General features: G+C 34.2%; 6 protein-coding genes across 11 annotated transcripts; 1 reads left to right on the top strand and 5 right to left on the bottom strand.

Annotated features, from left to right (window-relative positions):
* The first annotated feature begins 4645 nt into the window (after nt 1-4645).
* LOC133688684 (glutaredoxin-C6-like) lies at nt 4646-5594 on the top strand. The gene has a single exon (XM_062108259.1). It carries the CDS (start codon nt 4760-4762, stop codon nt 5213-5215), a length of 456 nt encoding a protein of 151 aa, XP_061964243.1. The 5' UTR covers nt 4646-4759; the 3' UTR covers nt 5216-5594.
* A 6574-nt stretch (nt 5595-12168) lies between these two features.
* LOC133688771 (probable ADP,ATP carrier protein At5g56450) lies at nt 12169-15612 on the bottom strand. Its single transcript, XM_062108383.1, has 2 exons — nt 14907-15612; nt 12169-13069 (listed from the first exon to the last, which is right to left on the bottom strand). Exons 1-2 carry the CDS (start codon nt 15252-15254, stop codon nt 12434-12436), a joined length of 984 nt encoding a protein of 327 aa, XP_061964367.1. The 5' UTR covers nt 15255-15612; the 3' UTR covers nt 12169-12433.
* Nucleotides 15613-16134: 522 nt separating this feature from the next.
* On the bottom strand, nt 16135-34475 carry LOC133689548 (uncharacterized). 6 transcript variants are annotated; one of them, XM_062109442.1, is made up of 7 exons: nt 34189-34474; nt 33748-33849; nt 31043-32075; nt 30196-30390; nt 19106-20352; nt 17901-18206; nt 16135-17238 (listed from the first exon to the last, which is right to left on the bottom strand). In XM_062109442.1, the coding sequence occupies exons 3-6, from the start codon at nt 32022-32024 to the stop codon at nt 18177-18179; spliced, it is 2454 nt and encodes an 817-aa protein (XP_061965426.1). In that variant the 5' UTR covers nt 32025-32075; nt 33748-33849; nt 34189-34474; the 3' UTR covers nt 16135-17238; nt 17901-18176. The 6 variants fall into 6 exon arrangements, with proteins under 6 accessions (XP_061965426.1, XP_061965424.1, XP_061965425.1 ...); XM_062109440.1 differs by lacking the exon at nt 33748-33849 and having other exon boundaries at nt 16135-16504; nt 16627-17238; XM_062109441.1 differs by lacking the exon at nt 33748-33849 and having other exon boundaries at nt 16135-16504; nt 17143-17238.
* A 2184-nt stretch (nt 34476-36659) lies between these two features.
* LOC133688507 (RHOMBOID-like protein 12, mitochondrial) lies at nt 36660-41178 on the bottom strand. Its single transcript, XM_062108005.1, has 8 exons — nt 40753-41178; nt 39845-39965; nt 39325-39444; nt 38448-38558; nt 38046-38090; nt 37480-37584; nt 37331-37372; nt 36660-37220 (listed from the first exon to the last, which is right to left on the bottom strand). The coding sequence occupies exons 1-8, from the start codon at nt 41112-41114 to the stop codon at nt 37131-37133; spliced, it is 996 nt and encodes a 331-aa protein (XP_061963989.1). The 5' UTR covers nt 41115-41178; the 3' UTR covers nt 36660-37130.
* Nucleotides 41179-46686: 5508 nt separating this feature from the next.
* Nucleotides 46687-49678, bottom strand: LOC133688890 (beta-fructofuranosidase, insoluble isoenzyme CWINV1-like). The gene is made up of 7 exons (XM_062108531.1): nt 49432-49678; nt 49281-49289; nt 48042-48892; nt 47688-47846; nt 47346-47584; nt 47137-47227; nt 46687-47038 (listed from the first exon to the last, which is right to left on the bottom strand). The coding sequence occupies exons 1-7, from the start codon at nt 49583-49585 to the stop codon at nt 46829-46831; spliced, it is 1713 nt and encodes a 570-aa protein (XP_061964515.1). The 5' UTR covers nt 49586-49678; the 3' UTR covers nt 46687-46828.
* A 747-nt stretch (nt 49679-50425) lies between these two features.
* LOC133689834 (beta-fructofuranosidase, insoluble isoenzyme CWINV1-like) lies at nt 50426-53565 on the bottom strand. Its single transcript, XM_062109900.1, has 6 exons — nt 53250-53565; nt 52053-52906; nt 51712-51870; nt 51298-51536; nt 51113-51203; nt 50426-51027 (listed from the first exon to the last, which is right to left on the bottom strand). Exons 1-6 carry the CDS (start codon nt 53278-53280, stop codon nt 50830-50832), a joined length of 1572 nt encoding a protein of 523 aa, XP_061965884.1. The 5' UTR covers nt 53281-53565; the 3' UTR covers nt 50426-50829.
* Nucleotides 53566-60948: the final 7383 nt, after the last annotated feature.

Raw genomic sequence — 60948 nt, 5'->3', positions numbered from 1 at the left:
TATTTAACACCATGTAATATCTTGGATGCTCCCATGCACCCAATATCGTGGTCAACTATGGCATTGAAATTGCTCTTGTCATCATATAAGCTCGATGAATCTATCTGTTTCTATTTATTTATTGAAAATATTCCAATTTAAGCTACCATGGGTGCAAGAATTGAGTGTTAATTATAAAAAAAATAGATGGAAAAATCACGAGAGGAGGGCATCTAAGTTTTGGAAGGTTAGTGGGTCCTCCTCCTGGGTGTTGCCATCCGCTTACTCATCAATCACAACATATGGCAGACACCATATTTACCACCATCAATGGTTCAACTTCAAGAACCCTCCCTGATTTATGATGGTAGGGACCGCAGGTCACCCCACCGTTCACCATCAAGCAGGCTGCCGAACCACGTGGACGCAACTCATTGGCCGGACGCTTGCAGTTTCAAAAGTGAAGATGGGCACACTTCCCTCCATTTTATTTCCCGAAGACCACAATCTCCACGCCGGAAGGAAAGTTAAAGCGCCACCACGTGTCAAAATGGGAACGTCATGATGACGGGAAAGTGTAATTACATTCCGATGATTATGTCATGAGATGGGCTCCACCATAATTGCAGCAGCTCTTCTCCACGTCATCTGACTTTTTCTTTTTCTTTTTCTTTTTCTTTTCCTTTTAAATCAAGGTAAATGCTATGGCCACAGCCTTTCTGTTTCTGTACCGAAGTTCTCTCTTTCATCTCGTTTTACCGCACACTTACTGTTCCCAGCCAAGACTTCCACCATTGCCGCCGGTCAGAAGAAGAAGATAGGAGTGTTTGTCAGACTGAGTTTGTATGTATTTGTTTTTAAAATTATTTTTTATTTTTTAAAAATTATTTTTAATATTAACACATAAAAATAATCTTAAAAAACTAAAATAATATTAATTTAAATTAAAAAACTGGCAAATCTCTCTCCAGCATCTTCTTTCTCAATCAAATCTGTTTAAGCAACATCTCCTTTAAATGAATGGCAATACAGGTTATAAGAGTTACCATTTTGCTACTTAAGCAAGCTTTATTAAAATCTAAGAAGTTACTTTGATATTTTTAAAAAATAAATTGTTTATTTCTTTTATTTTTTATGTTTAAAATTTGAGATATACTTTTAAAGCATAAGAAATGACGTGAAGATATACTTTTTAATCACTAGAAGAATAAATTAGGATATATTTGTTTTTGAGGTTCAATTATGTTTTTTTTTAAATAATTTTTTTTACTTTTAAATAAAAATATATTATTTTAATATATTTTAAAGTAAAAAAATAATTTAAAAAACAACAACAACTTATTTAGTATTGGGTTCCAAACAAGAGTTGAGAAAAAAAATTACTTAAAATTAATTTTTTTATATTTATAAATATAATAATATTAAAAATAATTTTTTAATAGCAAAAAAATATTATTTTAATATATTTAAAAATAAAAATTAATTTATAAAATAACTGAACCTTCACCGGAGATAACACGCTCCTGGCTAGAACCTACACGGGAAGCGGCTAGGAAATATTTTTATTGTAAAACAAAGAGAAGAAGATGCTTTTATTAAGGCGGGTGGCTTTAGGTAACGTAACGGCTCAATCTTACGGTTCCACGTTAAAGTCAAAGTGACGTAAGGGTCATTTACTTGAGTATCATCACCACACCCATCCCCATGTGAGTGAGTGGCCACCTCTCCAGCAGTTATCCAGTGTTTCCGAATTACCGTATTGCTTACAATCACTTCCATTTATGTGCACATTTACAGCCTTCACGCGCTGCCTGGCCTCGTGAAATCCAATCCCCCCAAAATTCTACCCCTCTTGATCTGTCTATTTCCTGTCTCATGTTTAAATGCGTATTATTTGTTTTTTAAGATAATTATTAAATATTAAATTGAAAAGAAAAATCTCGCATGCTGTTACCTCTCTCGTTGACATAAAATCATAAAACGTGAGAAATGCTAGCCACAATTGTGAGGGTGCAATTGATACAATTATATGCAGAATAGGGGTGAACAAAAAACTGAAAAATTAAAAAAATTGAGAAAATTAAAAAAAAGTTAAAAAAATTAAATTGTGAAAAAAAATCGATTAAAATTTTAAAAAAATATGCCGGTTCGGTTTTATAAGTCTAAAACCGAACCAAAATAAACCCAAATAAAAAAAACTCAAACTAAACTAATTTGAATCAGTTTTTATTATAAAAACTTGAACCGAACCAAAACCTGTAAGCTTGAAATGGTTTCAGTTTTTTAGGATAATTTTTTTTTAATTTAGTTATATTTTTTTAATAAAAGCCGAATAGAAAATTATCTCATGATGAAACAGACGTGAATGGCTGGGATTTTTACACGGTGTTTGATGCAAGTGACTGCCTCGCTGGGTAGGATATTATAAAATAACTCTTTCATTTTGGTACGCGACAAAAATAAGTTGCCATTAAATTAATTTAAACTACGGAAGTTACTGTAAGTCTAGGGGTGGAATAATGTGCTGAATACAGGGACACAGTAACTCTCCTATAGTTTTCTTTTCGGGACATGGAATAGTGTTTTGAGTATAGAGGAACAGTAATTTCCTTAGCTGTTTACTTTTACAGTTTTACTATTCAGTAGAGCAGTCTCACGATGAAGTTGTACTTTAACCATAGAAACTTCAATTGTTATTTTTAAATTGCATGGGGTAGAATAATTTATTTACTTTACTTCACAGTAAAATAAATTGCCTATCCCTGAGATAAGAGGAATAAAATTCACAATCAAAGGCTTTATAGTCTTTTCAAATTTTTTTATATCAATATAATTATTTAATTACCCTTTAAATAAAAATCTACCTTGCTTATCTTTATCATTATAGCTTTTTAGTTGATATCAAGTTGATCCGTGAATATTTTTATATTTCACAGCATATTAAGTACTATTAAAAAAATCACGTTGATAATCTTAAAATATATTCAGTTTTTATGTCTGTCACTTTAAAATTTTAAAGAAGTTCTTTAATTTGTTATTTCTGATTATTATTTATTTTATTTAGAATAACTTATAAAATTGAGATTCTTTTTAATTTCATCCCCTTTAATTTTTTATCTTTTAAATATGATGCTTATTCTTTTAATTTTTATTTGTTTTATTTGAGATATTTTTTAAATTTTATTTTTTTAACAATTTCATCCTCCTTTATTATTTTATATCAAATTTGTTCTTCGTTCTTTTTATTATAATTTTTCACTTTGATAATTTTTTAAAATTGATTTTTTTCTCGACTTCGTCCTTCAACATTAAATCAATTGTGAATTGAACTTTTTTATTGAGATCAGATCTAAGATTTCTTAGATTGTAAATTTTAGAAATTAACCCAAATTTAAGAATCTCATTCGAGTTTACTTGTTTTTTTTTAAAAAAAATTTATATTTTTTAAGTCTCATCATTCCATACTTATCTGTAGGGGTGTTCACGGTTCAATTCGGTTCGGTTTAGACTAAAAAAACCAATCAAAGCAAATTACAATAATTTTGTAAAATATTAACCGGACCGGACCCAAAACCGGTTCAAACCGAACCTGTCCAGTTCTGTTAAATCCGCTTTTTTTTGGCAAAAAATCAGGAAACCTAATCCCATCATATATGAGTTTTTTTTTGGATTTTTTGAAATTGACTTATATTAAATTGAGCTTTAAAATTTATAGGTTTGAATTCATAGCTTGTTGCATGTGTCATGTCACTGGTTTAATCAATTTTTATTTTGGTTTGAATTTTTCAATTAATTTCTTTTTAGTTTTATCAGTTTTCTCGATTAATAAATTATTTTAAACACCTACTTCTTCTTTGATCGGAAATCAAGCTACAAATAAAGGAAAAAAACATGAGCAAATGTAAGTAGCAGAAGTAGCAGCAAGAGAGAGAGAGAGAAGGAAGCTGCCTTGGGCAGCAGCTGTTGCTGCAGTGTGAGAGAGATCTGAGGCAATTCACTTGACAGTAGAGTAGAGTTGAGGGCGTTCCTCCTCCTCTACTCTACTATTGTAGATCTGTGTTTTTCTCTCTAAATAATAATATTGGCTGCTCCCTGAATACATGTAAGTTGTCGAACCGTACGTGTTAAATGTTAAATATATTACGTTATGTTTCTGGACAAAGATTGAATATTTATTATGAGTTCTATCATTTTTTAGGTAATTTTATCTCATCCTTCTTGTTTTTTTAGTGTAGTTGTAATTGTTTTTTAAAATATTTTTTATTTAAAAATATATTAAAAATGTAAATAGTAGTTTTTATAGTTAGGATCCGAATCTTTATACGTAAAATAAATTATTTTAATTTTTTTAAAAAATAAAAACTAAAATCTAAAATCTCAAACAATTTTTTTTTTAATCAAGAAAAAAAAAGAAGGTACTTTAGTGTACAGTGATGAACACGCACAGTTACAATATAACTTGTAAGGAAGCAATCGTACATCTAAGAGAGCAGTGTGGGCGCGTGGGCTTGGAAAAGTAAGAAAAACTCGCGCAAGCATTGATCCCGAAAGAAAGAAAGCAAAAGACTTTGTAATTTGCAGTTGCAAACACAGTACTAAGTGATGCAAGCAACCACACCTCCTCCCCTCCTCTTTCCTTCCCTTTCATTTATAAATATAAACACTCCTCCCTCTATAAGCTCCCACTTGCTCCCCCCGTTGACATCAACTCGCACCTACTACTCTCTTCCTTCCTCCACAACACCAACACTTAATTTCTCTCTCAATTCCCGTCCTGGCGATGCAACGACTACGTCGACGTTGCTCCAACGACGTCGTTCGTCTCGACCTCACTACCCCACCAAACTCCTCCTCTTTATCCATCGACGGTGCAGAATCCACTGAGACAAGAATCCAACGACTTATATCAGAGCACCCTGTTATCATTTTCTCTCGATCTTCTTGTTGCATGTGTCATGTCATGAAGAAACTCCTTGCCACTATTGGTGTTCACCCCACTGTCATCGAATTAGACGACCACGAGATCTCCGCCCTCCCTCCCGCCGCTGAAGACGGTTCCTCCTCCCCCTCCTCTCTTGCCCCAGCTGTCTTCATCGGCGGCACCTGTGTTGGTGGTCTCGAGTCTCTTGTTGCTCTTCACCTTAGTGGACATCTTGTGCCTAAGCTTGTTGAAGTTGGTGTCCTGGCTTTCTCTCCTGGGTATGATAATAATAATAATCCTATCATATCCTCGTAATAACAACAACAGCAACAATATATTATTATTATTATTATTAAAAAAGGAGTAATGAAATTATGATTTTAGATTTGGGTTTTTAATCTACTGTTATTAATGTAAGTGAACATAAATGATTACTAGCGAGAAATGATCAATTTCTCTGTTTATTTAAGGGTCTCCGCTACAATATAGCAGTAGTAGCAGTAGTACCAGAAGAAATCAAGAAAGTCTGCTTTCAGTTTAAGATTATGTTTTTGTCTTAAATTGGATTTAGATTAAGTAAGTACTTTGTCTGATAAAATATTGTTGGGTTGTCGATCAAGTCAGTTCTAGTGAGAACAAGTAGTGTGTAATATTTGATTTATGAAAGGAGTACTTGCAGGTTTTCAAGATTTCATTGGCATTGTCCTTCCTTCCTTCTTTCTTTCCTTCATGCTTTCTTTCTTTCTCCATGAGTTGATTTAATACTAGCTAAAGAACAATCAATCATGCATACAATGCGTGGGACCCATTTCCAATAATTGAAAAATCAGAGCCGTTCAATTTTCTTCGTTTTGGTTTGGTTACTGTGATCATCTTTGGGGGGGTTAAGGAGAGATGGGTTTGGGAGTACTACTTGGTGAAAATGACATGAGAGTGGAGACTAGAGGGAGTGGGTTTCTGTCAGATATTCTGACAAAATTCTTTCAATTATTAAATATTGCTTCCAAAATCATGCAAGCCCTAGTAATTAATTCTTCTGATTTATAATTTGCGGCCTGGACCAACTCAATTTGAGACACGAATAACAGGTAGGAACAACTCATCTTCACTTCAAAATGTTACGAAAACCACGAATGGAAAAAAGATTCCAGGTTGTGAAAAGAGAGAGCACTAATGGTGGAAACTATTGCTTCTTCTGATCTTTCCCCTTTTCCCACCCTTTCTTACCTGGAAATCGAAAGAGAATAATGGGGAAAAGTGGTGCTTAGTCATGGCTTAGCTAGGCTACCATGTCCAAAAAGTCTAGTAGAACTTACCTCCTAGATTCAAATACATGCCTTACAGTTCATCACATTACTCATATATTAATTTGGGCCAACAAGTTGTTGTATTTGTATGGATGATCCCCATGTAGATTTATTGCCTTCATTTGCAGTAGAAAACAAAACGAGGGTATAATTTTAATCTGTTAACATCTACTAGTATATAGATTAATGAGGTTTTTTCTGGTGTTAATTTGAGATGACTTGATCATGGGTGATCTGTTCTTGAAGAGCTAAAAACTTAGCTGTGACTGAACTGGACAAAAGACAAAACACGATATACATAGATCAAACTAATTAATTTGTTTAGATGGTAGGTATATAGTATATTTTCGTGAATCTGACAAAGAAGGTTCCCCTAAAAATTAAAGATTTAAAACCAAATTAAGGGGTGATGCCAAATTTGTCACCACTCCACGAGACAGCCTGCAAGGGGGCGGTGTCACCACCCATGACATCGATAAATCTTCAACCACCTGACAACCTGATATTACTCGCCATCGATCCTGCTCTTCTCCACACGCCCATCCTCGCCCCCATCACACACACGGATGCACAAGATTCTTAGCATTAATCTTCCCACTTGGAAGCTTAATTAACTAATATATGTGCAGGTGCATGTACTTGTGAGAAATCAATTGCTAACATCACTCATCTTGGCCCATGATCACCATGGCCATCATGCGTCTAGCACCTTGTAAAGATCCTCCCGAATCCATGTGCTTGCCCTTGATCGTGTCTATAATTAAACTAGATGGGCTATAAAAACGTTCTTGTTGCTAAAAGATTTCATTTTTCTTAGTGTTCGAGCTGAGAGACCATAATTTACCCATGTTAACTACTTGAGAAAGATAACTACTGACAAAGACAGGGAAATTAATGAAAGGCAACCCTAGAGATATCTTCCCTTACCTTACTTGAATAGACTGTGCCCTTCACTTAGCTAGGCTGATTATAAATTTGTTGGCCAATTCCAGGTCGAGGTTAATTAAAAAACATGAGAAAAGGAATATATAAGGTACTTCATAGATCTTTTCCCATTTAGGAAAAGAAGACGGGCTGTAGAGGGTGATAAATTATAGTAAGAAAAGGCTTAACCCTAACATAAGGCAATTGGGACCCATTTCCTCTGGGCTTGGAAAAGACAGCTACAGCCTACAGGCTAGGTGATGATGACAATAACAACATCAACGAACCACAGCCACAATTACCACCACCCACCATTAGAGTGCTTTCTTCACTTTAATTTTGTTTTTCACCTTCTTTAATAATGAATCACACTTGGCAAACATGCAATGGTGTTGATATAGCAAGTGACGGACCCAACCCTAGAATCTTTATTCTTTACACTCCAACGTAAGAAAATCAACTTGTGATTCTGTATATTTGAAAAATACTAATAGCAATATCACCAATTTAATACTCCATAAAAGGTAGGTAATTTAATTTGTAGGAGGAGAAGTGGTATTTGATCTTTATATATATATATATATATATGATGTGAGGACATGGGAATTAAGCAATCCAAGTACTATCCCCACTGAAAGTTCCTTGATGGTAGGGTTTTTAGGTGGCACTTTGTCTAAAATTAATCAGTCTAAAGCTACAAAAGCATCTTCCCCTTTATTTTATATATTTTTTTTTATTTTGAATGGTGAAGTCATGGTTGCTTAATAACTCTAGCCTTCTTTATGAGATTCCCACTTTACTTCCATAAATTTTATTCACCCATTTATTATACTATTCACTATAGTTTAAATTATTGTTATTAGAACCAGCCATCGTGAGTGGTTGAATCAACTCGTTAATAGACAAGTTAATCCGTATTTATTTGAAGATTATATCTGCTTAAATAAAAATATTTCTTACTTAAAATAAATAAATTATCAAATTTACCCGTCAAACCAAATTAAACCCGAGCCAAAACACCAACTGTGATGTCCACTGTATCGTATTTATTATTAGCCCTAAATAGTCTATCTCCAGCCTGGTAAACACCTTCCCTAGATATTCCTCGTATAGTTTACTTACAAATCACCAACTGCCATGTAATTGCACAATTCAGTCATTCTTGCATCACTTCCCAGAGAGAAGAAAAAAAAAGGAAAAAAAACACTCCCATGTCCCATCTCTAAGCAGCTAACAAAAGAGCTTGTGATGTGATGGACATAAATGGCACTGAGACATTTCAGGACAGCATATTCTGATTATAGTTTCTCTTTTTTCCCCTGTCTAATAGAGCCCACAACCTCACTATTATACAGTATTTATTATTTTATTAACTTAGTTGTTCGTGTTTTTCTTTTGGGGTCTTATCGTTCTTGATGCTTGATGATGCAATGGAAGAAAAAAATTATGACATTGTTGTTTATTTTTTCTGGTCAATTAAACTGAAACCAAGCATAGAGGATTCCAAACACATAGTCGGCAGCACACAGAATGGGAAAGAGAATTGAGGCCATAGAAGCCCAAGATTCGATTCCTATGATTGATCGAGAACCAATATTTGCTTGCTAAGAGGAGGATCTTTGAATTTGTTCCAACTGTAGCTCTTATAACATAGAATTTGACTTCTGCTGATGACTAATCATTCCAAACAAGAATGTTATGAAGACCATATATATATGTATGTATGTATGTATTTGGGAATCTGCAGCCACTGATAGAGACCGAGGAAATTGAAGAAGAACCAAGCCCCATTTGTTGACAGGGAGAGCTTCTCAGCTTACTACTTGCTGCCTTCCCTTGTCACTCCAGTTTCCAACAATCTTCACCTCACATTTTTACATATGGCCATTTTCAAGGTGTCACCTCACCAGTTAATTTTTTTTTTTTTAATGTGGGTGTCCGACTCAACTTGTGCCTACTTCGACTAATCTCACAGGCCCAGAAGTTAACGACCATATAAGTCTCTAGTGGCCATAGCAACCACAGAACTCGAACCTGAGACCACAAAAGAAGCAAATCTCTTAGTTCCAATCTCACTATTAGGCCACCACTGCTGGTGATAGCCATGGCCCAAGCATCCAACCTTCTTTGAAATTTATCCATGGACATATTGGTTCATGTATGATTTATTATGGTTATTAAATTTAGATTGGTTTAGTGGATTGATTTGGAATCTAGTGGTTAGTCAAAGTAAATTATCAGGATGAGTAAAAAATCAGCAAAACTTATCAGGCTGATTTATGACCCGAGCGATCCGGCAAAACCCGGTTGAAACCTATTTTTTTTTCAAATGTGTTTTTTCTCATAGTCAAAGACCTTTATATATATATATATATATATATATAGTTGGTTATTAACTATTTTCAAAGTTCATTATATAAATACTATAAGAATATTTTATTTTTTCAATGTAAGATTTGAAATCTTTTAGTATATATACTCTATGTTTGCAAGAAAAAAATTATGTTTTTTTCAATGTGGAATAAAAAATCCTTTTGATTTAAATACATTAACTTAAAAGAATAACATACTAACATATCATCATTTCAATGTGGGATAAAAAAAACCTTTTGAAATAATCTCTTAAATTTTATTATTTATAACATGTATAACTTATATTCACACGAATTGTTTCTTAATTTTTTTCATATGAAATATTAAAAATTTATTTTTTTTAAATTTTTCCAAGTTGATTCGAATTGATCCGAATCAACCCGTGTAACCCGAGTCTCAATTTCTTAGCTGGATCAATTTTTAAATCGGGTCTGATAAGTATGTAATCTACACTTAGTAAGATTAGTTAGGGATCCACTTTTCAATTTTCATTTTCCCATTTAAAAATCATGTTTTAAATTAGAAACAACTTTGTTTTGTCTTTAAAAACGTAAAAACTTAACAATCAACTGTCAAGAATATTCAAAATCAAACAAGTGATTTTATGAAATCATAACAGTGGTAGTAGATTTTTCTTTCAGTAAAAATATTTAAAAAAACAAACTTTTTTTTAATTTCTGATTCTGTAATTGGAAAACATAAATAGAAACCTCTTCGGTTGTTTTTGTTTTAAAAAATCAATTAGTTAGCCGTCAGTAATTATAACGTAACATATACTAAAACACCCAGGACAATTATTGTATCAATTTTTTTTTTACTCAATGTTTTTTAGTTGCATCTTTCTAGGTCTAAATTGATGAACTATTTGTAAAATTTTATTAAGGATTGGAAGATTTCAATGATAGGGGACCAAATTTAACAACACGGAGAAATATAATGGCCACTATAATATTCAGAGGAAAAAATCATTTCAGTCCCCAAGATTATTTTCTTAATTTTTTATCTTGTTAAAGTTATTTTTATGTACTTTTCTAGCTAATTGCATGGAATGATTCTTGAAATTATAGTAAAAGTATCAAATTAAAGGTTTAAGAACCAAGTAAAAGGAGGATACAATTGATGGCTACCCACATGTGCTACACCAAAATTTATTTTGGTCCTAAAGTACTTTAAAAAAAAAATAATTTTGGTTTCTGGATGAGAGATGAAAAAAATGACATTAGAAAAAGAAAATATTTGATTGTTATGATTTTCAATAATCAAAATTGGTGTCAATATGTTCCATTCAACTAGTAGCTAGGGTGATATGGAGTTGGTTTTGAACCTTAGTCATGCATATAAAAATAAATCAAGGTTGAAAGAGAAAACTTTCTCAGTTTGATTTTGTGTTTTTAAACCATTTTAAAAGTTATTTATCATGATAAAATAGATTTTTAAAACTTTCTTAGTTAGAGATATATATGAGGGGTTTGGGGGCCAAAATATATGAAAATGAATTTTTCACTCCAAATTCCTAAGCTTTGATTTTTCAATCACTAAAATGGTGGCCTTTCAAAAAATAAAAGTGTGTTTAAGATAAACAATGAGGCAGGAGTGATAAAAAAAGCATGCTATATTCGAGTGGTGAGGAAGATAGGTATAAAACTTCTTTGGCAAAGATTGCATGGGTTTGAGTTTTGATGATGTTTTTTTAGTTAATTTCTTTTTTGTTTTTGAAAAAAAATTATTTTTACACATCCAATTTCTTAAATACTTCACATGTACCCTTGTCTCTTTTTAATTTTTTAATATTAGGTCAAGAATTCAAATGTTTCCATATAATTTCAAATTCATGAAATGATAACATGGCCAAAGTTTTAAGTTCTCTATTTTTAAATTTATTAGATTTCAGAACACCAATAAATCAATTTATTTATTTTAATATTAAGGATTATGAACTTACACGTGAGATGTATTCTAAATATAAAAAAAAACAAATGCAAAAATATATTTAGACTCTAGAATGACTAAACTTAACTCATAAAATTATGGTTCATTCTACTAAGGTGGATCAATTTTTAACCATTAGATAGACCAACTGTTAGAAGAACTATAATAGTACCTTAGTAATCAGACAAATAATAATACAACTTATCTTACATAGGGTATGCTAGAAACGATATTATCTTTTTTATACATAACTAGTTCCTTTTATCTAAACTCTGAACATCAATTAGAATTTTTAATGACTAAAATATTATTTTATTGATAAATAACAAGAATTCTTTATTTTTTTTTTAATCCAGGGAACAACCATTATGATGTTGTTCACATGCAACACTGTCTTTGAATCCATTGTCTATGAATCCACCTGTCTGAGTTCATTTCTTTTTGTCTTTTGTGTTTTTCCCTTTGGAATACAAAAAAATAATAATCAGAATCTAATGAGAAATTTTGTCTTCTTTAATTTTTATCTTCCAATAGCATTCTTTCACTAATAAGTTTTTATTTTTGTTTAAAACAGAGCCCCGAGGCCCAAAACATGACACCCAGGCCCATGAGATCCCTAATCAACAGGTCAACAAGAAAGCTCGGGAAAATCGCGGGACTTTGGATTCAAGTCCCACTTGCTTTGCTGCCCGCCCTTCTCCAAGATGATAACTCTGCAACCACTTTACTTGACGATTAAAAAAACAGGTGATTGATCACCAAGAATCAACTAGGTATACAAAATCTGTATCAATCACATTCAACCTTTTTATTTGTTAACAAAAAATAAAGGGTGAATTGCCAGAACCTCAAGAGGAGTAAAGTGGCATCTAGTGCTTGCTATCGTTTAGCTGTATGGAACTCATTTGCATTTCACAATATTTTCCTTCTATAAACCGTATCACCTCATTTTACTCCAATCCTTTGGTTGAGATGAAAAACTAACCAAAACTACTCCCTGCTACAAGCCACCCCATTTCATGAACTTCTTGACCTCATCATACAAAACCAATATGGCAGCAGCACCAGTACTCCTAAACACATTTGAAACTGCCCCACGATAGAAAGAAGCCACCCCCTCTGCCCTATAAATTTTCCTCCAGCAATCAAGTGTGCTATTATACATTGGTTGTTCCAAACCAGATTGCATCATCATCCGCCTTCGAACTGTATCCATTGGATATGACACCAACCCAGCAGATGTCGTGACTATCTGAGCCACCACCCAACGCTTCCACAATGGCAATTCAGGTTTAGCTGCTTCTCCGGACAAAATCTCCTTCATTGTATCAAACCCACCAAAATATAGACTCCTGTGAACAACAATTCCTTGCAGAGAGGCAGGAAGCCCTCTGTACACTCCTCGAACCCCATCTTTATTGTATACAGTAGTCAGGAAATGAAAAATACCTCGAAATTGACGAGCATCAGTTCTTCCAATGTCAGCAGCTAGGCGGGTGTGTGCTATATCAAGCGGGTAGATTAAAATCAGTGTCGTACAGCCAGCTGCAGCACCCGCAGCGAAGTTGGCAGGTGCACTAGACAAAAAAGGACCATTTGGATGGTTTCCATTATGCAAGATGTTTTTATAAAGATCCTGCAAAAGAAATTAACAACCATGAGGTCATGGTAACATAACACGAAATGGAGATGATCCTAATTCACTTGAAACTTTGATATCAATAATCAAAGCAAAAGATCACTTCCTTTTATGCAGCCAAATAAGTTAGAATCCCTATTATTATCTTCTATTGCATTATTAAATTTTCTCATGCCATGGATAATGACATTGTATATCTCAAAAAAGACCAGCTACCAAAATAATATTTCAAGGAAAAAGTCATTTTCCATATCTTAGAAGTTCTGAGTAGAACTCAGCCAGCTAAAATATACCAATCCTATTTATAACATCTTGCAATCAACAAAAAATTAGTGAGTGGTATGCAGTTTAGCTATCTACATGTCCTAAGAAAAAGCTTAGGCAAACTTAGTGTCACCATGAGGTTGCAAGAGCATGACCAAGCCTTTAAAAATTTACATTTGTGGAAAAGAAAAGGTCAAAAGCCAACCTAAAAACATCAATAAGAGGTTTTATTCAGCCTTCAATGCATTCAATACACCTGTTAATATATAAAGTTTGTTTGTCCTTAATTAAACTCTTTTCGCTCTCCTTTTGTGCAACATAGTGGTTCTTGGATCTTCGTTTCTACCGTCTTGCACAAACCAGTGCACCTGTAATTAAATCCCATGCCACCTTATCTCCCTAAACAGTGTTTCTTTCATTCCTTGCAAAAGCTCACTCCAGGATCTTCTCACAATTTATAAATCCAAAGTTAATTCACCAAAATTTCAAAATTTATCCAACTATTTCAGATGACATGATGAATCTATTAAGTCAATGCATAGCCAGGAACTCTCTGGTTGGGGAAGCATTTTCCATATCTTAAAAGTTCTGAGTAGATCTCAGCCAGCTAAGACAGACCAGTCCTATTTGTAACATCTTGCAATCAACAAAAAAACAGTGTGTGGTATGCAGTTAAGCTGTCTGAATGTCCTAAGAAAAAGCTTAGGCAAACTTAGCGTTACCGTAAGATTGCAAGAACATGACCAAGCCTTTACAAATTTACATTTGTGGAAAAGAAAAGGTCAAAAGCCAACCAAAAAATATCAGTAAGAGATTTTATTCAGCCTTCAATGCATTCAATACACCTGTTGATATCTAAAGTTTATTTGTAATTAAACTCCTTTTGCTCTCCTTTTTTGCAACATAGTAGTTCTTGGATCTTCATTTCTACCGTCTTGCACAAACCAGTGCACCTGTAATTAAAGCTCATGCCACCTTATCTCTCCAAACAGTGTTTCTTTCATTCCTTGCAAAAGCTCACTCCAGGATCTTCTCACAATTTATACATTTAATTCACCAAAATCTCAAAATCTATCCAATTATTTTAGATGACATAATGAATCTATGAAGTCAATGTATAGCCAGGAACTCTCTAGTTGGGGAACATTTTGATTTCCAATTCCCAATTGACAACTTATGCATGAATTTCGTTCTCCTTTTATTTTTAAAATTAGCAAGACCCTTCTTCTAGAAAATTGCTTAAAATTTCTCCAAATTCAACTGTACCAAAATCCTGTTATCATCATTTTCCCTAAAATCTAAATTCCTCATTCCACTACTGGCAGCAATCAGTTCCAAAGATCCTTTCCCATCAAATCATTCCGATACGAAGTGAAATCAATCATTGCAATATTCATGCACTCATATATCAAACATTTCACACACACACACACACACATCAAGAACCATCATCAAATACCAAAAACACCCAAAATACTACAAAAACAAACCACCCAATATTCCCACGGACACATTTCATCAAACACCTTACCCACAAACCAAAAACCAAAAAGAACCCAACTTTACTCACCTTGAGAGAGAAATTAAGTGCAACAGAAGGGTAATGTCTAATCACACTACTGCCATTGCCTCTCCAAAGCGAAAGAATCCCTTCTTCTTTAACTGTACGAACAATACAATCAACCATTCCTTTGAATTTCCTGCGTCCACTCCCTACAATTGCCAAATTGCTTTCTTGAGTTTGTAACAGCACCTTTGCCCTCTCAATTGGCGCCACTGTTGTATGCATTACCCCTCCCAGAAATGCACCTGCCAATAGATCTTTGTGAAAGTCTGTCAGCCATTTGTACGGCCCTGATGATATTGGTGGCTTTGACCGACCTCCCTTTTCTCCTGGATCATCATCGTCTCTACTCATTGTTAAAAACCAGAATCAGAATGAGTTTTTCTCTAAAAAGATCGAATCTTTTTGGGTTTCAAGAGAGCCCCTTTCGTTGTTTATCTTTATAGTATCTCTAGAAAAGTAGAAATAGTGGGTTTTGTTCGTGTCTATTTTTTCTTGTTGGGTTGGTGCGAGAGATTCCAAAGGAAGAATCTTTTTCTTTCAATCTCCCTCTCTGTAGTTTGAGGGAAATAAAGGAAAGTCAGACCAGGCAATTCCTTTCCCGATGAGTAGTTGATCAGGACTTGTCAGCTTACATACTCTCCTTTTCCTTTGTATAGTCCTTCTCCTTCTATCTAGGAAATCTCCAAGGTCCTTTTTTTTGGGTTTTGATAAGTCAATACATTTTTTCAACAATTTATTTATCTAAATTATAAATAAAAACCCTCTAAATAAATAAGTTTCTTCACACTTTTCAATGTAATTTCTAATAGTGATTTATACCTACAAAATCTTGCGCTTGCGTAATTTTAAGGTAATGAAATATCTCCGGCTAGGCTCAATTATGGGGTGATTATATTCATCATTAAATAAAATCACTATATATATATATATATATATATATATATATATATATATATATTTCCTTGATAACATTTTATAACTTTATAATTGATGAATTTGATGTATCACTCTCATGCTCACCTAAACATTTTCAAAAATTTTGTTTTCTCAAAATAACTTAATGTTATTTATTTCTTAAACATTTTAAGATTGGAATGCCATTGTGTTGACTTTGATTCCAATTCCTTCTTCTCCTCTTGCATGGCTTCCAAAGTTACCGTATTCTTCATGTAATTTCTCTTCTAATAATATATTTTTTTCTGGAATAATTAAAATATAACAAGAAAAAAAGTAACAAAAACCATCTTGTAACATCATAATATTAACATCTAACACTGTCACAGTAAAAAGAAAAAAGAAGAAACGGAAAGGAAAGGAAATAAAGAAGGGTAATCATATGAAACTAAAAAGCATCTGATTCCATTTCCAGTACGGCAGAGCCAACAGTTGCATTGTACTTGTTGCAAGATCCTGAGCTCCGGCAGCCTTTCTCTCATAATTCACATGCATGCCCAACAGGTTCCTTAACTGAAATATTTACAGAGAAAGGCCAAATGTAAAACTTCCTACAATCGCCACCCACCCACATTGCTCCAAAGGGTTTTCTTTTTTCTTCCCTTAGTGTAAGATGTAAGAACAAGGGGTTCGCGTAACGAGCTCCACTGCAGTTGAAAGATGCCAAATTCTGTATTACTGGTAAGCAACAAAGCATTCCAATGCAGATGATGCACCTCATTACAGCAAACATTCTATAAATTCATAACCTCGGCTTCATTGGACAAACCTAAATGAAATCCCACTTCATTGTCAAAGCATACAGTAATTAATAATCCAATGTAACTTGATTTCATCTCGCTGAGCCCGAACACACTAACAATTCTCAGGATGTTTCCTCGACCAAGAATACAATTTATGTTAGAATCCGACAACAAAGGATGAGCAGGAAGCATTTATTGAAAAAACATCAAGGTCACTTTATGAATTAGAAACTAAAATAAGGAAGCCATCACAATATCAGATAACTATCAGACATAAAGGAAAATAGACCATACAACCAGTCACAATCCAATTCAAGATTGAAATACCCATCATATAACATGATTGACAGGAATAAAATGTTCCAGAATTCTCATCAAAACATGTATGCATCACCATTCTAGGGAAGGAATAGAGAGAAGCAAAACACCAGCATCTCATGCATTCAAAATATATTAATAAGTCTCAATTCTTGTAATTCAATAAAGTCATCAATCTCACATTTCACTATAACAATCCAATTCTACTGAAAGATTCTACTCACAGAACAGACAACATGAACATGCGAGAGGTTTGCTGACTGTAATCTCTGAAGAATGCTTCTGCTCCAATTCTTGAAAAGGACTGCTCAATGATCTCTCTGTTGCAGTGGGGCAGCAAACAAGGGGGGGAAATCAGATAAAATAGTGAAAATCTGTGCAACCAACAATCAGATGCATGGTTACAGTTATAGATTTATTTGACCTATAATCATGCTTCAATTGATGAAAAAATCAAAGTTACCAATCACTGTCACATAATTCATGGTTGCAGTCAAATATTTGCTTATTACCTTTACTGCAATTCTATAGTGATTAGGGACGGTAAAGACAATATACACATGTTACTTGCTAACATTATGTACATCCGTCTTATCATTAGAAGTCCAAGTTAACGCTGCAGCACCTGTTTATTAATCAAACGCTAGAGATGTCCAAAACATGCATAGATATAATACTTTGAGGAGGAAAAAAAGAAGGATAATTCAATTTTTCAATTTTTCTAGTTGACTAGAAAATAATATTCCAAGATATATGACAAATCAAGGAGACGATTCAGGACCCTAAGAATATCCCATGCAAATTAACACCAGAATTATTTTTCTTCTCTTACTAAATCTAAAGTTTTCTATATTTATGCTTCCAATTTGGCTTCCTCACTCCTTGCAATGATTACACAACAAACAAATCGATCAAATATAAGTACAGAATAGCTCCAGATCAAAAAATACATGCAACATTTCTTTTAAAGAAAGCACATTACATGCGCATTTTGGAGACTTCTACGAATATCCTTGAAGTTGGAATATGCTGTAACTGAGTTCATCTGGTCATGGACCTTAATATGTTCTTTTTTTGGCAGGTGCAAACTTCACAAAATACAAGGAATCTACTTATGCCATCATTTTTTCCCCTATCTATTCTCACAGCTCTGCACCCTGCAACCAATTCTAGATTGTTCTGCTGCTCCATTGACACTAGTCCCAGAAAGCAAGCAAAATCAAAGTCTTTAACCAGAAATCATTGCTGATATCAACTTTTACCCTTTGGCATACTTATCAACATAACCCTGCAGAACAAAATGTGAAAATGGTATTGCCAAGGAAAAAAAATGAACATAATTAAAGACCATATAGAATCTAATCATGCATAAAACATCTTTTTGAAGTCGCAACTCCCACAAATTTCCCTGTTTGGTGTCCCAGAACTTGTCCATTTGCAACAAAGAAGTTTCAATCATATTTTGAAATACTATTCATGATGGTGTCAATCACTAAGAATGATATTTTGTGTCTGCGCTTTATGTGATTTTTCAATAGTATGAGACAATTTTTGTGGAAGGTTGTTGGTGTAACCCTACCTTCCCTTGATAAATTAAATACAACTGTACAATTCATTGTAGAGAGTTAAAAAAACTACACGACAGCAATCCTAACTCCTAGGTCCCTCTGAAAACATTACTAGATAGAAATGGCTAATGGTTAAGAATTCATGTTCTGCACTTTCCCTTTCAGTGGAAAGGGGCAGGATTGCAGAGGAAGCATATTGACCGGAAAGTTGTAAAGCTGCATCAGGCACACATTGATGCCTGTTTCCCACCCATGACTTCTAAGTTCTAGAATGACAATAACCACTATCATGATCGTACTTTTTTTGGTAGTAAGAAATTGATGTTCCAATCAGTAGAATCATAAGCTGAGCCATGAGGTTATGGGAAACCTATCATTGAATGTGTACCATGTGAGATTCATAGTGCTAGATAACATGCATCAAGTGTGATATTTCTTAAAGAAACCCTTTCTAATCATCTGCGGCTTCTGTTTTCATACACATAAGGCCATAAATACAAGTATCAACTGTCTTTGCCACTTGAATAGAAACCATTATTAAATGAGCTTGTTTGTGTATTTGTGTCATGAGAAAACTCTTTCACATATCAGTTTCAAGGTAAAAGAAAGAAGGATTTACCATCACAAGTTTTGTTAATTTCTGTTGCGATGAGTCAATGTAATGATCTATTTTTGCCTTGGACTTGGGTATTTGATGGCTCTTCATTGCTCCTGCAACCTTATCAACCGTCTTCTTGACAATAGTCTTAAATGCTTCCTTACTCATGTTACCCTGTCGCCATGATGGCTTTAAAACCTCCTTGACAAAATCTGCAAGGGTAACCTTAAAGAGCTTCATTGATCTGGACTCCTTGCTCTTTTTGCTCTTCTTTGGAGACTTAATCTGATCAATCTCCATATCACCCATATTCACATTCACTACAACAGGAGTACTCTGGCTCTGATTTTCAACATCACCCACTTCTGCATCTGCAATCTCACCAAACTCCTCATTTTCAAGAGATGTGGAAACCGCAATGCCTCTAACTTCTTTCTTGTTTTCCTCAACATCCAATGATTTGTTTGAGGCACTAAGCCTCGGCATAACATCAGTGTCAATGGATTCCCACTTCTGAATGTGATCAAGTCTCTTAAATGAGTTCGAAGATGGCTCAATGCTGTCTAAAAACGGATCATACTGATCACCTCCTGAGCTAGGAATAATTTGTGCAACCCCCCTGGCAGAATTGGGCGAAGGTATTGGATGTCTTGTTCCAACACTGACACCTTGTCCATCAAGTGAAGCATGGTTCAAACATGAAGAATGATCATCCTTACAAGAACAGGATGGAACCTTTTCTTGCCTTACAACATCAGAACTGAATCCGGAGTTGAGTGGCTGCTCAAAACTAGTTGGATAAGAATTCAGGTGAGCTGAATTTTTTGCTCCAAAATCTGGCGGGTGAGATGGCTGATTTGAGTCCAGAATATCTGGTGGGAGTCTAGATGAAGAACCCACCTTCCCAGATAGACCATACACGTTATCAATAGCAGAGGGATCCAAACCATAGGGTGGTTGCTGCTGCTGCAGATATTCAGAGCCAACAGTAACCAAGTCTGAGGCAGTTTTAGGAATGTCATCTTTCAAACAGGGCTCCTCATTATTTTCTGAGCAATCCTCAGAAGCATAATCTTGAACAAGTTTGAATGGGCTGCTGCGTTTAAAAACTTCACCAGAATATTTATCAGAATTGTTGCATCCAGCAGCTGCCATGATCCTTAATGAACTTTTTTCATCAGCTCCTGCTGAATTAATGACTGGGCTATGAACTTCAGAAACTGACTCCCCAGATGTCAATTGGTTATAACAATTGATGAGTTTTGAGCCTGTAATTGGAAACAAGATTAACTCTAAACTTAAGGGCATGGAACAGGTGTACAGGTTATTCCTGTACAACTAACATGAGCAACCTACATGAGAACCACACATAGATAAACGTTCTAAAGTTTCAGGTCAGCAAATAACTCAATATAAGCACAGGCATGTGCTATTAAAGCTTTGCAATATATAATCCATAATATATATAAAAGCACGAACTACTTAAAAACTTTTGATTTACTATTAGACCCTTAATACAATGCTAATATTATAGTATACTACCAATACTAATAAGTAAATCCAATCCCCTCTCTAATTCAGAAAAAGAACAATATTGGTAAAATTACAAAGGAAATTATTAATTCCTAAAAAATAAGCTTTTTTATAATGAATCCTAAAATATAGGTTAATTTCCTCTCTTTTTTTCATACTTTTTATTTATACACTAGATAAAACCCTAAATAACAAAAAATAAGCTACTAATATCTCTTCTAACTATATAATAATGTATTGTGTTACGTACCTAGAAGGAATGCAGTATATGGGCGAGCCAAGGGTGGTGCAGGATTAGTAGCTTCTGCAACACGTTAGCAAGGGGAAGGCTAATTTTGTTAGTTGTTAGTCAGAGTTAGTTGCATATTGTTACAGCTGTCATAGTTAGTTCGAATAATCAGTTAGTAGTTAAATTCAATTGCTATAAAACCATGATGAAGGTTATGAGTAAGAATAGAATAAAGAATACAGAAAATTCAGTCTCAACTCTTCTCTCTCGAATTCTTTCTCACAAATTCTCTGTTCTTCATCTCTTTCTTCTTCACTTGTTAAGAAACCTTAACAATTGGTATCAGAGCCTTAAGATCTAACATCATGGTTAAAAACATGGAAGAACACTGCAAGAAACTAGAGGAACGAATTCAGAGCATTCAACAAGAATTCCAGGAGCAGCTTGGGGAACAAAGCAAGAAAACTGATCAGATCAGTTTGTAGATTGAAACATTATCAAATCAGTTCCAATCGTTTCTTGCTGCTTAAATGGCACGAAGAGAAGTTGGAGTCAACTCTAAAGGAATCTTGAATACTCCAACAATGGAAGAAAAAAATGGTACTCACAACAATCAAGAAAGAGTTTTACAAGGATCCAGGTACGTACAGGAAGGTCAAATTAATAATCAAGAAATTCAAAAGTTTAGAGCTGAAAGCAAGAGACAATGGCAGGAACAAAACAAAAAGCTTGATCAAAGCGGATCAAAATTGGAGGTTTTAATGGCCATGCTAAGAACATCCTCAGAAAGCCAAGAAGTTGAAAGAGCTAGCACAATTTCTGATGGGAAAGAACAGAATAGTAAAGAGGCTGTAAGTTACAACAACCACTCAATTCCATTTTTTGATCAAGAATCCAATATCACAGCTTCTTTCTCAACAAGCCTTGGAGGGTTAGTGATGTCTCTTAGATCACAAGAAAGGAACATAAGAGAGTCCGAGTTTTACAGGTATGAAGAAAGGCGTTATAAAGATGTGAAGAAGGAAAGAATTAGAGTTAGAGTTTCAGATTCATTTTACAAATGCCGCTATTGCCATGGGAGAGATAACTATTCCTGGGAGTTTCTTCAGCATGCTTATGATCTTGGTAGAGGCTCAAAAAGAGGAACTTTAAAAGAGGAAGCTCAACACCTAGCTCTTGCAAGGTATATTCAAGGCATCTTGATGTGAAGGATCAATATCGATCAGTTAATCAAGGGGCTGCTTGAAGGGGCAAGGAATCGAATGAGGCAGGTGGCAGACAGAAGACGATCAGAGAGGACATTTTTGGTAGGAGATTGGGTTTTTCTAAAGCTTCAACCCTACAGGCAGGGCAGTGTCATGTACAGGAAGCATTACAAGCTAAATCCCAGGTATTATGGCCCTTACCAAATCCTTGAACGTATTGGAGCAGTAGCCTACAAACTTCAGTTGCCTACAGGAAGTGTAGTGCATCCTGTGTTCCATGTCTCGTTATTAAGAAAAAAAGTGGGAGAGGTCGCCATCGTTTCTCAAGCTCTGCCCATCTTAGATGATGAGGGCAGAGTTAAAGTGTACCCAGTTACAATACTGGAAAGGAAACTTATGAATAAGGGTAATGCAGCTGTGGTAGCAGGTTTAATTCAATGGTCGAATTCATTCCCTGAAGATGCTACGTGGGAAGAATTGACAGAGCTGCAGTTACAATTCCCAGATTTCAGTATTGATACGTGACCAGCTTTAGATTCTTGGGACAAGAATCTTGCATGGAGGGGGTATTGTTACGTACCTAGAAGGAATGCAGTATATGGGCAAGCTAACGGTGGTGCAGGATTAGTAGCTTTTGCAACACGTTAGCAAGGGGAAGGCTAATTCTGTTAGTTGTTAGTCAGAGTTAGTTGCATATTGTTACAGCTGTCATAGTTAGTTAGAATAGTCAGTTAGTAGTTAAATTCAGTTGTTATAAAACCACGATGAAGGTTATGAGTAAGAATAGAATATAGAATACAAAAAATTCAGTCTCAACTCTTCTCTCTCGAATTCTTTCTCACAAATTCTCTGTTCTTCATCTCTTTCTTCTTCACTTGTTAAGAAACCTTAACAATTGGTATCAGAGCCTTAAGATCTAACATCATGGTTAAAAACATGGAAGAACACTGCAAGAAACTAGAGGAACGAATTCAGAGCATTCAACAAGAATTCCAGGAGCAGCTTGGGGAACAAAGCAAGAAAACTGATCAGATCAGTTTGTAGATTGAAACATTATCAAATCAGTTCCAATCGTTTCTTGCTGCTTAAATGGCACGAAGAGAAGTTGGAGTCAACTCTAAAGGAATCTTGAATACTCCAACAATGGAAGAAAAAAATGGTACTCACAACAATCAAGAAAGAGTTTTACAAGGATCCAGGTACGTACAGGAAGGTCAAATTAATAATCAAGAAATTCAAAAGTTTAGAGCTGAAAGCAAGAGACAATGGCAGGAACAAAACAAAAAGCTTGATCAAAGCGGATCAAAATTGGAGGTTTTAATGGCCATGCTAAGAACATCCTCAGAAAGCCAAGAAGTTGAAAGAGCTAGCACAATTTCTGATGGGAAAGAACAGAATAGTAAAGAGGCTGTAAGTTACAACAACCACTCAATTCCATTTTTTGATCAAGAATCCAATATCACAGCTTCTTTCTCAACAAGCCTTGGAGGGTTAGTGATGTCTCTTAGATCACAAGAAAGGAACATAAGAGAGTCCGAGTTTTACAGGTATGAAGAAAGGCGTTATAAAGATGTGAAGAAGGAAAGAATTAGAGTTAGAGTTTCAGATTCATTTTACAAATGCCGCTATTGCCATGGGAGAGATAACTATTCCTGGGAGTTTCTTCAGCATGCTTATGATCTTGGTAGAGGCTCAAAAAGAGGAACTTTAAAAGAGGAAGCTCAACACCTAGCTCTTGCAAGGTATATTCAAGGCATCTTGATGTGAAGGATCAATATCGATCAGTTAATCAAGGGGCTGCTTGAAGGGGCAAGGAATCGAATGAGGCAGGTGGCAGACAGAAGACGATCAGAGAGGACATTTTTGGTAGGAGATTGGGTTTTTCTAAAGCTTCAACCCTACAGGCAGGGCAGTGTCATGTACAGGAAGCATTACAAGCTAAATCCCAGGTATTATGGCCCTTACCAAATCCTTGAACGTATTGGAGCAGTAGCCTACAAACTTCAGTTGCCTACAGGAAGTGTAGTGCATCCTGTGTTCCATGTCTCGTTATTAAGAAAAAAAGTGGGAGAGGTCGCCATCGTTTCTCAAGCTCTGCCCATCTTAGATGATGAGGGCAGAGTTAAAGTGTACCCAGTTACAATACTGGAAAGGAAACTTATGAATAAGGGTAATGCAGCTGTGGTAGCAGGTTTAATTCAATGGTCGAATTCATTCCCTGAAGATGCTACGTGGGAAGAATTGACAGAGCTGCAGTTACAATTCCCAGATTTCAGTATTGATACGTGACCAGCTTTAGATTCTTGGGACAAGAATCTTGCATGGAGGGGGTATTGTTACGTACCTAGAAGGAATGCAGTATATGGGCAAGCTAACGGTGGTGCAGGATTAGTAGCTTTTGCAACACGTTAGCAAGGGGAAGGCTAATTCTGTTAGTTGTTAGTCAGAGTTAGTTGCATATTGTTACAGCTGTCATAGTTAGTTAGAATAGTCAGTTAGTAGTTAAATTCAGTTGTTATAAAACCACGATGAAGGTTATGAGTAAGAATAGAATATAGAATACAAAAAATTCAGTCTCAACTCTTCTCTCTCGAATTCTTTCTCACAAATTCTCTGTTCTTCATCTCTTTCTTCTTCACTTGTTAAGAAACCTTAACAATTGGTATCAGAGCCTTAAGATCTAACATCATGGTTAAAAACATGGAAGAACACTGCAAGAAACTAGAGGAACGAATTCAGAGCATTCAACAAGAATTCCAGGAGCAGCTTGGGGAACAAAGCAAGAAAACTGATCAGATCAGTTTGTAGATTGAAACATTATCAAATCAGTTCCAATCGTTTCTTGCTGCTTAAATGGCACGAAGAGAAGTTGGAGTCAACTCTAAAGGAATCTTGAATACTCCAACAATGGAAGAAAAAAATGGTACTCACAACAATCAAGAAAGAGTTTTACAAGGATCCAGGTACGTACAGGAAGGTCAAATTAATAATCAAGAAATTCAAAAGTTTAGAGCTGAAAGCAAGAGACAATGGCAGGAACAAAACAAAAAGCTTGATCAAAGCGGATCAAAATTGGAGGTTTTAATGGCCATGCTAAGAACATCCTCAGAAAGCCAAGAAGTTGAAAGAGCTAGCACAATTTCTGATGGGAAAGAACAGAATAGTAAAGAGGCTGTAAGTTACAACAACCACTCAATTCCATTTTTTGATCAAGAATCCAATATCACAGCTTCTTTCTCAACAAGCCTTGGAGGGTTAGTGATGTCTCTTAGATCACAAGAAAGGAACATAAGAGAGTCCGAGTTTTACAGGTATGAAGAAAGGCGTTATAAAGATGTGAAGAAGGAAAGAATTAGAGTTAGAGTTTCAGATTCATTTTACAAATGCCGCTATTGCCATGGGAGAGATAACTATTCCTGGGAGTTTCTTCAGCATGCTTATGATCTTGGTAGAGGCTCAAAAAGAGGAACTTTAAAAGAGGAAGCTCAACACCTAGCTCTTGCAAGGTATATTCAAGGCATCTTGATGTGAAGGATCAATATCGATCAGTTAATCAAGGGGCTGCTTGAAGGGGCAAGGAATCGAATGAGGCAGGTGGCAGACAGAAGACGATCAGAGAGGACATTTTTGGTAGGAGATTGGGTTTTTCTAAAGCTTCAACCCTACAGGCAGGGCAGTGTCATGTACAGGAAGCATTACAAGCTAAATCCCAGGTATTATGGCCCTTACCAAATCCTTGAACGTATTGGAGCAGTAGCCTACAAACTTCAGTTGCCTACAGGAAGTGTAGTGCATCCTGTGTTCCATGTCTCGTTATTAAGAAAAAAAGTGGGAGAGGTCGCCATCGTTTCTCAAGCTCTGCCCATCTTAGATGATGAGGGCAGAGTTAAAGTGTACCCAGTTACAATACTGGAAAGGAAACTTATGAATAAGGGTAATGCAGCTGTGGTAGCAGGTTTAATTCAATGGTCGAATTCATTCCCTGAAGATGCTACGTGGGAAGAATTGACAGAGCTGCAGTTACAATTCCCAGATTTCAGTATTGATACGTGACCAGCTTTAGATTCTTGGGACAAGAATCTTGCATGGAGGGGGTATTGTTACGTACCTAGAAGGAATGCAGTATATGGGCAAGCTAACGGTGGTGCAGGATTAGTAGCTTTTGCAACACGTTAGCAAGGGGAAGGCTAATTCTGTTAGTTGTTAGTCAGAGTTAGTTGCATATTGTTACAGCTGTCATAGTTAGTTAGAATAGTCAGTTAGTAGTTAAATTCAGTTGTTATAAAACCACGATGAAGGTTATGAGTAAGAATAGAATATAGAATACAAAAAATTCAGTCTCAACTCTTCTCTCTCGAATTCTTTCTCACAAATTCTCTGTTCTTCATCTCTTTCTTCTTCACTTGTTAAGAAACCTTAACAATTGGTATCAGAGCCTTAAGATCTAACATCATGGTTAAAAACATGGAAGAACACTGCAAGAAACTAGAGGAACGAATTCAGAGCATTCAACAAGAATTCCAGGAGCAGCTTGGGGAACAAAGCAAGAAAACTGATCAGATCAGTTTGTAGATTGAAACATTATCAAATCAGTTCCAATCGTTTCTTGCTGCTTAAATGGCACGAAGAGAAGTTGGAGTCAACTCTAAAGGAATCTTGAATACTCCAACAATGGAAGAAAAAAATGGTACTCACAACAATCAAGAAAGAGTTTTACAAGGATCCAGGTACGTACAGGAAGGTCAAATTAATAATCAAGAAATTCAAAAGTTTAGAGCTGAAAGCAAGAGACAATGGCAGGAACAAAACAAAAAGCTTGATCAAAGCGGATCAAAATTGGAGGTTTTAATGGCCATGCTAAGAACATCCTCAGAAAGCCAAGAAGTTGAAAGAGCTAGCACAATTTCTGATGGGAAAGAACAGAATAGTAAAGAGGCTGTAAGTTACAACAACCACTCAATTCCATTTTTTGATCAAGAATCCAATATCACAGCTTCTTTCTCAACAAGCCTTGGAGGGTTAGTGATGTCTCTTAGATCACAAGAAAGGAACATAAGAGAGTCCGAGTTTTACAGGTATGAAGAAAGGCGTTATAAAGATGTGAAGAAGGAAAGAATTAGAGTTAGAGTTTCAGATTCATTTTACAAATGCCGCTATTGCCATGGGAGAGATAACTATTCCTGGGAGTTTCTTCAGCATGCTTATGATCTTGGTAGAGGCTCAAAAAGAGGAACTTTAAAAGAGGAAGCTCAACACCTAGCTCTTGCAAGGTATATTCAAGGCATCTTGATGTGAAGGATCAATATCGATCAGTTAATCAAGGGGCTGCTTGAAGGGGCAAGGAATCGAATGAGGCAGGTGGCAGACAGAAGACGATCAGAGAGGACATTTTTGGTAGGAGATTGGGTTTTTCTAAAGCTTCAACCCTACAGGCAGGGCAGTGTCATGTACAGGAAGCATTACAAGCTAAATCCCAGGTATTATGGCCCTTACCAAATCCTTGAACGTATTGGAGCAGTAGCCTACAAACTTCAGTTGCCTACAGGAAGTGTAGTGCATCCTGTGTTCCATGTCTCGTTATTAAGAAAAAAAGTGGGAGAGGTCGCCATCGTTTCTCAAGCTCTGCCCATCTTAGATGATGAGGGCAGAGTTAAAGTGTACCCAGTTACAATACTGGAAAGGAAACTTATGAATAAGGGTAATGCAGCTGTGGTAGCAGGTTTAATTCAATGGTCGAATTCATTCCCTGAAGATGCTACGTGGGAAGAATTGACAGAGCTGCAGTTACAATTCCCAGATTTCAGTATTGATACGTGACCAGCTTTAGATTCTTGGGACAAGAATCTTGCATGGAGGGGGTATTGTTACGTACCTAGAAGGAATGCAGTATATGGGCAAGCTAACGGTGGTGCAGGATTAGTAGCTTTTGCAACACGTTAGCAAGGGGAAGGCTAATTCTGTTAGTTGTTAGTCAGAGTTAGTTGCATATTGTTACAGCTGTCATAGTTAGTTAGAATAGTCAGTTAGTAGTTAAATTCAGTTGTTATAAAACCACGATGAAGGTTATGAGTAAGAATAGAATATAGAATACAAAAAATTCAGTCTCAACTCTTCTCTCTCGAATTCTTTCTCACAAATTCTCTGTTCTTCATCTCTTTCTTCTTCACTTGTTAAGAAACCTTAACAATTGGTATCAGAGCCTTAAGATCTAACATCATGGTTAAAAACATGGAAGAACACTGCAAGAAACTAGAGGAACGAATTCAGAGCATTCAACAAGAATTCCAGGAGCAGCTTGGGGAACAAAGCAAGAAAACTGATCAGATCAGTTTGTAGATTGAAACATTATCAAATCAGTTCCAATCGTTTCTTGCTGCTTAAATGGCACGAAGAGAAGTTGGAGTCAACTCTAAAGGAATCTTGAATACTCCAACAATGGAAGAAAAAAATGGTACTCACAACAATCAAGAAAGAGTTTTACAAGGATCCAGGTACGTACAGGAAGGTCAAATTAATAATCAAGAAATTCAAAAGTTTAGAGCTGAAAGCAAGAGACAATGGCAGGAACAAAACAAAAAGCTTGATCAAAGCGGATCAAAATTGGAGGTTTTAATGGCCATGCTAAGAACATCCTCAGAAAGCCAAGAAGTTGAAAGAGCTAGCACAATTTCTGATGGGAAAGAACAGAATAGTAAAGAGGCTGTAAGTTACAACAACCACTCAATTCCATTTTTTGATCAAGAATCCAATATCACAGCTTCTTTCTCAACAAGCCTTGGAGGGTTAGTGATGTCTCTTAGATCACAAGAAAGGAACATAAGAGAGTCCGAGTTTTACAGGTATGAAGAAAGGCGTTATAAAGATGTGAAGAAGGAAAGAATTAGAGTTAGAGTTTCAGATTCATTTTACAAATGCCGCTATTGCCATGGGAGAGATAACTATTCCTGGGAGTTTCTTCAGCATGCTTATGATCTTGGTAGAGGCTCAAAAAGAGGAACTTTAAAAGAGGAAGCTCAACACCTAGCTCTTGCAAGGTATATTCAAGGCATCTTGATGTGAAGGATCAATATCGATCAGTTAATCAAGGGGCTGCTTGAAGGGGCAAGGAATCGAATGAGGCAGGTGGCAGACAGAAGACGATCAGAGAGGACATTTTTGGTAGGAGATTGGGTTTTTCTAAAGCTTCAACCCTACAGGCAGGGCAGTGTCATGTACAGGAAGCATTACAAGCTAAATCCCAGGTATTATGGCCCTTACCAAATCCTTGAACGTATTGGAGCAGTAGCCTACAAACTTCAGTTGCCTACAGGAAGTGTAGTGCATCCTGTGTTCCATGTCTCGTTATTAAGAAAAAAAGTGGGAGAGGTCGCCATCGTTTCTCAAGCTCTGCCCATCTTAGATGATGAGGGCAGAGTTAAAGTGTACCCAGTTACAATACTGGAAAGGAAACTTATGAATAAGGGTAATGCAGCTGTGGTAGCAGGTTTAATTCAATGGTCGAATTCATTCCCTGAAGATGCTACGTGGGAAGAATTGACAGAGCTGCAGTTACAATTCCCAGATTTCAGTATTGATACGTGACCAGCTTTAGATTCTTGGGACAAGAATCTTGCATGGAGGGGGTATTGTTACGTACCTAGAAGGAATGCAGTATATGGGCAAGCTAACGGTGGTGCAGGATTAGTAGCTTTTGCAACACGTTAGCAAGGGGAAGGCTAATTCTGTTAGTTGTTAGTCAGAGTTAGTTGCATATTGTTACAGCTGTCATAGTTAGTTAGAATAGTCAGTTAGTAGTTAAATTCAGTTGTTATAAAACCACGATGAAGGTTATGAGTAAGAATAGAATATAGAATACAAAAAATTCAGTCTCAACTCTTCTCTCTCGAATTCTTTCTCACAAATTCTCTGTTCTTCATCTCTTTCTTCTTCACTTGTTAAGAAACCTTAACATATTGATACTTTATTTTGACAATCAATTAGGTGTTTCCTAAAATCCCATTGGATGAAATATATCCCTTTGTCTTTGTTTGTGTTGTTCTAATGATGATATTGATGTTGCGGTGATCCAAGCTAGTTATCTAAGGAGAAAAATTAGGAAGAGACTGTCCAAGTAGGGAAAACTAGTGCGTGGGTGAAACATTTACCTTGTTCACCATTATTCAGCCTTGAGGAGCCAGAGAGAGATAAAACCATTGTGGAAGTGTCAGATTGTGCTGAACTCTGCAGTTCATGCAACTGCTCTCTTACATCAAATGCTCCAGCAATCAAATGATTACCATGAGTTTGACCTCCAATAGAGTAATTTACTGCCTGGTCATTGTCAGACTGTGTAATGTCATCTGAAAACAACTCACCAATGAGTGAGAAACAAATGATGAGGTGAATGAATCACTAATACCCGCAAATATGACTCATCCATAAAAGTACATACAATTAAAATAAACAGTTACAAAAACTTCTCCAAATTGGATCATCTGTTCAGGTCATTCAACATGAAATCTTTTCATCTGCAAACTAACAAGCATTTCAATGAAACATCATCCACAGCACCAATCTATTACTTCTAGACAAAATTGCATGGGGAGTAGCTGCTTGGTGTCACATTGACATACGACAACCAAACAGCAAACCATATCCACTAGATAAATTACCTTACGTTTAAGATTGAATTTAAATAAATAAATCAATAAAACAAAACTAAGGAAAGATTTCTTTTAAAAAAATTGGACAGAAACAACAAATTTCCAAGAATCGTAGATAGTTTGCATCTTGGTCATACACCAGTATCATGATGTAAATGAGAAACAGTCAGGCATCTCATTTTCTCTTTAACATTGAAAAATTAACATAAACAACAGATCATAGGTTTTATGAGATTTACATGCTTCAAAGAGAGGGATAGAGACATATGAGAAACATAATTAACTTAGCAAACATTAGAAAACAAACACCTTATGACGTAGACTGAGAAAATACCAATAAGGTACTAACCTTCCATCTCCATATCAGAGTCAGAAGACATGTGGGATCCAACTGCATCCATCAAATGACTGGGTTCAGAAAAAGTCTTTCCTTCATCCAATTTAAAACACACCCCAGCACCACTTCCACCTTCCAGATATAAGTTGTCATCACGCATGAGAACATTATGTCCACCTTGATTGAGAGGAATGACTTCATTGGCGGAACTAGTAGGGCCCAACTTATCACCAGAAGGTTTGGAGGATTTGGAAGCAAAATCAGAGTAAAATTGTGGAATGGAACCATCTAGCACGGGTGCAGATAATGGCATCATGTGGGAGTTATGCAGAGGTGGAATAGGTGGTGCAGAAGACGTCGGTGGTGGTGGTGGTGGGGGAGGAGCTGTGGAAAGCATTTGAGGATTTCCAACGTGAGGCTCAGCAGAACTCCCAGAGAGAGCAGGAGTCAGGAAACTGGAAGTTGGAGGAAGAGGTGGGGGAGGTGGAGGGGGAACATGACCCTGCACACCAGCTAGCTGTTTTGGCAACGAATGAACTGGAGATTTATAAAACCCCTGACCTTGTGAAGGTGGTGGAGGCAAACCTCTATAAGGCAGCGAGGCCTGTAACATTTCAGGACGGTGTGAACCAAAGAGAGGGGGAGGGGGAGGCACCGATGCTAAATAGGAAGAATGCTGTGAATTTTGCTGCGCAGGTGCATAAACATGTGGCATGGGAGCACTTCTATGAACTGTTGCAGAAGAGTGCAAATAAGGCTGACCCGGGTTAGGCGTCCTGCCAGGTGCAAGTTGCTGAACTGCAAGATGTTGGGGCGTAGAAACATGCTGATATCCAGGCAAACTTGGCTGACTAGTGTGAGGAGGTGGCGGAGGTAGAGGGCCTTGTTGGAAACTGTGGGGGAGCGGAGGTGGACGGTGTAAGTATGGAGGGGCAATCGGTGTTTGAGGACCTTGGTTGCCAGACTGGGGATTAGAACTGCCTTGACCATACATATTGGAGAATTTCAACAACTTTTCCTAAGCCTCCCTCAATTTTCTACAGAACTGCTTGTGGAAATGAAATAATTAAATAAATGCTTAACAAATTCATCTTGAAAACACAGAAAAATGGGTTTTTTTTATCAAAATATTGATGTGAATTAATTACGAATGTGGAATTGAATACACCAACCAATTACATCTCAACATGCTAAAAAAAAAAAAACACAGCAAGATTATCTTCAACAAAATTGGAAAGTAAGAAAGCAATGTTCAATAATGCAGGAAAATTAAACACGGATGTTAGTTAAAATTCAACAGACAGTTTCTTTACAATATTATAAATAAATAAATCAATGAAGAAGGAAGAGTTAGAGAGAACAGAAACAGCAGATGCAAACCCTAGTTAATGTTGAGAGAATTCAAATGTTTATTAGAGCTTTGATTGTATTGGAGAGTGAATTGGGGGGACGATTCCTTGAATTCGGTGGTAGACTTGGTTGGGTTTAACTCAGCGTGAGAATAAAGAAAACTGTGAGTTAAAAAAAAAAAAAAGGTGATATTATAATTTTAATCTTTATATTTTTTAATATCCATAGGGTATTCTTTGCACGCACTCTAGTGATTTTCACCATGTGCATTGTCCACATTATTGAAATTTAGTTTTATTTAAATAAAAAAAAATCATTACATTGATTTAAACAATAACTATATATGAAAAACGAACATGATTTTATGAACATAGAAAAGTATTACTATTGCCTGTTTGAATTGATACCCCTTTCATTACATTTCGTTAATAAGCACATGAAAATCAGTTTTGACCTCAACACCCCCCCCCCCAAAAAAAAAAAAAGAGTAAAAACAGCACTGAAACATCTGAGATTTTCTTTTAAATTCAATAACCGAAGACATTTTCTAGACCACCCTCAACAAGATTTCTTACAACGAAACCTTGTTATCTTCTGAAATTCCATAGAATCTAGATCTTTAATAATTAAATTTTGAAATGGAGCTTGTTTTAATAAAATCAAAGGGCATGAACTAAATGTTTTCCTCTCACCACTTAAAGCCACCATTTCTATTTTTATTACAAGACATTGTGCGTGTGCTCTTCTATAAAACTCAACTCCTTTATTGTTCAGCATATCCACATTCATCTTAATCCAGTGGCTAGAAACTTATTCATGATCATGCAATGAAATTAGGCTTACCTGTCAACTAAACAAAGCCATTCACCGTCAGACATAACCTTCTTCTTTTTTCCCCTAGAAAGCTCAAGAATCTATCTATCTCTTGGAGTGTAAACTTGAGTTAAAACGATTATTTTTCATCCATAAATACCTTACACTCAAAGTTTAGCAAGTCCTATAACTAATGCTATATGCAGCTGTCCAAACAGCCTGCAAGCACCTCAAAAAGATTCACTGCCTCCCCCTCTACATGTATGTATGTATATATATATATATATAAAACCTGGATTCGATAACATTTCCAGCCATGTAAACTTTGCAGTTTTTGAACTAACATATCAGTACAATTCTTCCATTACCGAACTCCTAAATTGTAAATACTAACTTGACATGTTTGCTGATATTCCATTCATCACAAGCTCTGCTTCAGCCATGAATCTTCATCTAAAACTCCAAAAAGTAAAAGAAGTGTTTCCTGTTCCTGAATATGTGCAAATCTTGAGTACAATACATGTCTCCCAAAATGACACAAGGACTTTACTGACCTTATTAAGAGAATTACTTCCACATATCATCCATTCCTGGATATCAGTTTCTTCTTGATTGCAGCCACATGTCCATAGTAATCGTAATTGATGATAGAAAATCTATTTATAAACATCATGGCAATCATTAAACTTATTCCCACGTTAAGGACCAAAGTGTTACTTTACAAATTACAACTACCAAGATTATAATTTCATAAACTTTAAGAACCAAAGTTCATCACCTTCTCCAAAACATCTGCAGTTTCATTTCGAAGAACAAACGCACCAACTATTTTCCGAATCTTTTTTCATTTCTTAACCAAGTTTAACAAACAAAACAAACCCTTTTGATCCATGACTAATCAAGAGCACAACACGTTTAAGGGTTTTAAAAATCTAAAATTTCTAACTTCAAGAATGTCATTAAAAAAACAATTAACAGTAAAACTGCATCCATACCTCCCTCAGATTTATTTGCTGTCTTGTGCTTCTTTTATCTTCTTCCCTTCTTCATTCTCACTTAGTTTCTCCTTTTTCCTCTTTCTTTTTCTCCTCTCTTTGCTCATTTAAGAATCTAATCCAGCTACCTTTTCATCTCTCTTTCTACTTGTCTCTTTTCTTTTTACTCCCTTCTTCTAGACGTCTTGTGCCTTTGCTCCTTCCTTATTTTTTGCTCATTTTAAAGCTTTCAGAGAAATACTAGATAATGGCTCGCGCTAAGTCGCGGCCGGGAAAAAAAATTTACATGAAAAATACTGTACTATAAAGAATAAAAAAAATCAATGCATAAAAGAAAACGTGATCACATTGTTCTGCGCGTAAAAAGAAAAAACGTATATTAAAAAACTCAATTTTAAGAAAATCCAATATTTAAAAAAATAAATTTTTTTAAAATAAAAAAAATTTACTCGAGCCAACTTGAGTTTACATGTTAAACTTATAATCCAAGTTATAAGCAATAATTTCATAAAAAAAAATTGAAAAAAATAAATATGTAAAATTCTCAACAACCTAAATGTGAATGAATGAAATAAAAAAAAATCAATCACAAAAAAAAACCTAGAAAAATAAGGCATTAATAAAGTCAAATAAATATGTCAAACCTCGTGAGCCAGGTGTGCAAATAAAATAACCTAATAAAAGACAAAAACAAATTTATAAAGCTTGGTTTTCAAACAAACCAAATGTTAAAGGATAAAAAAAAATTATTCAATCTTAAAAAATGATCCAAAAATATATTCAATTTAATATGGGCTAACCTGTTAAACCCGTAACTTATGTCATAAGATCATGATAACCTCATAAAAATGAAAACAAATAAAATAACAAAACTCTATTTTTAACAAACTTAATGTTAAAGGATGAATTTTTTAAAAACAATCAATGTAAAAAAAATCTAAAAACAATTGATGTGAACTCATGTTAACTTTCCAAACTTGTGAGTCATGTCATGAGATTGTGATCACCCAATTAAAAAAAATCATGAAATCAAATTCTCAATCATGTTAATATCGAATGATGAAATTTTTTTAAAAAATAATTTTTCAAAAGGAATCCAAAGCAAAAAAATAGCAATAAAAAAAAACAAGGACTGAATTTAATATAAAATTAAAATGACAAGTTTCGTTTTTTCCTATCCCGCTCGAATCCCAATAAGATACGTGAGAAAAAAAGGGAGGAAAAGAAAAAATTCATGTCATTACCACGTTGTCGCTCTTCTACCAACACGTGTCGTCTCTATTGAATAACCTTAACGCATCACTTCAAACACTACAAAAAAAGATGGTGTTTGACTTTTGGAGGAAGTCACTTGCATTGCCAGAATGTGGCGGGCTTCCTCCATGCGAGCAATGCACATGTCAATTAAGTTGCCCTTCTTGTCGACCCTACCCCACCATATTTATTTTAGATTTAATTTTGCTCTCTTAAACCTTAATTGTTTTACATAATATTATTTTATTTTATTTTTCCAAACCAAGAATCAACCAAGCACCAAGATATTTCCTAGACATTGCAGAAACCCTAAATTTAAGCAACCAAAACAAATTATTAAGTCAAATTCTAAATAAATACACAGTGAAATGATGAGTAACAAAAAAAAAAATAGACATGAACTCTTCCCTAACTGTGTAAACCAGTTCCTGATTTTATACTAGACACTTGTTCAAGCTTCAAATATTATCCCTGAAACTTTAATTTTTTTAAATCAATAAAATTTAATTTTGTTACTTTAAATAAAGCATCAACAAGTGACGAAACACTTCCCCGACAATGTTAGATCCTCAAATGAAGGTAGAAAAACCAAATCATCATGGCTAATATCAAACATTAAAGGATCAAATAAAAAAAATTAAAAAACTAAAATGAAAAAAATTCTAGGAACGAAAAAAAAGATGGCACAGTGAGTCACTGAAGCCCTCTTATTATTATTATTATTATTATTATTATAATCATCTCTCTTTTTTTTTATAATAGATATTTTTCAATTTTCTATATTTATTTTTCGTACCGCAATCCTAAATCTTGTTCGACTTGTTACCAACCCTCTCTAGTTTCCCAAGTATTATGCCTTCAGAAAGTAATGATTTATATTATCGTTCATTAACTTGACTAATTATTATGTAATTATGTTAGAATTACTAATATTATAATGTAATAACAACTTAAAGAGTATATTGTTATCTTTTTAAAAAAATCATGTATCTTTCATTTAATAAATAACTTGGTAAATAAGTAGAGTGATCATAAAATGCGAGTAACTATGATTGGGAGAACCCTGCCATACATTCTCAAAACATTTGTGAGATTGGCAGCAAAGAGGGATCGTGTGGTGGACCAATAAAGCCACTCACTTTGCTTGGAGCTTTGATAGGAAACTTGTGCAATCCAGATAGTTGATTAAACAAAGCATGAGAGACAAAGCAAAAAAGTTGAGGAAGCTGTATTCTCACGCTTATAGATTAGTTGGCTTTCCTATTCATTTGCTGACAGAAATTAAACAGAGTGGCACTGCTCAGGGTGTTCATGAGGAAGGCCTATTTTTATAACATTGAATCGTCTCTCCCAGCTGCCAAGATTCCACTAGTGTTTTGGATATCAATGAAAACTAAAAACTTGCAAGCCTAGCCCCATAAACTAAGTTATTCACAGCTCAAGCTTAGCAGAGGGAAGACCCCACATTGTCTTCTCATCTATTTTTCTTCCTGTCAACTGGGAGATAAAAGGAGATGAAGAGTGTGAGACTTCAATCTCTTAAACAATACTAAAGCACGAACGGTGTCAGGAAATATGGTAAATTTATCAATCAATATGCAATGCAACCCAAGACGCAATAAATTTGGAAAGGAATGCCTATTGGTCAACCAGAGATTGAATCAGAAATTAGTAGATTTATCCAGTAGTCAGAAGCGTCCTCGCTTAATTCTAGCCCAAGCTATAGCTGCAACTGCAGCACCTCCCAAGTGAGCTGATCCTGAGATGTTACTGTTTCCCTGCAAAAACAAAAGTGAAAACCGGCATTTTAGCTTGCTTTGGGTCGAAATCTTTCAAAAAAAGATTTGTAAAAGGAAGGGAAAAAATCATAGGATTAATATCCATGTACCTCCATTACCCTCAACACATCTTTCCCAATTAAAAAGATACCCTAGAATGACAGTTGTCAAAAATAATATGGTAAGCATCTGAAAATGAGCTTGAATAAACTTATTTCTTGGGTTGAAAAAAAACGTTTGTTCATTGAAAGGAGCCTACCAGTAAGATTGCTGGAACTGGTATGATAAAATCGAAGTATAGAGTTGCTCTTGGATTCAAGAATATATCGAGCAACATGATAGCATTGACGGCCCCACTAGCCCCCTAAACGACACAAGCATACTCGTTAGTCAACCTTTGATGATGAAAAACTGATCCAGGTTTTGTTACTCTCCTCCTATCTCTGGAACAAACACAGAAAAGTGGCCAGAAATGAGAGGAGAAGCTGTTCATTATTCTGAGTCAAGAAACTAATTTAAAAAATATATAACAGGAAGTGAAACAATTTTGCCACCAAAAAATGCCACACTGAATTTATTGTTGGCATTTGTCAAATTTCATGATAAATTTTCCTTCATTTCAATCATTTAGCTGTCGACTAGCTATTTATTAATTAGTTCACAGGGTCAAAGTATCAGAGGAACAATCCTAATGAACAGTAATGTCATACTAATGATGAGAGTAGTCAAGGGACAAGGATTCAAGCATCGTTTGACTTGAATAATTGAAGAAAAATGTAAATAGAAAGAAGAGAAATCTGATAAAAAAGAGTTACAAAAGCATACCAATCCTGGAGTCCTTGAAGAATCCCTCGCCCACATTCCCTGTCCCTGCAGATAGCAAAAATAGGGAACAGAGTCAAAGATTTCTGGTTAGCCAAAATCATTAAATCATTGCATCCTAAAAATAGAATTCCAACAATAACAATCAAATAGTACACAAATTACATGTGTTTTTAATTAACACATGGAATGGAATTTTCAAGTCATCATCCACACAACTGTATATTATTCTGTTAGTTAACTTCATAAAAAATCAGGTCAAATAGTTTAACCTGTAGTAAAAAATATGCCAAAATCTACATTCCTGTGAAGCACATTTTCATAAAATAAAAACCATCAAAGTAATCATTCCCATAACTTGCTTCATAATAGAGCATAATGGAATTGTAGCTAGGACTATTGTACCTTCGATGATAAATCCATGTAGCCATGGTGCAGCAAGTAGAACACTGAGCCACCAATTGCTCCAGCTAGATACAACTTCAACAAGAATTCAGGTCCAAAAGTCCTTGCAATCTGGGTAGTAAGAAATAAAAGAACAAAAGACAGCACAGCCAAATACATTTTTTAGGACTGATAAAGAATACTTCGTCCAACAGAAAATGCGCAAAAACAAGATAGACATATGCTGCATGTGCAAACTATTTATGAAATTTTATTGTTGCAAGTTATAAGATAATATCATCACGATTACTGAAGAAGAATCTAGAATGCAATAATTTGCTAGAATATTTTTAAATATCCCATCCTAAATTGGTTTTGGGTTGATTGAGTCTCAATATGAAAAAAACTATTTCTTGTCCTTTTGAAAATTTTATTAGCTCAATTTCAATTATGGACTTTCAGCAATATATTTAAACAATTAGCACAAACGAAAACATTTTATCATATTCAAGAAGCATTGGATTTCACTAGCCAGTACAACGTCTATAATAATTAAAGGTAATAGTTTATACAAAGTATCTGCTATAATGAACCATCCATCATACATATAATTGGTGAAAAATTAACAGCCTATACCAGAAAAAAAATCTGCAGGACCAATGATAAAATACAAGAATGTTGGAATCTAGAACCTATCAGTGACTTATCATTCTAGATAACATATTTAAGTGTAACTTTGAATGAAAGTCATAACGAAGGAATATAATGATACTTTGTATGGTTTGCATTCTCCAAACTCATCAGGTTTCAAATCATAAAAAAGTAACCAACTCAACAGCAGTGGTTAACGGAACAAAAGGTTGTAACAAAGAAAAAATGCCAAGGAATGTGAACATACATTTGTCCCGAAGAAGTAAAGTCCAATCATGTTAAACGCAATGTGCCCAATATCAATATGACTGAATGCTGAAGTAACAAGGGTGTGAATACGCCCACTTCTGAAATTGTCCAATGAAATCTGCTCAGGGCACATCAAATGAATCAGTAGGCAATGGAGTTTAAAACAGACCACTGAGAGTTTAAATCACTGAGTCATCTTTTACGTGCCATTCTTCAAAGAATTCCTCTTGGATTCTCTATTCTATAGTCACATGACAATTTACAGCTAGAAAATTAGACTGCATACTCTGTGAAAATAAACATTTTTTCCACTGTAGAATTCTTTCGTCGATAATGCAAAAAACTATGCTTATAGTGTAGCTAAATGTTGCACTTCTATTAAGAATTGTCAAGGGTTAGCTTCTGCATCCAGCACTTTAAGGAGAGGGCAGCACCTAATGAGTTTAGCAAACAAAATCTGCGTGGTGTCAATTATTCCTGATACTTGGTACCATTTAATCAAGAAACAAAGGACCCACCATAAAATTTTCCATCATAAACTTTTGATCTTCAATCCTCCATAACATAAAAACGGCTGCATTGGCTATGATCAATCCCAGAACCACATTATCAGCAGATAGTCGATTGAACCATGATCTCCTACAAACAGCAGAAAATAAATGATTGACAAGCATGAAGAATTATGGCTTGTCTAAGAAGAAGAAATGCCTTGTAATAAGGGATTACTCTAATTAATCTCATCTGTTCTTTAAGCATTAATATGAAATGAAAAATCAAAACTGTAATGTTATTCCAATAGACCAAACCAAATATTCTTCCACCTTCTACAAGCATAGTTTAATGCAGAAAATAAGAGGCAATTTTTTTTTACTATAATGATGGAGATTCTTATCCTCCAGTTGAAGGACTAGGATGCACGGAACCAAAAATAGTACTCTCTAAATGTAAAGTTTTCCTCTCTTGCAAGGTTTAAATTGACCATTTAGTAATAAGCCTTCGTTAAGGAAATTCCTAGCAAGGGGGTTGCTTAAAGTGAAATGCTCAATACAAAATCCCACCTTATATCACCATCCTTAAAAGCTAACTTCAAAATGCTATGTTGCGAGAGAGATATAGATTTCTGGTTAAGCGTGAGAGCTTTTGTGAACAGTGAAAACAGCTACGGCTTTGAAGGTGTCAATCCAAAAGTTGACACGTACTCTACTTCTGAGCCAGAGCTACTGGCCACTGGCTACTGCTAATGCTTTATCTCTCTAACCTAAATCACGAATATTTTATGATCACAACTCACAAGATAAGTAATCTAAATCAAATGACAGCAATTGTTTTTATTCATCTAATAAAATAAATCGCACCAAAACTCAAGCTTTTTCTTGACATTTTTCTCAAAAACAGAAGAAGCAACAGCAAAAAAATTGCAAATTACCAGCCACGGCGATTAGAACCAAGACTTAGGTTGGACCAAGAATACCCTCTAGCAAACCGAGCTATAAAGAAGCCAACTTTGCAATCTGTGAGATTTTTGGTTGAAACCTTGAAATGGGTGTTCGATAAAATGGACAAAAAATGTTTTGAGAGAAAGCCACGGAGAATTTTAGCTGGAAGATGGTGGTATGAATATGATTGACATGAATGGACTGTCAGAGAGGAGCTTAAAATATGGTTTTGGTACTGGTGGATTGGTTTTGTGAAGGTTTTATAAGGGTGAGAGAGGAGAAGTGAAGAATTGCTTGTGAGTTTTTTGGAGAGGTTTGATGAGGCATTTCTAAGAGAAAGGAGTCTCTGCATTTCTCTTGATGCCTTCTTCCTTTCTTCTTCTTCTTCTTCTTCTTCTAGGTTTTGGTTGGGAGAGGCTTTTGTAATGAACAAGATGGGAAATTCCTTGCTTATAGTTATAGTTAGTGGGGTAAATTATAATTTAGTCCTTATAGTTTTTAATGATATGTAAGTTAGTATTTCTGTTTCTGAAAATCATAAATGAGTGTTTTGACCAACGTTGACTGTTATGATCCTTTTGAAAAGCACTTTTATTTTTATTCGTAATAAATAAGATTGAAAAAATCGATTGGAAATAAAAGATATTTTAGATAGGAAAAAAAAAGTTATTCAATAAAACTAATGGATGAAATTGCAATAAAAAAATATAAAAAATAAAAATTAGATTTTTTAAAACAAAGAAATTAAAGAATTATTTTATTAGAAAAACAATGATAATATGTGTGTGTATTTCAATTACAAAATAAAAATAAAAATTATAAACCATTAATAAAACACCATGACCCAGGATATAATAGAGCAATTACGCTTTTACCCTTTTAAACAACTAACAAATCTTGCAGGTAAAATTATCTTTTTCCATGAGATCCATAGAAGAATTACAAAATTGATAGGAGATAAATTGGTTCATATTTTCTTATATAGTAAATTAACTTTGTTGTTCTTAGAAGCAAAAAAAATAATTGTTTAACTTCAGTCAAATAACTTTTTTATCTTTTCAATATTATTTGCAGAGTAGAATTACATTGATACTCTTAAAAGTAAAAAATTATTAAACTTGTAAAAAAGATTTTTTTATCTTTTTATTTTTTAAGAATAATGAAGTGAAGTGATAGAATGACTATATAAAAAAAAAACCTTGGTTCAAGAGTGTTTATGTTTATTATTTTTTAAGGGTGTTTTTCATCTTTTTCTTATGTTTTTTTTTTGTTATTTTCAAGTTGATCTAAGGATTATTTGGTAATTTTATAAAATTAAATATTATTAAAAAACATTGATGATACGTGAACGCATCAGCACGTGTAGTGCCGTCTGTGACAATATTTGGAGCAGCACGGTGTCCTTTTTGCGTTCATCAAACATGTGTTTATAATGGAGATATAGTTGGGCTTCAGTAACCTTTATTTCTTCTTTTTTTTTTCTTCTCCTAGCCTAGAAATTCATGCCAATCATTTCAAGAAATGATTGTGTTCTCTAGTTTTTATTTTTATCAATTTTGGCCCTCGCTGTTTTGGTTACTATTTGTTTTTCTTCAATACTTTTTAAAGTATTTTTTTTTTCAATCTTATCCTTAGACATTTTATTTCATTTAGTTTTTGTATGCCATTTGATCATCATTCTTTTGATTACCTTTTTTATTTTTTTGTGTTTTATCCTTTCCTTGAATTACTTTTTTTCAATTACATCCCTCATCATTTTATTACTTTTAATTTTTTTTTATTAATTTTTTGTTCTAATTCTTTTGATTTCTATTTTCTTATCATTTTTCTATTTTTTAAAATTTTATCCCTTAATATTTTATTTTATTTAATTTTTTTATCAAATTTTGGTCCTCATTCTTTTGATTGTTATTTTTTCTTGTCATTTTTCTTAATTAGTTTTGTTTTTCAATTTAATACCTAATTATTTTCTTTCAATTGACTTTTTATACTAGATTTTTTTCTTATTATTTTGATTACTATTTATTTTGTTTTTAATTTTTTTATGATTGAAAATCTTACTTCAATATTTTTTTGTAGTTATCTTTCGACAAAGTAATTTTAATCTTATAACCCGGATTATTGATTTTAAATATTAGCCTTGTTTAAGTTAGGACTTTTTTTAAAGTTCTTTATTAAAAAAAAATGTCCAATTTTATAATTTGACATTGGAGTATTGAGCCTTAAGCTTCGTTATTTGTTTCACTTTTTTATGAGTTTATCTTGATTTTATATCCCGAGTAGTGAGTTAATCGAGTTAACTTAAGTTAACTCGAGTTTTTTTTCTCAATGTTTTTTTATAAAATTATTTTTTTTCAATTTCATCATTTGACATTATATTATTGGCTCTTGAGCTTTGTAATTTTCCTATTTTTCTTTATGTAGGGTCATTTTAAATGTGGGTTAGTCAAATTAAGTCAAGTTTTTTTAGCCTTGTTTTTTTTTCTATGTTTTTTTTTTTAAAAGATCTATTTTTTTTATCTTGATCTCTTATCATGGGTGGTAAGTTGGTCTAAGCTAACCATGTTGACTTGAGTTTTTTCTTCGATGATACTTTTTTAAAATTTATTTTTTCCCTTTCAATCATATCCTTTGACATTAGATTATTTTGCTTTGAGCTTTATGATTTTTTTTAAAGGTTATCCCGATCTCATATCTCGGATTGTGTGTTAGTCAAGTTAACTCGTGTTAACTTAGATTATCATCACTTGAATATCTTTTTTTTTAATTAAAAAAATTTAATTTTTTTAATTAGAAAAAATCTAACCTGGATCACGACGTAGCATGAATTACCTATCTAGTATTAAATTATATATTAAAAAACTTGGAATGAAAACATTATTCATATAAACTGTGAACCATCTCAAGTTTTTGTTTTCATTTGTATCTTTTTTTATTAGGTCCTTCAAGCCTTTTTTTTTCCACCTTAATTTTTTTTCTCTCATTTGCATCTTTTTTTTTATTTGATACTTTTGTAGTTCAGTTTTGTAAAATTGATTCTCGATAAACCATAAAATGATATTTTGAATCATAAGCACGCGAGACAATACGAGATGAAAGAAATATTTATAAAAATGATGAAAATGCTACCTAGAAGAAAGACACAAAATCATCCTGTCTTATAATAATTAATCGTAATAATTTCTTTTTCTTCTTTCCTTTTTATTTTTATTTTTCTTGAGACTTTACTTTTTTGTTCTTAATTTAATCATTTCACATTAAATTAACTTCAAATTGAGTTTGATATTTTATTTAGGTTGACTTTATATAGGGTTTTCTTGATGTTAAGAATATGTTTCAAAGTTGAGTTAATGCTCGGTTTGGCAAAATAAAATTTAATTTTATTAATTTAATCCAATTAAAACTTTAAAAACTTAATTTCAAACTAAAACAAATATTCAATCTCTTTTTTTTCTAAGAAATTATATGAATAGTGTTTCCACTTTTAAGTTTTTTTTTCATTCACATCCTTTTTTTTTTTAGGATCTTCAAACTTTTTTATTCACCTCAATTTTTTTTTCATTTGCATCCTTCCTTTTTTGCACCTGTAATTATGAATAGTCCTTCAATTTTCTCTTGTCATTTGCATGCTTTTTTTATTTGATCATTTTGCTTTTCATTTAGCAATTTTCAATTTTGTAAAATTGACACTTGATGAATCATTAAACAATGTTTGGAATCATGAACAAGCTAGGCAATGTGAGATGGAATAAATATTTAAAAGAACTATGAAAATGCAATATATAAATAAAACACAATCCATTATGGGTTGTCGTGACAATTGACTCAACGAGTCTTTGTATGCCGAGCATCTCTTTATTGAAATTATGGTCCCAATTAATTGTAGAGAAAACTCTGATACATTTAGAAAAAATTTAATTCAATAATCTTCAATAAAAAAAATAGACATTTATATTTATATTAGTTATAGACCTAAAATCCTTATAGATTTTTTTATTACAACTTACCTATCTTATAAAATCCGAATTGAGATTCCTAAATCAAGCAATTCTTGTAAATCTCAACAATTAAATAAATAATACAATAAAAATAATTATGCTATAAAATTAAAAAATTAAAAATGATGAACCACGTCAAAGAGGATGATCAAGATTAAGAAATTGGTTTTATGAAAAAGTATATACTATGTTTTTTTTTTTATCTTTTATTAATTAATTGGTGCAATTTTTATTTTATCTGTGTGGGAAAGAGGTGACTTTGAGTAATGAAATTAATAGATAACTAGGAGATCTACTAATCCGTCTCCAATTACTGACTTAAAACATGTACATTCTAAGTGTTTTCATTCATTGCAATGAAATTTGTGATAGAAGATTTATAAAGTTTCCAATTCAGTTTAGTATAAACTAAGCTGTTCACAGCTAAAGGTTAGCACAGGGAAGACCCCACGTTGTCTTCTCATCTCCCTTTCTGCTTGTCAACCGGGAGATGAAAAAGAGATGATGATGTTACTTTTTCCAGAACAGAGCATGATGGAATTGTTGCGCAGGAGTACTGCTGTACCTTCGATGATAAAGCCATGAAGCCATGGCGCGGCAAGGGGAGCACTGAGCTACCAATTGCCCCAGCTAGATAAACCTTCGACAAGAATTCAGGTCCAAAAGTCCTTGCAATCTGGGCAATAAATGAACAAAAGACAGCACGTTGGATTTCATTATGGAGTTTCAGTGATGTATTTAAACAGTTAGCATGAACAAAAACATTCTATCATATGCAAAAAGCTTTGGATTTCATTAGTCAGTACAAAGTTTATAATAAATAAATGTGATAATTTATGCAAACCATCTACTATAATGAACCATCCATCATATATGTAACTGGTGAAAAACTAACAGCCTGTACCAGAAAAAGAATATGCAGGACCGATGATAAAACACAAGAATATTGAAATCTATAACCTATCAGTGTGTTTATCATTCTAGGTATTTAGGGAGAGTTATCATAATGACCCTCAAGTACAAGATACTTTCAAACAGATGGAGAGGGGGACAAGTGGTGTCTTAAGGTATCAAATGCAGGGAGGAGTGGGTACTTTATAAAGGGAGAATCTATAGCAGCAGAAAATATCCTCCCAAGAAGTCTATCATGCAATACATGCATGGCAACTCTGTAGCTGGTCATCCGGGGTGTAAAAGAGTCTTGAGACGAGCTAGAAGGGGTTTTTTGAGGCGGGGATGGAGTTTGAGGTAAAAAAATCACATCAGGCGTCGTGAGGCGTGTTACAGGCAAAGATGAAAAATACGAGACATCCTGGTTTACTACAGCCCTTAATTACTCATACGTGCTTGAAAGACCTTGGAAATTCATATCCATGGACTTCATTGAGAGCTTCCCTTGTCCAACCGCCGCCCTGTATTATGTTAGCAGTGGACAAACTTTCTAAACACGCTCATTCTATGGCTATTGGGCTTCGTTATACTGCTCTATAGGTAGCTCTCATCATGTTCTAAAACTTCATGGGATGCTTGATTCTATTATAGCAAACAAGGACTCCGCTTTCACCAATAATGTTTGGCAGGAATTGTTCAGGTCTCAGGGGCCGGGTCCAGTTACACTTATCCTCTGCCTACCATCCTCGGACTAGCGGGTAGCTGAAGTAACTAATAAAACCCTAAAAGGTGCCTAGCTACACTGTTTTGCAGGTGATGACCCATTGTCCCTAGGAGTTGGTCCTCTTGGTTGCTAATGGCCAAGTGGTGGTATAATAAAACTTCCATGTATCACTTAAAACCACACTGTTTGAGGTTCTATATGGATGAAATCGTCGACACGCATCCAAGAGATAGAGCAGGAATCCAAGGAAAACTTAGAGAAAACACAAGATGGACAGATATTACAGGTCAGTGGGTGATGCATTTTCAATAAAAAAAAAAAAGGAAATTCGGATAAAAATTAAATCTAAATTCAAGAATTGTTAACACTTCAAAAGAAAAGGAAGAAATTTGTTTGTTGTTTTGCTTTTTATGTCATCTAATTCTGCTTCGTTGACAACAATAGCTCTTCAAACTAAAGGTGTGGCTTCCTTCGTTTCGTGGTAGAAACAATTTGAGCATTCTCCATGGACCAGGCATTAAGCCTTGAGATTTTGACACTTGAAGTACCATTGTTGAATGCAAATAGGTACGCTTGCTTGTGAATTGCCAGCTTTGCATAAGCCCTAGCAGTGATGCAAGCCCTTCCTTCACCACCAAAACTCTCAACTATTGAGTGGTCAATCTACAAAAAGAATCAAATCAACAAAACTCAACCACATAGCAATAACAAAATATGTGGTTTGTCACATAGCTAACGAGCATCTCTTCCACTTAGCATACCAAGCTTCTCAGTGTAATATTCTCATGGCGAGGATCCATGTCTACGAAAGCTCCATACGTGGTTTTATCAAGCTCTTCTCTTACAGAAGACCTGTTGAGATTTAAATCTGAAGTTGAGGGTCATGCCAGTTTAATTGCAAGAAAAACTGGAATGGTAGCTTCCTTAAACTGGAATGGTAGCTTCCTTGTAAACAAGTCGTATAACTAACCTGCTTTGATCACTACACATGAGCACAATATATTTGTGATTGCTTCTAAATATTCTGAAGTAGATTGCAGTTTGCTCTTTTAAGTCCTTGGTGGCAAAGGCTAATAATCCAAATGGCCCAAGCTTGCCTCTGACTGAAGCTTTCTTTTGACTGCAAAGCAGTTGGGGATCTGTCCAGCTTGGGTCCAGTATCTCAGCATCTTCCAAATTGAGCAACTCAAATGAAACATCTACATCAGCCTTCAAAAGGAAAACAGGAAAAAGAAACGTAATTATTTCAACTATGAATAATCTTAACGAGTCATTAGGCATAGCCAGTATTCAGACTCAATTTCATAATTACCTGAGAAGCTGTTATACCAGGAACTTCAAGTACTGATCCAGACTTCAGCTTCTTATCATGGAAACTCACGTTCTTGGAACGTAGTTTCTCGATTTCTTTAACCGGCCACTGTACTAATTGCTTTCCATTTATACTAAGAAGAACAGTTCTAGGAATTGACTGGAAGCAAAATACACACATTGTTATCTGGTGTTCAAATTTTTTTTGCATGCAAGACTGAAAGTTCTATGACATGATTCATTTCTACCAGGAAACAAGGATGTTGATTAATCATTTTTTCCAGTAAATATTCTCCTGTTTCGAAACTATTCTAGGCTGATTCTACAAATACAGGTGATATAAGCTTGACATTACCTGAAGTCCAGACCAGCCTTTCTTGATGTCATCTGATTCACTATCAGACTCATTTATCCATCCCCACAAAATTCGCCTGTTCATTGCTCCGTCGAAAAATGTCTTCGAAGCATAAAATTTACCATAATCATACCGCAGATCCACACCACTGTCCATGAAGTTAGTTTCGACTGAAAATTTGTCATTTTCAGGCATATAACTTCCCAATATGTAGTAGTCATGATGATTGAAGCTTGCTTTTAGTACATGCTTGGTAGATTTATCTTGGGAAGAGGTATCAACTCCGTTTGTGCTGCTGGTACTGACAGGAAAGAAATCCGGGCACTCCCACATCTCAGTTTTTCCTGATGAGTGAAGTGGGCTGTCCATTCTAGTCCAGTTAACAAAATCTTTGCTTCGATATAGAATTGCTCTTCCATGACCATTAATCTGACTTCCAACGATAACTCGCCAAATCTTGTCAGGGCCTTGCCAAGCAGTTGTTGGGTCTCTATAAAGATCAGGATCAATGCCATCAACAGGAGTCATTAGGGGATTATAAGGTGATTTTATCCATTCCCTCAGCAGAGGGTCAGACAGGTTCTTAGGCACTGCCAGGTTTTGAACTTGATGATTCTTAGTGTCGATTCCAGTGTATAGAATGGCAGGTTTTTCCCCAGGAAGGATTGTGGTGGAGCCGGACCAGCAACCATTGATGTCAGAAGGCTGCGTTGGATAAATTGCATGATCAATATGAACCCAATTGACAAGATCATATGACACTGAATGAGCCCATATAATATTCCCCCATACTGCTCCATCTGGATTGTACTGATAAAACAGATGGTATACTCCCTTGTAGTACAGTGGTCCTGTGAGCGATAAATCTTAATTAGACCATGATGTATATTTTGTCTACAATGTTCGGTTGGAACTCATAATGTCAGTTCTCTATCACTGTGCTATGCCACACAAAAAACCACAGAGGAAATAACCCGCAAGGAAAACACAAAGAAGAGGAAAAATCTGGAGAAGAAAAGGTATCAGGCATGCTCTTACTTAACAAGAGAGCTTCCCAAGGAATAATCAGGTCAAGAATGCACATTCTGACAAAAAACATTGGCAATTTGTCTTTGATATATCTATCCTATTACATTGTTTGATAATTAAAGCATGAATCTAATTCAAAAGAGTATACTGGGGAAAAAAGATTTTAATCATAAAGGAAAACAGTAGGATGAGGGTAACTAGAGAGCTTACCATTGGGGTCTGCAGTGCAAAATTCCCAATTACAACATGCCAAATGGTGCAAGAAAAAAGAAGCAACAGAAGAAGAGATCAGAGATTATGAAATGCCATAAAGAATAATAAAGAGAGGAACACACATAGAATGAAAACTGTGAAGGCGTACCATTCATCCAGTTTTTAGGAGGTTGAAAGTGATACCCAGTTCTGTATGGCTGGTCTGTTTCCTGAAGGTTTCTGCTACTTTGATGGGAGGCTTGGACTCCATGGTCAACCAACAAAACGCAGAATCCAACCACCCAAATAACAGATATCTCCATTAAAGGTTTTCAGGTCAACAGCCTGTGCAAGTCCAATAGAACATAGGTTTCTCTGCCGATTTTCTCCTTCTGTTTCTACCAAGTGAATTGAACTTTCAACTTGCATTTTTAAATTCAATATTTTTAAAATAATTAAATATTTTTCAGTCTGGGGGGGTTTAAGATTCCAGGAATTCAGTAGTCTAATCCAAATTGCTATAAAAAATTGATAGAAATAGACTTGAGACTTTGTGACCGCTTCCCAGTAATGAAAATGGGTTTTTACAGGTGGACTGGGAAGAAAAATTCATGGGAATATGAAAAATTTAATGCAACTATTACCAAAATTTTAAAACAAGAGGGATTAAAAACATTGTTTTTATAATTTTTTCCTTCTCACAGTAGATTGTAGATTGTGAGTGAAAATATTATTTACTAGAATAATATTAAAAAAAGATCAAAAGTCTTTTTATAGGATTTTACATTTTTAGCGCTCAGGAGCTCATTTGCCATCGTTTGAGAGTATGATTGCATCTCTTATGACAGATCAAAGACAACATTTCAACCTTACTACCGCACGCATGCAGAATCTGTCAATGATTCCTTAATTAGTTTCCCAAGATGGAAATTGTATCAGTTTCATTCTCCACCTTTCAACAGGTGGCCACGGTGCCTTTGAAAAATGGTGGTATAGGAGAATTCCTGCCTGATTGGGCTTATTCTTGATGCTGCTCACAAGCCAATCATCATGGACAGTGAAATTGTGAGAGCAACACCATGAATGTATAGTAATTGTAAGTGAAACCATGCCTAGTCAATCAATTAACAAAGTGCTCTCCATGCGGTGCAAGAAACTCAAAATGCGGATAAAAAAACAAGATTAGCTTGTTTCGAATTTGAATCTCTTGATATACAATGAATGAAGAATTAGAAAAACTCAAATCTAGATGTCTAAGAAGCATAAAGCTTCGAAAGGTAGCTGACATCATTGCAGTTTTTTTGATAGGACCATTGGTAAACTTCTATTTCTCTTCTCTGTTTCAGCTTTTAAGGGTAAATGACATTAGCAAGCACAAAAGAGAATACATTGATCTTCTCCAAGTATAGAAGCCCCGGAGACATAAAAATTAAAAACAAAGTAGATTGGATGGTAAATCAGCCAACTCATTGGCTGTAAAGACACCTATACCAGCCAAAAGATCTTACATCCATTGCACTCAAGACACTATAGCAGACTGCAGAGGCCATGCGATGCTCCTTCCTTTTTAAATGAAGTTTTCTTTGTGATTGATTTGGGCTTTGTTCATGCTCCAAGCATTCAGACTAGAGATCGTCACGCTCAGGGTTCCATTGTTAAATATAAACAGGTGAGCTTCTTCATGAATAGCCAACTTAGGATAAACTCTATTGGTGATGCAAGCTCTCCCTTCCCCACCAAAACTCTCAATAATGGAGTGATCAATCTGCAAAGCATTGCACAAGCATGTTGAACCAAACTGCAATTGGACGGTAATCCCTATAAAAAAACAATATCACTAATCAACTCACCAAGCTTCTTAATGAAATATTTTCACGCTGAGGGTCGATATCTATGAAAGCTCCATATGTGGTTTTATCGACCTCATCTCGAAGAGCAGATCTGTTAGCAGGTATTAGGTACAGTATAAGTTCAAGTTATTTGATATTTAGTGCTTGTTCTACATTTGGATTTGTTAAAGGGACTAAGGGAGAACCTGCTTTGATCACTGCACATGAGTACTACATATCCTTTCAGGCCTTTAAATATCCGGAAGAAAATCGCAGTTTGTTCAGTTAAGTCCTTCGATGCTAAAGTTAATAAACCAAATGGACCCAATCTGCCTTTGATTGATGCATTTGCGTCAGAACAAAGTAGCTGAGGATCAACTGCAGTAAGGTTCAAGAACTCAGCCTCTTGCAGTTCTGGCAACTCAAAAACAACCTCCACATCTGCCTTTTTTAAGAAATGAGGAAGTTGTCACGACTGAAGAGTTAAATCAATGCAAACAACTTCAATCTGAGATACTCAGACAGAAAAAAAGAAACTTGGAAGAAATGCAGCTTAATCATGAGACAACATTTCAATTCAACTGCTACTTTTCTCTGCTAACTGGAATTCAACTATTCACCTGTGCAGCAGTAATGCCTTGAACTTCAAATATTGACTCACTATCAATTTTCTTATCAAGGAAACTGACTTTCTTGCCATGTAGTTTGTTGATTTCCTCAATGGGCCACTGCACTAATTGCTTTCCACTCCTATCCAACCAAATGTGCCTAGGAATAGACTGCAAGGAAGAGTCAAAAATAAGTTAGGTTCAACGATGTTAAAAGAAAACAGTTCACCGCATTTTATTACATTTATAACCCAGTAAAAAAACAAATGAATTTGAACTAAGCTAGAGATCCAACTTTTCACAGCCAAAAATTAAAAACAAGAACAGCATGCCTTCACTTAAATTCAACTCACCTGAAGTCCAGACCATCCTTTGTCCATGTCATCTTCTATGCTATCAGACTCATTTACCCAACCCCATAAGATTCTCCTATTCTTGACACTGTCAAAGAATGTCTTTGAAGCATAAAATTTTCCATGGTCATACCTCAAGTCCATACCGGTACTGGTAAAGTCATTATCAGGAATGAATTTTTCCATCTCTGGGACATAAGTACCAATCATGTAATAGTCATGAGAATTGAAGCTTGCCTTCATCACATGTTTAACACCCGCATTCAGGACAGAAGTATCTACTCCATCTGTGCTATTAACACACACAGGATAAAAGTCCGGGCACTCCCACATCCCAGTTCTTTCAGTTGAATATAGAGGATCTCGGTACTTAGTCCAGTTAAAAAAATCTTCACTTTGATACAGAATTGCCATTCCTTGATTATTGTTCCAGCTTCCAATGATCACGCTCCATTTTCCATCATGACTCAACCAAGCTGTTGTAGGATCTCTAAAATTGTTCCCTTCAACACCATCAGGAGGTGTCATGATAGGATTTTGAGCAAATTTTATCCATTCTTCAAGAAATGGATCAGACAGATTCTTTGGCATTGCCATATTCTGAACCTGACAATGGTTAGCATCAATTCCAGTGTATAAAATGACAGGTCCTTTCCCAGGAAGAATTGTAGCAGAACCAGACCAGCAACTGTTGATGTCATATGGTTCTGTTGGGCAAAGGGCATGATTGAGATGAATCCAGTTGATGAGATCATATGATACAGAATGCGCCCATATCATAAAATCACCAAACAATGCTCCATATGGATTGTATTGGTAAAATAAATGATAAACCCCCTTATACCACATTGGCCCTGCACCAGATTGATCATTGTCATAACACAATTGGAACTTGTTTCACTAGCAGTAAAGCATAGATCCTAACACCCCAGTTGATACCAAAATCCCAGACCCACTTTTGGAAATAGATTGGATAATTGATTGGTGCATTAAGAAGATCAGTAATTTGATGCATGATCAATAGTAGACCATACAAGAACTTCAAAATGACATTCTAATCCTGTTATTAATACACAAAAAAGGCTTTTCTAGTTCAATTTTTCTCGGTAATAGAAATCAGCAGTTTCTTGTGCTATCCAAACATCCATGAAGAGATAAAGAATGAAAAGAGGGAACATGGATCACAGAGTTACTTACCATTAGGGTCTGGTGTGATCATAGGCATCATTTATTCATCAGCAACCAGTTCATGTAACATGTTAAACACAAAGATTAAAACCCGTCTTCAGAATACATAGACACATAAAGAAAGAAGGAAAGGAACACAATAAATGAATAAAATTGACAAGGAAAAAGAAAAAAAGAGTAAATATTTATACCATTAAGCCAATTTCTTTGTGGTTGGAAGTGAAAGGAGGTTCTATATGACTGCTTTTCTTGCATCATAACCGTGTGAGGCTGAAAATTCTGGCATCCATTATTCTCCGAGGCTTCAACTTCAATTCCATTGCTTTGCAAAACACAGCATAAACCAACCAAGAAAACAGCAAGAATCTCCATGTTTGCATCTATGACAAAGACTGAAAAAACAAATGGCCTTGCGCGAAGATAACTGGGGAAATTGCTTGCTACCTACAACGTTTTCTTGTCTTTTTCAGTACCAGCGTCATTCATGTGAAAGACAGAAACCACCCCATAACACTACAAATTTGGATGAGACTGATTGGTTCACACCCTATGCCAACCTGAGAAAATCAAAGAAGAAGCCAAACTTATTTAATTTACTGATCTGTCAAAAATATGATACAGTATCAATTCTCAAGTACTTCACAAAGTGAAGCTCAGAGAAGGGACACAGTGCATCATTGCCAAGTTATTTGACAGTTTAAGAACTATTCAGACGCTGAGGACAAGGACTCCTTGTCTTGATCGAATCGAGCTTCCCTTTTCTTTTCTCTTTTACTAAGAATCTTACAGAACTCAAGTTTCTTTTCTAAGAATATTTAAGTGTTGTCATAAATTAAATGATGATTAAAAAACAAATTAACATGTCATCAATTAATAACTTCAAATCTAAAGCATCCATTAAAAAGAGCGAGGGGATAAAAAATAGATGAGTGCTGAAGGCTTCAAGCCAAGTTCCAAGTTCCAAGTCAGGTGACCGTTCATCGGTAATTTGGTATTATCCCATTGGAGAAAATAAAAATAAAGTCGTTTTCAATCCTCTACTTTGTTGACAACTCTGTTTCAATCCAATAATTGAGTTTAATTTAAGATTTCTTTTTAATCCAATGGGATGTCCATCGACAAATGGTATTCCCTGCCACGTTTCTAAGTTTGTTAATGTAATGCATGGTATTTTTATAAAATAATTTAACTAAAAATATTTTAAAATATTTTTTCATCAAGACATTAAAATTATAAAAAAACTATAAAATTAATTATAAAAAAATATTTTCAAAACAAATTGAACCTAAAAACAAACACACCCTAATTTATTTATTGTAAAATTTAAACTTATTTTTTCTAAATGTATAAAACGATCATTTAACCATTAATTGGGATATTTTTTACATTTCTTTGGTTAATGTTTCAAAACATATAAGACAAACATATAAATATTAAAGTAAAATTAATATTTTTCCTGTTTTATCTCAAAACAATAATCAAATATTTTTTCAAGAATAACTTAAAGTAAAATTAATTGATAAAACATACCCGAAAAATATAACAATAGGGTCAGAATGTCATTGATAGCTTAAGGAGAGAGAAGAGACAAGTTGCTCAAATTAACTTGTAAAATTAAACCTCAAACTAAGCCCTCTTTTTTTTTTTCATCAAGACAATATTTAATTTTATTTTTTTCGTATAATGATTGTTATATGACATGAAAAACCATTCAACGTATAGATAATGTTTTCCATATATTATTTGCAATAATAATAATAATAATAATAATAATAATAAAAGAAATTCTACTTGATTTTGAAGATCCAACGGTGCCATTTCCAAAGGTCAAAAAGACATTGTATTGACTTATATACATAACTTGGATGATTAATAGATAGTTGATATGACTCCTTATATGTCAAATCAATTGGTATTCATATAGATTAATTTTCCTTTTCCTTTTTCTTTGAGATAAAACATGTTTAATGGTAATTTCTTTTTTTCTTTTCATCCATATCATATATAAACCATAATAGAAATTTTATGTTTTTTAAATAATAGTTTTTATTTATACATAATTAATTAGTATATTTTTTATAATGCATAAATATATTAAAAATAATATTATAAAATTAAAAACTTGTATCGAGTCTCAAATCTAGCTAAAAAAAATTGCCAACATCTCATTGAGTTTATTGTACGACATAATTTCTCTTTTTTAGTTAAAAATTTGAAGTCATTGAAATGTAATATTTAATATCATTATTTTTTTATATTAATATATCAAAAACATTAAAAAATATTTTTAAAAATATCAATTTAATATTTTTTAAAATAAAAAATACTCAGAAACAAAAATAGAAGCACTCACACCTGATAACGTTTCCTTTTTTATATATATATTTTCTTAGGAGAAAAGGAGCACATAAAAAAGAGATGGCATAGCCTCGTAAATAGCATTTCATGCATGCTGAATCTGGATATATATATATATATATAGACTTTAAATTTCGTGAAAAATAGAACAAATTAACCAACCAAAAATCAATTCAGTCAGAAACTTCAAGTTCCTTTTATTTTAAAGGCCAAAAAGGGAATTAGAAATTAAGATCGAGTTAAAAGCTTAAGAAAAAGGAATTAAATAGTAAAGGATAGAAGAAACACACCGCCCTTCAAGTGGAGCTGGCATAAATAGTAAAGGATTTCATGCTCCTTACTCAGCATGAAATCCTCCCACAAAACCCTTGGATAAAAAGACTTAATCGAGGAAACTTCACGCACTAATTCAATAGGAACTCAATAGCAGGCAAAGACTAATTAATGGCTATAATTATAAGCTTAACAACCTTCTTTAATTATCATATAATCACATGCACATACTTGCACGTCAATGTCAATGTCAAGATAGAGTAAAAGGGTTGGTATGGACCAAGATTGAACAGAAGGGTCGGTTGGTATGGCTTTTTTTCCCCATATAAAACCAAAATAAGACGTATATATTGTATAGTTGTAGATGTACTGGCAACTATAAATATTCCTTGAAAGGAGCTTGCGTTAATCAGAATTAATTCCTCCCCGGCCCGCATGTAAATATATATGTACTGCTCTCGAAATCAAATAACGAGGAACAAGGATCAGGACAGTGCTGTGTCCAAGAACATTATATATGAAGCTGCTTTCAAGATGGTAAAAGCTAGCAAAAAGGGAATGTTGAGGTGAGAGCATAAATGATACATGGTGGAGCAAACATATTCTTAAAGAATGATGGAGTATTGCAATAAACAATGCAAAAGCTGAAGATGACAAAATGAAAGCCAATCAAACTATACTTTTTGAAGATCGATCCTTTAATTTTGCAGTGTGAAGGACTGTGTATATGCTGAGAAGGAAGACAAAAGCTTTTGGGAGAACATGGCACAAACATGTCAACAGTGTATCTCTAAAACTGTATATTTCGTTTGTGGGGACGAGGTCACGAGGGGCACCTATGCTCAAGACACCGAGCAATGTTCTTGGACTATTATTTACATTATATACGTGTGTGTGTCTGTGTGTGTGTGTGTGTCTGTGTCTGTGTGTGTGTGTGTGTAAGAAACACACTTTATTAATCAAGTATTTAGGTACCCTTTTGCCTCCCCTCAATGAATAAAGGACCTGACAAATACAGATTACTGTAAGAAGACTAATACTTAGACAGTTATTACATTACATTACAATTATTAAAAATAAATAGAAGAAACCTAAAAGGCATGGGATATTATAGATCAAAAAACATTGTGTTTTGTAATAGTATTCCACACAATTTTCTTTTTTTTTAGGTCGATTGTTTTTTTTCATTGTTGTTCCTCAATTTATTTATTTATATTTGTTCATTTACATTATGTTTATTTTAAAGCAGGCTTGGTGGTTTGTTTTGAATTATGTAACTCTGCTTGGTTTGGCAAACTTATAAGAGATTTTATTGATTTACAATAATTTAAGACATGGGAACTAAATTTAAAGATTGGACAAAAAAACAACTCTTTTTTTTGCTAGCATAAAGGGCTGAGTTGAACGAGCATGGATAATGTTCATCCTTTTTTTTATCACTTGATTTATTTGGTTTTCAATTTGATCTTCTAACATTGAGTTTATTTGAGATCGGACTTATTTATTTGTTTTGGTTGCCTCTGTATTGGGATTTCACGGTGTCAAGAAAATTTTTTGGCAAGCAATTGATGATCGGTTTTACAAAATAAAAACCAATTTATTGATCTAAAACAATTAGGGCTTAGAAGAACTACATTTGAACTTGAAATAAAAGTAGAAATGAAAATGAATGGGCATTTAAGAAATAATTGACACATGTGTTGCACAAGCCAGTGTGTGAGGTCTATTGTGATGTGGAGGTGTGTGCAACCTCCTCCAATCATAAAATATGACATTCCATTGTGTCATTCAAAGACTCTTATTTAGCAAGGGCCAATAGTAGACATGCGCACATGGTCGTTGATTGGTAATAATGCATCTAATGACCCACCCTTCTTTTCTTTTTTTTTTCTCGAATTTCATGCAATGCTTTCTTAATTTTCCTTTTTATCAAATTTGTTCATCATTTTTTTATTGTTATGCTTTTTGGTTCTGGTTTTTTGTTTTTACTGAACTATTTTTTCAATTTCATCCTTTATCATTTACCTAATTAGAGATTGAGTTTTGTAATTTTTATAATTTATTTTTTATGGGAAGATCTTGATTTCATGACCTGAGTGGCGGATTTGGAAGGTTGACCCGGGTTGTTTTTTGGGTCCTTTTTATTTTTTTTCCATTTCATCCTTAAATATTTGGTTAGTTAGGAATTGAGTTCCATAAAAAAAATTTTAATTTTTTATGGGATTATCTCGATCTCACGATTTTGGTTACAACTTTTGCAGATTAACCATGGTTAACTCGAGTTTTTTTTGTTATTTTTTATATATTTTTTTCAATTTCACTCTTCAATATTTTGTTGATTTAGAAACTGGTCTTCATAGTTCATTTCACTTTTCTTTCTATAGGTTTATCCTATTCTCAAAACCTAGATTGTTGGTCTAGGAGGTTTACTCGGGTTGACTTGAATCACTCTTTCTAGGTCCTTTGTTCTAAATTTAATTTTTTTTCTCAATTTCTTTAATCAGCATTAAGTTGATTTGGAATTAAGTTTTGTAATTTATTAGGTTATTTTTTAATTTTATCCTTCACTATTTTACTATTTGAGGATTGGGTTTGGTAATTTTTTTCAATTTGATTTGTACGGGGATATATCGGCTTCATGATCTAAGTCGTGTGTTTGGAAAATTAACTCATATTAGCTTGGGTTGTTTCTTTTCATGGTCCTTTTTTTTTAAAAATCAATTTCATAATTGAATATTTGGTTAATTTGGAATTGACTTCAATAATTTTTTTAATTTACTTTCTATGAGTTTATCTCGGTCTTATGAATCGGGTCATAAGCTTTGTAGGTAAACCCAGGTTGAATTGAGTTGTTTTTTTGTTATTTTCTTAGTTTGATTTTTTTTTTCAATTTTGCCCTTCAATATTATGTTTGTTTGGGAATTGGGCATGATAGTTATTTTTCAGTTTGTTTTCCATGAGTTTATCTTATTCTCATAATCCATATTGCGAGTCTAACAGGTTTGCCCATGTTAACTCGAGTTACTTTTGTTTCTTTTTTTTCCCATCATTCTATATTAGATTGATTCAAAATTGGGCTTTATAATTTTTTTTTTAGTTAATTTATATGGGGTTATCACCGTTTTACAACATAGGTCATGAATTTTACAAGTTAGCTAGGATTGGTTTAGGTCTATCAAATATGTCATCATCTTAATATTCATAGAAAGATATATTGTTCAATATATCACCGACTCAATATTTAAAAAAGGTTTCGATCAATATGTATCAGGTTTTGAGTTCATGATTATATTCTTTACAGATTTAGGGTTTGCTTAGTGATTTATTTTGATTAGTTTGGTATGAGATCCTCGTTGTGTTGGAAAATAAACCCGACACTCAGTTGATGCATTTGGCAAAACCAAAGTCAATTTTGTTGTTTTTTTTTTCTAATTGGATCATTCCAAAAAAAAATTTGTCGCTTTATTTTTTTTGTCACTTGATTTTTTTTTCTTCAACTTGATCCTTTTATATTATGATAATGCAAGGTTGACCTTGGTGATTTATTTCAATTGGTTTGGCGATCCTCACGGTATATTGAGAAAGAAATTTGTTCTCGGTTGATGCTAGATTTGACAAAATTAAATTCAATTCTGTTGATTTTTTTTACTGATTCCTTCCGTGTTAATTTTTTTATCATTTGATTGTTTTGGTTACTTGAATTTTGTTTTTCAATTTAATCCTTTTATAGTAGATTGATACAAGGTTGGGCATGGTGATTTATTTTGGTTAGCTTTGTATGCAGTCCTCACGATGTTAGTGAAACAAATTCGATGCTCGGTTAATGCTTGATTTGGCAAAATCAAATTCATTTTATTTGATTTTTTTCGATTGAATCCTTTTGTTGCTAATTTAATTAATGAGTTATTGGTGAGATTTGTAATAGAAAACAAAATTCAAAGAAAGGGAACCGAAATGGAAAAAACAGGGAAACCATATGGCCAATTTGAAATTTACATAAAAGGTCATTTAAGTTCAAAATTTTATTTTGTTCATTTTTTGATCCATGGATTGAGAGGGGAGAGGAGAATCTCACTGAAAAATAATAAATGAGAGGGAAAATTATTGGTCCTGCAACCAAAACGAATGATCTTAGTATTTTTGTTCTAGTTCTTTTTGCTTTTTTTATCAAACTAAGAAATTTTCAATGGAGTTTAATAAGAAAAGGATGAATTATAATAGAACTGTTTCTCAATGGAGTTTAAATTATTTTTTTTCTAACCAAAAATAATTTTATTGTTGTATAATTAAATAAAAAAATATTTAAAGAGTTACTTATAATATAAGATCAACAGCTTAATATGTATTTTTATCTTAATATATATATATATATATCAACTTTTTAGTTTTTAGTTAAATACTTTTTTAATGCTAAAGAAAATTAACAATTCCCATATTTTTTTAGTTGGAAAAAAAAAAAGTTTCATCCCACAACGTTGGTGTTGTGCTGACTAGATGGTAAATTTTAAAATAGAGTTATTGCTGCCTGCTGGTGTTCCTCGCCATATCAATCCTCCTCCTCTAGGCGATTAAATGCTCTTTTGCTGGATCAAGATCTTAAATTATTGGGAAATAGCTTTCCACCATGCTGTTTAAATATTAATTTAGTTTTCTATTTTAGAGATTATAGGGCCCTTACCATTTTATTTTATTTTATTTTTTAAAAAAAGAAGAGAGTATATGACAAGAATACTCGACAACCGCAACAGTCCATTTCTCGCAATATTTTGAGAGGACGTGTGCAGTAAGCGCAATGATCCTCATGTGTGCATTTCAGAGCATCAAATGTTGGGCGAGGATATGACATACAATTAATACTGTGCAAGCTTGCATAAATTTTTCATACTGGAAAAAGAAAATCTGAGTTCTTGACATGCATTCATGAGGGCTTTTGTAGAATTATCAGACAAGATAAAATAAGAAATCAAAATTGTCCATTATTATGTGTATTTTCCAGACCGACATCCTCTTTTCCTCATCTGCACAAATGCTGACCCACCTTGCCAAGCAAGTCCATTCTCCCTCCCTCTCTCTCTCT

Source organism: Populus nigra, chromosome 3 (assembly GCF_951802175.1).
Source record: "Populus nigra chromosome 3, ddPopNigr1.1, whole genome shotgun sequence".
Classification (NCBI taxonomy): Eukaryota; Viridiplantae; Streptophyta; class Magnoliopsida; order Malpighiales; family Salicaceae; genus Populus; species Populus nigra.
The sequence above is the reverse complement of the archived record's forward strand: the minus strand, read 5'-3'. Positions and strand labels throughout refer to the sequence as shown.

What these genes read in the sequence shown, in the direction of transcription:
- LOC133689834 (XM_062109900.1), bottom strand. Translation starts at nt 53,280, where the DNA reads ATGATGCCTATGATCACACCAGACCCTAATG. An exon ending in AAGGCATTACTGCTGCACAG is followed by an intron (nt 51,537 to 51,711) that starts GTGAATAGTTGA and finishes TTCTTAAAAAAG; the next exon opens with GCAGATGTGGAGGTTGTTTT. An exon ending in ATGTGCAGTGATCAAAGCAG is followed by an intron (nt 51,204 to 51,297) that starts GTTCTCCCTTAG and finishes ACCTGCTAACAG; the next exon opens with ATCTGCTCTTCGAGATGAGG.
- LOC133688684 (XM_062108259.1), top strand. Translation starts at nt 4,760, where the DNA reads ATGCAACGACTACGTCGACGTTGCTCCAACGACGTCGTTCGTCTCGAC.
- LOC133688771 (XM_062108383.1), bottom strand. Translation starts at nt 15,254, where the DNA reads ATGAGTAGAGACGATGATGATCCAGGAGAAAAGGGAGGTCGGTCAAAG. An exon ending in CACTTAATTTCTCTCTCAAG is followed by an intron (nt 13,070 to 14,906) that starts GTGAGTAAAGTT and finishes TTTCTTTTGCAG; the next exon opens with GATCTTTATAAAAACATCTT.
- LOC133688507 (XM_062108005.1), bottom strand. Translation starts at nt 41,114, where the DNA reads ATGCAGAGACTCCTTTCTCTTAGAAATGCCTCATCAAACCTCTCCAAA. An exon ending in TTATGATGGAAAATTTTATG is followed by an intron (nt 39,445 to 39,844) that starts GTGGGTCCTTTG and finishes TGCCCTGAGCAG; the next exon opens with ATTTCATTGGACAATTTCAG. An exon ending in CTTCAAGGACTCCAGGATTG is followed by an intron (nt 37,585 to 38,045) that starts GTATGCTTTTGT and finishes TGTGTCGTTTAG; the next exon opens with GGGGCTAGTGGGGCCGTCAA.
- LOC133688890 (XM_062108531.1), bottom strand. Translation starts at nt 49,585, where the DNA reads ATGGAGATATCTGTTATTTGGGTGGTTGGATTCTGCGTTTTGTTGGTT. An exon ending in CTGGTATAACAGCTTCTCAG is followed by an intron (nt 47,585 to 47,687) that starts GTAATTATGAAA and finishes TTCCTTTTGAAG; the next exon opens with GCTGATGTAGATGTTTCATT. An exon ending in ATATTACACTGAGAAGCTTG is followed by an intron (nt 47,039 to 47,136) that starts GTATGCTAAGTG and finishes TTCTTTTTGTAG; the next exon opens with ATTGACCACTCAATAGTTGA.
- LOC133689548 (XM_062109442.1), bottom strand. Translation starts at nt 32,024, where the DNA reads ATGTATGGTCAAGGCAGTTCTAATCCCCAGTCTGGCAACCAAGGTCCT. An exon ending in CTCTGATATGGAGATGGAAG is followed by an intron (nt 30,391 to 31,042) that starts GTTAGTACCTTA and finishes AGTTGTTTTCAG; the next exon opens with ATGACATTACACAGTCTGAC. An exon ending in AATTAACAAAACTTGTGATG is followed by an intron (nt 18,207 to 19,105) that starts GTAAATCCTTCT and finishes TTTGTTCTGCAG; the next exon opens with GGTTATGTTGATAAGTATGC.